This window comes from Pelobates fuscus, chromosome 7 (genome assembly GCF_036172605.1).
Source record: "Pelobates fuscus isolate aPelFus1 chromosome 7, aPelFus1.pri, whole genome shotgun sequence".
Lineage (NCBI taxonomy): Eukaryota > Metazoa > Chordata > Amphibia > Anura > Pelobatidae > Pelobates > Pelobates fuscus.
Genome location: NC_086323.1, coordinates 53,722,219 through 53,794,307, shown reverse-complemented (window position 1 = coordinate 53,794,307; position 72,089 = coordinate 53,722,219). Strand labels below are relative to the sequence as shown.

General features: G+C 45.2%; 1 protein-coding gene across 1 annotated transcript; it reads right to left on the bottom strand.

Moving 5' to 3' along the window:
• Window positions 1–39,291: 39,291 nt before the first annotated feature.
• On the bottom strand, window positions 39,292–52,013 carry ARPC5 (actin related protein 2/3 complex subunit 5). The gene is made up of 4 exons (XM_063428257.1): window positions 51,805–52,013; window positions 44,785–44,857; window positions 42,963–43,139; window positions 39,292–40,855 (listed from the first exon to the last, which is right to left on the bottom strand). Exons 1-4 carry the CDS (start codon window positions 51,942–51,944, stop codon window positions 40,793–40,795), a joined length of 453 nt encoding a protein of 150 aa, XP_063284327.1. The 5' UTR covers window positions 51,945–52,013; the 3' UTR covers window positions 39,292–40,792.
• Between the last annotated feature and the right edge of the window lie 20,076 nt (window positions 52,014–72,089).

The window sequence follows — 72,089 nt, the reverse complement described above, 5'->3', positions numbered from 1 at the left end:
TGGACCCAGAAAGTCTGGTGTCCGGGGCTACTCCTGGACGGGGGTACTCTACTCAGTTGAGGGTACCTTTTAGTCCCAACCCTTCGGGGTATGCGGGTATCCCCCGTTTGCCACCGGCTGACGTGAGGGATTGTCCAAGCCGTGCCTCAGTGGCGCCGGGGGGTAGCCGTCTGTCCGGCCGTCAATGACAGGGATCGGTGTCTGTCAGGTAATGTGAGAGTGCGGCCCGTGTAGGCCCTACTTCTATCTGGGTAAGCTACCCCTGTGAGTGCATGTAGTGGGGCAGGTCTCGGTTTGCCTGTGTGTGGGTAGCCTGGTGTTTCATGTCGCCCCTTGATCTGAGCACAGGTTGTGGGTTCTGCGTATCGTGCGGTGCCAGTGCGTGTGTGAGTAGTCTGCGAGGTATGTCGGGGTAGGGTGCTTGTTGTCTTGCGGGTATCGAGGTTGCCCTCCCAAGCATGGGTGGGTCTGTGACCTGGGTGGTCCTATTTTCGTGCAGGTGTGTGCGTTATGCAGTAGCAGTATGTGGGTGTGACCTGGGCGTCACTGATTGCTCCTGAGCAGATGTGTCTGTATTGAACTCTTACAGTCGTTCCCATGCCCTGTGGGCAGTACTTCCCCCCCCCACCTCCCCCCTATATGTCCGACCTGGGTGCCTTTATGGATATGTCTGCATACAGGTGCCCGTGATGTCCCACCTCCAGCAATTCCCTCCTCTAGCGGGTGTCCTTTCTCCCCCCCCTCCGCTTTGTATCCTTCATTGTTTCTTACCTCCCCCCACCCCCCCCTACTCTCTTCCATCCCCCCACCCTCCATTCTGTGGGTCTTGCTCCTTATCCCCCTCCCCGCCCGTCTCATCCGCCTTCTCGTCTACCATTGCCCCCCTCCCTCCTCCCCCCCCCAATCTCCCAGGCGTATGTTTGTCACATCCTTGCCCGTTTCCTGTTGCCCTCCCTCCGTGTGTCCCAGTGTCCGTAAAGTGATGTGCAGATGATGGGCCATGTGGCCTATTACCTCGCGGTGGGGAACCAGAATGACCATGCGACTGTGTGACACCCTCCCTCCCCCCATTGTCCTGCATTGTCCTGCATTGTCCATACAGATAGGCCATATTTGGGCGGCCAACTACGCCAATGACTTCAATGGTATCAGAGCACCCTACGGTGGTCGCTGCTGGTCTGAATTGTAGTCGTCCTGTTCGCGGTAGCACAAGTTGCTCTGTGTGAATGTCCCAGGTCTCAGGACCCCATGTGTAGCAATGTCCCGGTCTCCCATACGACCCCCTCCCCAAGTGGAGGATACACCCCTCCTGTTATGTGCGTGTGGTCAGTGGCCCCTGGTGTTTAATAAAGTACTCACGGGTGTGCTGGATAGATGTGTTAGCGGTTCGTCCCCTCCCAGCATGTCCATGTGTCGCTGTTGCATCCTCTATTCCTCTGATCTCGTCGGATCTTGGTGCCACGGACGGTTGCGTTGGGGCCTATCTCCGCCCTGGCCTCTGCCCATAGGTGGTGGTGGCGGGCCTGTCGCTTGTTGTAGAAAATGGGGGTCCAGCCAGTTCGGTACCTGGGTCTGTGGGAGCCCCAGGGAGCGCTGGAACACCGGTACGTCCACCGGGGCCCTGATGACATGGATGTTTGGGCCTCTGCGGGCGGATAAGGAGAAGGGGTATCCCCATCTGTATGGGATACCCGCCGCTTGGAGTGCCACGGTGACCGGTCTGAGAGCCTTCCTAGCTTGCAGGGTGTAACGCGATAGGTCTTGGTAGATGGATATTTGCTGATTGTCAACGCGGATTGTACCCATGCGGCGCGCATTGCGCAGTATATCTTCCTTGAAGGCGAAGTTGTCTAAACAGCAAAAAAAATCTCGTGGCTGTTCGCCAGTAGCAGGTGGCGCGCGCAGGGCACGGTGGGCTCTGACCAGGCCTAATCTGTTGATTTGTTGGCCTCCCAGGGTATTGCTGAAGATTGTGCGCAGAATTTCAGGTATATTCTCCCCTGGGCCCTCTTCTCTCACTCCCCTCACACGGAGGTTTAGCCTGCGCCCCCTGTTATCTAGGTCATCCACCCAGGTGGTTAGATGGGCCAGGCTGGCTTCACAGCCCTGTATGGTGTTGCGTGTTGTTGCTATGTCTGACCTTATTGCTCTGGTGTCAGCTTCATTCACTGTGAGGCGTGCATCCATGCCAGCTACATCTGCCTTCACCTGTGTCAGCTCCTCACGGATCGCTTTGCAGAGGCGGTCGGAGAGTGCCTCCAGGTCTGCCTTGGTGAGTAGATTGGGCAGTAGGGCGCGCAGATCCCCATCCAGCGTCCCCCGTGATGCAGGTGAAGCCGATGGGGCCGGGGAGAATTCCGCGGGAGTCTCGGGCAGGGAGCCCGTCGTCTCACTTAGGGCCTCCATTTCCGGCTGGGAGGTGAGGTCCCTCGGGGTGGTGAGGTAGGACCGGATGGTCTGCTCGGTCCTGGACCCCGATTGTTTAGGGGTACCCTGGGGTTCAGTGGGCTTCTTTGTGCGCCCCATCGCGGGATGTAATGTGCGGGGTATGCCTATTGTAGCCGTGTATTGCTTCGGGCCTCGAGGAGCTTCTCTCTCACGCGGCCATACTTGTCGGCAGCCGGACACGCCCCCCTACTCCGTCCTTTTGGACAGCTCCTTTCTTTTTCCATTTCTGGATTTCTTCAGGAGTGACTGCAGCTTGCTGTTCTCGTAAAATTCGCAAATCAGTAGGAAGAGTTTGCAGAGCAAAAATAGGAACTTCTTCTTCTTCTTGTCCGGACACCTCTTCATCCACTTCCTGCAGATCCCTGGCCGCTAGTTTAGCAGCCTGATCAGCTAAATGGTTGCCCTTTGCTTCATCTGTATCCAATTTCCCATGGGCCTTGACTTTCAAAACGGCCACTTCTTTAGGGAGTAGGAGGGCATCCATTAGCTCCTTGATTGCAGTGCTGTGTTTGACTGGTGTACCGGCGGTGGTAAGAAATCCTCTTGTCTTCCAAATTAGGCCGAAGTCATGTGCCACACCCAGAGCATATCTTGAATCTGTATAGATGTTGGCACGTTTTCCTTCGGAAATTTTGCATGCTGAAGTCAGAGCCTGTAATTCAGCTTCTTGCGCAGACATTGCTGGTGGTAAAGATGATGATTTGATAACTTCATCTGTTGTGGTTACGGCATATCCTGTATGGTATCTTCCTTCTTCATCAGCATATCTTGAACCGTCCACAAACAGGGTAAAATCCGGATCTGGTAATGGATTCTCATGTACAGTTGGTAAGTGCACTGTTTCCATTTTCATCTGTTCGAAACAGTCATGAGGTGTTTCTGGGTCATAATCATTCTTTATGACCAGATCTTGAAATTCCTTTTCCAGGAAATGGCGTGGCCATGCTTCTAGAAGGTCAGTTGTTGAATATTTGGCAATACCATTTTCCTGTAGCTGTTCTTCATTCATGGTGGCCCATAGCTTTGCCATGGGCCCAAGATCATTCCATGACTTTGTCTTCAACTTGGTAACAGGCATATGTGGGATAGCGGTATCCCAATGGCGGTAGAGGTAGTTAAGTTGTTGAGGTAGTTGGACCAAGACCATGCTATTGCCTTCAGAATCACAATAGAAATCTTGAGCAGTGAGCTTCACATCAGTCCAGTGGTAAAGCTCATCTTCATAGCAAGGTTCGGGAGTAATGTTTGGTTTGTACCACATGGTACAGAAGGCGTAATCTGGGCCTTCACAGAGAGGATTCTCATTTTCTTGAAATGTCAAATGTGGGTGCATGATCTTCTTGATACACCCACAGAGCAGGTAAATGTAGGTCTCATCCGTGATGAATCCATAGTAGATACCCCCCTCAGGGAGTGGAAGAAGAGTGGATGGATTAAGCACTTGACATCTCTGGATGGAAATGTTGTCAGGCAAAAGAAGATGACACTGTAGGCGCAGGTGTCTGGCTGGAGACACGTGCTTGAGCTGGACTTGGTTGATGATGGCAGAAATGTCATGAGGGGCCAAAACAACCAGAGGGTGGCCAAGGACCAGGTCTGAGGTTCTTTCTATGAGCTCTCTTGCAGCAAAAACGGCCCTGAGGCAGGAAGGGGTCCCTCTGGCCACAATGTCCAGTTGACATGAGAAATATCCAATAGGCCTCTGGCGGCCTCTTAAGTCATTAGTTTGGGTGAGAACTCCTGTTGCATGGCCTTGTCTTTCAGAGACAAATAATTTGAAAGGTTTGGTGTAGTCAGGTAGGCCCAAGGCAGGAGCAGAAGCAATGGCACGTTTGAGAGCATTGAAATTGTCCAGAGCTTCATTGGTCAGACAGAATGGGTCAGACTTAAGTGCATCATAGAGAGGTTGCATAAGCAGAGAGGCTTCTGGGATCCATGCTCTGCAGTAGGAAATGAGGCCTAGGAAGGCATGAAGAGACTTTGAAGTCCTTGGAGGTGGAATGTCCAGTACAGCTCTTACCCGGTCCCGAGTAAGGTGTCTGGTGCCTTGGGATAGGCAATGTCCAAGGAAAATCACTGAAGATTGGCAGAATTGCAGCTTGATGAGTGAAGCTTTGCATCCTTGTTCTGCCAAATAGGAAAGAAGACTAATTGAACACCTTTCAGTAGTGGGTATATCATCTCCACAGAGCAGTAGATCATCCACATACTGGAGCAAGACAACTTCTGGGTGCTCAGTTTGCCATGGGTCAAGGATGGTACCCATGGCCTTTGCAAATTGACTTGGAGAATTTTGTGCCCCTTGGGGCATGACAGTCCAGGTATACTGTTGCATCTCATGAGTGAAAGCAAACAGGTATTGACAGGATGGGTCCAGTGGGACACTGAAAAAGGCATTGGCCAGGTCAATGACTGTGAAAAATTTTGCAGATGGTGGGACTCCAGAGAGCAGAGTATGGGGATTTGGTACAAGAGGGGTGTCCAGGACGGTAGCTTCATTGACAGCACGGAGATCCTGGACCATCCTGTACTTCTCTGGCTCACCTTTTGGAGTTTTCTTTTTCACAGGAAATAATGGGGTGTTGCATTCAGATTTACATTTTACCAGGGCACCCTTCTCTAAGAGTGCCTTGATGTGGATAGAAATGGCAGCAGACTGTGCTGGTTTTAATGGATATTGTGGCTTTCTTGGTAATTTAGCTCCTAGAATAAGCTTTACCACCACAGGGGGAACATTTAGGTGACCTATGTCCTCTGGGCCTGAGGACCATAACTTGGCGGGCACCTGTGTTTTTAATACCTCTGGGAAATTGGACCTTAATTCTGCTGCTTCCTCACGGGGCTTTTCTAAATGCAGCATCAGAGGCAAGGAGCACAGGGCTGAGGTGTCTGATTCAGATAGAGGTGTAGACATTTCTACCTGCCCGTCTGGGGTGAAGGTGATGGATGCTTGCAGGCGTGAGAGAACATCAGCACCTAACAGGTTAATTGGGCATGTGGAGGATACCACAAAGCGAGCAAGCAGGTTAGAGCCAACTCGTAGTGGAGTTGTTAAAGGGCTATGTCTTGGCTGGCCATCCACTCCAACACAAGAGACATCAATATTTGACAGGAAGGATGGGTCTGGCAGGTCTTGTTCTCGCAGAACACTACGGGCTGCACCTGTGTCAACTAGAAATGTGGTAGGGTGGCCTTCAATGGGCAAAGTCACTGTGGCAAGTGGCCCCCCCTTATCCCCTGTAGACACTGCCATGACAGGGGTTACGGACACAGGCTTGCCAATCTCCTATTCATCGGGTTCCTCAACTATTGGAACCTGTTTGGTGGCTTTGGGAGCCGGGGCAGGCTTGGGTGGCTTTCTGGGTTCCCTTGGCTCCTTTTTTGGTTCTGGACAGTCACTTCTAAAGTGCCCTTTTGCTCCACAATTAAAGCAATGTCCCCCCTCCTCCGGTCTGGTACCTCTTGGGACTGGAGTGGAGCGGGATACCATGAGAGGAGCTGAAGTGGGTCTTCTTGGGGTCTGAGCAGATTCCAAACCTCTAGCAACTAAAAGCAGGGTATCCAGAGGAACAACCTTATATTCAGGGCGTGCAGCAATGATTCCCTTGCGTATAGAGTCTTTAACACCTTGGACAAACGCACCTGACAGCATTTGTGAATGAATTTTGTCAGTAAGATCAAACCCCAAATCTGTAAACATTTGATACAGTCTTGCATGAAACCTTTCCACTGATTCTCCTTTATCTTGAATAACATCAGTAAGGCCAGCAGCCTGATCTGCAAGTTTGTCCTTAGCCCATTCTCTTAATTGGTTGCAAAAGGTTACCCCAGAGGGGTAATCAACATCACTGGAAAGCAGATCTGTACTGAGGTGACGGGCCATGCTCGGCCAATATGCATCCCCTGCTTTAATAGCACAAATGCTCAGTAAATCACGCCATGCGGCGGAATAAGTCTTTTGAATTTGAACTATCCCTCGGTAAAAAGGCATAGGTTGTTTTTCTGGGTCAGGGAGCGATTTCATTAATGCACTAGCTTGAGTGGGGTTAAAAGCAACATACTTAGGAGGGGTCCGTTCTCCCCGACCCTTGTGTCCAAAGGGATCATCGATAGAACGATGAGCTGAGGCTCCTGCAGCGGCTCCTGCAGCCTCCAATGAGTCCTGGGATACCCTATCCTCCTCTTCCTCATCTAATTCTATGATCTGGGCTCTCTTGCGTGCAGGGCCCAGGTGAGGTGACAGGACCGGGGGATGAGAGGGGGTCCCAGATGCAGGGGAGGTTAGCGGGTCATAACCAGATAGGTAGTCACCGGGAATTACCGGCATCAGGGCTGTACTGGGGGCCACCATATTGGTGGCCGGAAAAGGTACTGCATTAGGATTAAGGGAAGAAGTGGCGGCCATGTTGGATGTGGGCACATCCGGGGCAGACTGTGCCGGACTGGGCATGACCGGAACCTGGGGAGTGGCTTGGGGAAGGGGTAGTGGATACCCGGGATAGGGCAGGGCCATGGGATATGGGAAGGGGTAGGGCCAGGCTGGGGAGGGGAGGAGAGTAGGGTGGGTATTTACATTTAAGGAGGTGGGGTATTGGACTGGGGTGGAGATGGGAGGGGACGGAGAGGGATTGGTAGAGGTGGGTGTAGAGGGAGGAGCCGGGGCAAGGGTGGAGGAGGTGGTTAGCTGGGCGGGTGAAGAGGGGAGGGGATCATTAACGGAGAGAGAATGTAGGGAAGGAATGGCAGATGAAATGTTAGGAGGAGGTACAGCAGGTAGCGTAGGGACAGATGAGGATGATGGGAATGTTAGAGACGGGGAAGGGGAAAAGAAAGATCCATCAGAATTCAGGACCGGGCAGACAGGGGAGGTGATGGGATGGGTGTTAGGAGGATTGGGAGTGGGGAACATAGTCAGCTGGCTATCACCTATTGCTGACTGAACCTTGGGGATAGACATTCCCTGGGCGCCATTTTGGGGCGCTGGCTGAGGGTAAACCCCAGCAACACAATTATTATGATACACAAACAATTTCACACCTTTGTGATTTATTTCTTCCTCAACCCAACCTTCTAGCTGAATAGCCTTCGCTACTCTGTACCATGCTTCAGCAGTCTTTAATAAACCATTATCTGTAAGCTTGCCTTTCTTTTCTGTCAGTAACCTACGCCAGCTTTCTGGTTGCAATCTTCCACATGTTGGTACAGCAATTTTACATACTTTTGCAATCTTTTCAACACCTTTAACCATCTCCTCGCCCTCTCTGTCCTCAACTAAATCACATGCTAACCAGCCCTTACTGGGCTTGCTTAAATCCTGCCCCATAATCCCTTTCCCCCTATACCAGCGTCCTAGATATAGGGAGAGAGAAGGAAAACTGAACAAGAACGTCTACAATGCTCGACTGCCACCTGAGAACCGTGGGACTTTCTCAGGTGCGTCTTCCCAAAACGTAGACTAGTCACTGAATCCGCCTACCCGGGGTGGTAGACACGGATTGGAGCGAGGTGAGAAGTGTGTGACCAATCACTTCTCTTTTAAGAGAAATAGGAGTGGATAGTATAATATAGGAAGTGTAGAAAAGATGAAAGGCAAGGAAAATCCTTAGAGACAGACACAGGAGTGCATGAGACTCCTAATTAGACAAACAAGACAACAATACAATTGAAATACAGTGCATGCATCACAGTTCAAATGAAATCAACAATAATCCCTTTCCTTTACTCGTGTGCTTACTCCAAAGTCACCTCCCTCAACCCCGTAGTGTCTCCGCTCGGAGAACGACTTTCATAAGTCTCACTACCAGCGGCCACGGAAAACAACTGACACCGGTCCGAATTCCGTCAGCCTCCCTCTACACAGCAGTCCACAAGAATGTGGCCACCTCTATCCTCACTCCCGTAGTGCCCCTATAAAACCCACTTATAAGTCTCACTACCACGTGATGCGGAAAACAAGCAATGCCTACTTGAATCCCCCCAGGAAACAGAGTCCCCTGCCACAAGACTAAGTCCCCTACCACAAATAAACAGAAAACTGGAATTCCACCAGCCCCAGCGCTCGGGGTTGTGGTTACCAAAAGAAAACTGGAATTCCCTCAGCCTCCACACTCGAAGCTGCGGGTTACCACGTGCACAAAGAAGCTAGCTAGGCTCTCAAAGTGACACAAGAAGGATCACAGGAAATTATGAGTCTACACAAAATCCACAGTTCCAACAATCCTCTTTTTCCTTACAGCCACAGCCACGAGGCTCCTAAAAGAGGTAAACAGGCAAAGAAGACCCCCAGGAACGCATCCACAGGTCAACCCCCCTTTTTCCCTACAACCACAGCACCGTGGTTCCTAAAAGGAGTAAAACAGGCAACAGAAGATCCCCAGGAACGCATCCACAGGTCCACCCCCCTTTATCCCAAAAGGGGTAAAATACAAACAGATAGACAGACAAACTGAAGACCCAGGCAAATCCCCTCAGGTCCACCCCCCTTTATCCCAAAAAGGGGAAAACAAGCAAAACAGAGAACCCCAGGCAAATCCCCTGCAGGTCCACCCCCCTTTATCTCAAAATGGGGAAACAGGCAAACAATTCAAACACACCCAGGCAACAGATAGACTAAAATGCAGGTAAACAAGTGAGTAACGAGACACCGGGCAAGATATTACCTGTCTTTGATGTCCTCCCGGGAAGCAGTCACAGACACGTGGACGGGTCAATCAAAGGGGCCGGAACATACCGGTGGCTCTGCAGAAGTCTCTACCGTGTACCTGGAGGTGATCAATCTCCTTTCCTTCCCCCTGGATTCCTCCGTCCACCCTTGTCTTCCTTAGGACGGCTCACCGGCCGGACATAGCCCGATGCCCCACGTTGGGCGCCAAAGTTGTTATGGTACTTTTTTAGCAGTAAACCAAAATGTTTAAATGTCTATCTGTTCCTGTCCAAATTAATAAAATTGAATTGCGTATATACGCTGAAGTAATTAAGTCTGACACACAAGGTTCAGGTTAAAATAACTTCGAGAAAATTTATTGGCAAGTGAGTAAAAAGCGGGCGCGCAGGCCCTTTTAAGAGGCATTTTGCGTCATCATTGATTATTAGAATATCAGCAAATAAACATCATCAATTGGATTAATTGTTAAGTGTCGGGATTAGTGTCTTACTTATTGGTTCAAAAATTAAGTGGTTAGTCCCGTGCCCACCCACCAGAGGTGGGATTGTTCTGGACACAGGTGGGGATAAGGGGGTCTTGAGCGTCATTTTACACGGTCAGTGATATCAGGCCTCGTGTCCAGGTGCAAGGTCTCTTATGAATAGAACATTTCATTACTACTGTGTTCTCATGGCCTTCAAACTATACTATCTTACAAGTTTAAGGAGAAGTCAGCAACTCCTGTGTTAATCATATCTTTGCAGGAAATACAGTCTTTGTCTATTATATTAATTGTGTTGTGAAATTTTGTCACGTAAGGTGGTTTTAAAATGAACAAGTTAAGTTATGAGGACAAAATGGAGGATTGAAGAAGTCAGGTTAGGAGGACAAAATGGAGGATTGTCACAGTATAAAGTTAAAATGGAGTTAGTACAATAATTCAATACAAGTACAATAAAGATTTTTAATAATCCCACATCAGATAGACTACACAAACAGTGGTGAAACTACCAAGGTTGCAGGTGTCGCAGCTCCAGGGAGTGGCATCTGGGTGGCTTAGTTGCAGGGTGCCCGCACAGCACTCCGCTCATGCCGGTCACTGCCTGTAGCATGGCCGAGCGGACTGCAGGTAGGAAGTGCTCACTGGGAGCACTTCCTGTCTGATCTGGTACCGTGGTCCGTACGGCCATGCTACATGGATAGCAGACAGCAGGTACAGAGGTGGATGGGCGAGAGACACATGGAAGGGACTGGGGGGGGGGGGAGTATTGAGACACATGGAAGGGACTGGGGGTGATAGGGGTTGAGACACATGAAAGGTACTGGGATGGGTGATTGAGACACATGGAAGGTACTGAGGTGGGGGATTGAGACATATAGAAGGTACTGAGGGGGGATTGAGACGCATGGAAGGAACTAGGGGCGGGAGATTCAGACACACGGAAGGGGCTGGGGGGGGACTGAGACACATGGATGGTCTGTGGAAGGATGAGACCCTTGGGAGAGCTGGGGGGGGGGGTGAGACACACGGAAGGGCTGGGTGGGGATTAGACACATGGGGGATGCCCAGGGCAATTTTTGCAACAGGGCCCGGTGGTTTCTAGTTATGCCTCTGCACACAAGGCTTGATATATTGCTAGCCAACATTGTATATAATAGAATTGGTATTCACAGCGGGTACACAAATGTATGCCATTTTTAAAAGGATGTCCAATCTAGAAAACCTTTGATTAAAATTACAGGATAGAAACAAGTTTTATTCATGAAAGCACTAAAATCAAAGCTTTCATATCAGTATGACATTCTACCTACACAACAAAATTGCACTGAATTGACTTTCATCCTGACTGTTCCTCATTGTTAAAGGCCTGAATTTGCTTTTAAAACCTGCTAGGCAGTGACTTGAAAGGGAACCTGACGTGAAGCTAGATTGTGTGCGCGGATTTTGTTAGCTTCTTAAAACACAAAAACATTTAAAAACAGAAATAAAAATAAAAATAGAGAAACAATCAAATAGCTGAGCAAGATTCAAGAAATGTAATAATGATTATTAAGGTATACAGATAATAGTCATATATTTTTGGTACTACAGTTCCAGCTTTACAGAAGGGGAAAATGAGGATCAACACTTCTGACATCATCATAAACATTAGGAATTATGGAAAAAAAAAGTTTTTTTGTAAAAGTGGTAGTAAAATGTAAGCATTAATTGTTCAAAATGGCAGTGCTCATTACATTGTCCACAGTTCAGAAATGAATACAATTCTGATAGTTATTTGACAAACCTACATATATTTATTAAAGGGGCAATATAAGCTCAAAAACAATCTTTAATTTAAGGGAGATCATGCCTCTCCAGCCGCCCGCTCTGCAGTCTAAATGCTCAATTCTCTGACATTTATAGACTGCTTCATTTAAGGGTGTATCCAACACTTTTTCATTTATAATAGAATAAGGCTCTATTGGAGCATTATGTTTGTCGTCAGCATGCAGTGCACTCTGACAATAGACCTATCTTATGCACCAAATTAAGATTAAGCAGACTGGAACAGAGTTTTGGGCTAAGTCACATGTCCCGAGGGTTTGCCTCCGGCCTGCAAGTGTAAATTACTCTGGATGTGCAGTGTTTGAAGCAGAAACACTGCACATCCAGACTCCTACTACAATGACCACTTCAAAAAGCAGTAGTGGTCATGGTGATTGTAGTAACACATTAAGCAAAATTTGCTTTGTTACAGAGTGTCCCTTTAATGGTGTTGATTTGTGAGAACACACAGAATTGGAAAGAGGACAGTCTCACATTGACGTGACTTCTGTGTGGGATATCAAAGTTTTATAAGGACTGTATGAGCATAGTAACTGGCCATGAGATTAACAGAAAGTGGTATATAGCTATGAATACTATGGATACAATTCTTAAACAAAGGCAAGCACATATTTTCATTTGTGTAAATGTAGATTTACACAATATATGTACTGATAACAGGGGCGGACTGAGAACCCTCAGGGCCCCCGGGCAAAATAAATCAAGGGCCCCCTTACAGGCCCCACCCATACTCCGCAGCAAGCGCCACCCATGTCCCGCCTCCATGCACCGCCTCCAGCCACACCCTGTCCTTTAGACACAAGGAACAAAAGTGCAATAATCCCTTCAAGGCCCCAATAGAGACTACAATTGAGGGCTAATGGGCCATGGAGGGGGGGTCTTTCTAGCAGAGGCTATCTCAGTGTCCTTTAGAGAGAGTGTTAGAAAGAATCCCCTCCAGGCCCTATTAGAGACTACAATGGAATCTAATAGGCTTGGAAGGGGGTCTTTCTAACAGATGCCATCTCAGTGTCCCTGCTGGAAACAGTCGCCTCCAGGCCCCAGTAGAGACTACAATTGAGGGCTAATGGGCCATGGAGTGGGGGGAGTATTCTAGCAGAGGCTATCTCAGTGTCCTTTAGAGAGTGTGTTAGAAAGAATTTCCTCCAGGTCCCATTAGAGACTACAATGGAGTCTAATGGGGCCTGGAGGGGGGTCTCTCCAACACTCTGGTTCCTATTCACAATATAGCAACACAACATAGCTCGCTGATACCTAGGCCAAGTTGGCTCCTCTTACCTTAATTACTGTTGTTGGCTGGCAGTCTGTGGGCTTGCTGGAAGGCTGTGGGCTTGCTGGCTGCGGCTGGCAGGCTGTGGGCTTTCTGGCTACTGCCGGCAGGCTGTGGGCTTGCTGGCTGCGGCTAGCAGGCTGTGGGCTTGCTGGCTGGCAGGCTGTGGCTTGCTGGCAGGCTGTGGGCTTGCTGGCTGTAAGCTTAACTGGTGGCCTGTGGGCTGGCTGGCTACTGACCAGCCTGTGGGCTGGCTGGCTGGCCGGCCTGTGGGCTGGCTTGCTGGCCTGTGGGCTGGCTTGCTGGCTACTGGGGCACTTGGAGATTTTTTTTTTTTTTTAATTATTTATTTTTGGTTTGACGAAGCAGATGGTAAACATTGTAAGTGGTTACATTTATGCAAGTGACAGCGCAGTGTCATATAATGGTTTAGGCATGTTATATACATCATATGTTTTGTTGGTGTCTTCGTCTGAGATTTTCTGATTTGGAGGCAAGCTATATTAACTATATACAATAGCTTTGATGTGGAGAGTTAGGCTTAGGGAGTAGAGTGTCAGTCCCCCGCCTCTTGGGCCGTGCGACTGCGCACCCGCTCCCTTCTGTATTCCGCGGAATGTTAGCATGTTGTAATCTGCCTTCCCCTCCTGCCAACTTGCAGGTCTAGAGTGCTTGCCTTCAGTAGATAGATAGAAAGGAAAAGTAGAGAGTTAGAGACAAGTACATGTGTGTAATTATCAGTTTGGTATGGTGTCCGGGTGAATTAAGGATGGCAGTTGCCAGTCCCCTCGAGTTGCTCTTTTATGTTCCGGGTTTTCTCCCTTCACTCGTCCGGTAGTGGTGCCGCTGCCACCTGTCCGAGTGTTGGTGTGGTATTTGGTGTGTGGTGTGACTCAATTCCGCCTGTTTCGGATCGCGTGGATGCTGCCCTGCGCCCCGAGTCATCGTTCTAAGTATCATACTGCTCCCACAGGTCCCAGACTTTTTGGAACTTAGTCATTGTGCTTCGTACTTGGGAGGTCAATTTATCCATTATATAATTGTCCCGCATTTTCGTCTTAACCAGGGATATCTGTGGGAGGTCTGGACATGACCACTGTTGCGCTAGGGACCTTCGGGCCGCTAAATAGAGCATGTTAAGGAGTCTTTGTTCGTGTCTGGTGAGGCCCTCTGTGGGTCTTGAGAGTAGGCACGCCCATGGGTCTAAACCCATTCGCTTTTGTAGGATTTGGGAGCTGAGTTCTACAATGTTGCGCCAGTATTCTGTGACCTTCGGGCATCCCCACCACATATGTATATACGTGCCTCGACCCCCACACCCGTGCCAGCAATCGTCTGTGGGGCTCAATCTCATGTGTTTCTGTTTCACTGGGGTCATGTACCAACGAAATAATGTTTTATAAGATTGTTCTTGGAGTGTTACACATATTGTGGTTTTGCTGCATGCTTCCCATATATCTTGCCACTCCGTTCCCTCTAGTACCTCCCCCAGGTCGGCTTCCCATTGGTCGGTGTATCGTAGTACGCCCTCCCTGTCCGGAGTCCCGTTTAGGTGGTCGTATAGTAGTGTGATAAGTTTGGTTTGTGTTGTCTCGTTGTAACATAGTTTTTCAAAGAAGGTCAGTGGTGTCAGGGCCGCCTTCCGTATTTCTGGTTTTTGTGCGAAGTCTCGGATCTGTATGTACCTAAAGTAATCTCTCGTGTGTAAGGTGGCTTTGGTGGTTAGGTGTTCGTAAGTGACTACGTTTTGGTTCACGTATAGGTGGACGTATCTTTGGAGCCCCGTGGCCTCTATCCCCTTATAGTCTCTTGCCTGCATTCCGGGGGGGAAAGCCCTGTTCCGAAGAACTGGTGTCATGGGGGATGATTGGGGGCTGAGGGCGTACTTCGTTTTGGTTTGGTCCCATATCTGTATGGAGTTGAGTATGGCTGGATTCGCTGTTCGTAATATGGCTCTTTGTGTTCTGGGTGCCCATATGAAAAATTGTGGGAGATCCTGACCTGTCATCAATGACTCCAGATCTACCCATCGCCTCTTGCCTGGAGGTGTGTGCCACTGTATCACCTGTGTCAGCTGTGCAGCTAGATAATAGGCGTATATGTTGGGTAGTCCCAGTCCCCCCCTGGGTTTCGGTCTGTACATGAGGGTGCGTGCTATTCTTGGGCGTTTGTTGTGCCAGATGAAGGCATCTATTGCTCTTTGTATGCCTGTCAGGTCCCCCCGGGTTACTCTTATGGGGAGTGCTTGAAAGAGGAACAGTATCCTCGGTAGCACATTCATTTTTATAGAGTTTACTCGCCCCATCCAGGAAATGGGCCTGTCTGTCCACTGCTCTAGTTCTGTGAGAAGGGTTTGGAACAGGGGTGTATAGTTGCGGGCAAATAAGGAGGATGTGTTCGCTGTTAATCGTACCCCTAAATACATGAATTCGTCAGTGGTTATTTTAAGGTGATACGTGTCGCGTATGTGGGTAAGTGCCGGGGGCTCTAGGTGGAAGGGCATTGCCACGGATTTGGTGTAGTTGATTTTATACCCTGCTATATTTCCAAATCGCTCCAGTACTAGCGTTAAATGGTGGAGAGAGTGCATCGGTTCCCGGAGTGTCAGCATGACGTCATCGGCATATGCCGAGACCGTGAATGGGGTGCCCCCTATCTCGATGCCCTGGATGTGCGGGTGCTGCCTAATGGCTTGTAATAGTGGCTCTAAGGTTAATGCGAAGAGTAGGGGGGATAATGGGCAACCCTGTCTGGTGCCGTTTCCCATGGTGAAGGGTGTTTTTTGTGCCCCTGTGATGAGTATTTGTGCCCTCAGGTCGGTGTATAATGCTTGTATTGCTGTTACAAAGGTCTCTGGGAACCCTTGGAATCGGAGTAGCTCGAATAAGTAAGGCCATAACACCCTGTCGAACGCCTTCTCTGCATCTAGTGAGAGTGCCAGAGAAGGCGCCCCGGATGCTCCCATGTGCCAGACTGTGCTGACCCCTCGTCGTGTGTTTTCGTATAATTGGCGGCCTGGCATAAAGCCCACCTGGTCCGGGTGGACCAATCGCGGGAGTAGGGGGGTGAGTCTGGACGCCAATATTTTAGCAAATATTTTAAGGTCAGTATTGATAAGTGAGATTGGCCTGTAGCTCGGGGCTAGTGTGTCGTCTTTCCCTGGTTTTGGTAGAAGGATAATGTTAGCCGTTGCCATGTCGCTATCAGGTGTCCCGCCCTGCAGAAAGTGGTTACTAAGGGTCGTGAGTGGGGGGCTAATACGTCCTTGAATTGTTTGTAGTAACTGATGTCATAGCCATCTGGTCCTGGTGCCTTATTGCCTTTCAGGGATGCTATGGCTGCCTCTACCTCGATTTGTGTAATTGGTTCTTGCAGTGCGTCAGCCTCTGCTCCGTTCACTTTTGGAATTGTGAGCTCGGAGAGAAATTGGTGTATGTCTGACATATATGTCGCGTTGGTGGTCCGGAGGTGGGGGGAGTGATTGTATAGATCTGAGAAGTAAGATGTGAATACTTTGTTGATCGTTTCAGGTGTTCTGGCTAGTGTGTTTGCTGTTGTGCGTATTTTTGTTATGGTTTTGCCTTGCGGTCTTGGGCGAAGCGCCCTGGCCAAGAGTGTATCTGTCTTGTTTGCCTTCTCATAGAACAGTCGTTTGGACCAAAGTATGGAGCGTGATACCGCCTCCAGGGTGAGGTCTCTGATAGAGTGTCTGAGGTTGTTGAGTTCCCTAAGGTTCGTGTCTGTCGGATTCGTTTTGTGTTGTTGTTCTTTTTTACGCAGGGCGGACTGTAGGTCGAGTAGCTGTTTTGTTTTGGCTCGTTTTTTCTGGGTGGCTAGTTTTATAAAATGGCCGCGTAGGACTGCTTTATGCGCTGCCCAGGTCGTGGTAGGGCTAGTTTCGGGGGTTGTGTTTAACTCAAAGTATTCTGTGATGGCTTGTCGGGTCGTGGCTTGTGTTATGTCGTCATTTAAGAGGCTAGTATTAAGCCTCCATGACCAGTTGGCTTTGTAGCATAGGTTGCCTAATGTAAGTGTTATGTCTTCGTGATCTGACCATGTGATGCTGTTTATGTCTGTGTGTAGAACCTTGGCCATCCCTGCTCCATTGAGAAACATGTTATCTATTCTGGAGTAGGTGTTGTGTGGTGCAGAGTAAAAAGTGTAGTCTATTGTGGTTGGGTGTTGTAGCCGCCAGGCGTCTAGGAGGCCTGTGTGTGTTAGGAATGTGTGTAGTTGCTTGTCTTGGCTCCCTCTGCCCTGCGATCGCACTGTGCCTGGTTTTGAGCTCCTGTCGGTTGCCGGGCTTGGCACTGCGTTGAAGTCGCCTCCAACAAGAAGGACTCCCCCCCCCACCCCGGCCACCAACATCTCCAGGTTTGCCCAGAACAGTTGGTCTGGTTCGTTGGGAGCATATACATTAATGATATGCACCTTGGTGGTGTAGAGGGTGCCCCCTATGTACACGAATCTCCCCTCTGGGACGGTGTGAATGGTCGTAACGTGCAGTGGACAACTCGTACGCAGGAGTATCGCCACCCCTGCCCGTTTACGTTGTGAGCGTGCTTCGTACACTGTCGTGTAAGTTCTGTCCGTTAGTCTGGTGGCCGCCGACCTGGGGAGGTGTGTCTCCTGTATTAGTGCAATGTCTACTTTCTTGGTCTTTAGGTCCCTCACCAGTAACCTACGCTTGTTGGGCGAGTTGAGGCCCTTGACATTGAAAGATAGTACCTTAAGTGCCATGTGATGGCGCAATCGGTGCAATGGGTGTGGCGTGGTCCCCAGTCCTCCGGGAACCGCAGATGGCAGTGTGTGCGGGATCGGTCGTGGGACCCTTCCCCGGCGGCGCGGACAGCATCCAGGCAGGTAGGCGGGACTGAGAGGTAGTACTTGTCTTAAAATATAGTGTAAGAGAAAGAAAGAAAAGTTGAGTATCAAAAAACATTGTCAATAAACATTTACATATACATAGAAAATAAACAGTTGATAACCATCTGGTCTTAACCTGTGCCAGATTAGAGTGGGGGTGTGCACCCCCTCCGAGTGGCGTGTGAAAGGTCACCCCTCAGAGTTGGTGAGTGCCCCGCGCCTGTCCACAGTAGTGTGGGTGGCAACGCGCTTTGTGTTATGGCCCTTGTACTAGGGTCTTGCGATGTGACCGAGGGTATTATTACCCGTTATGTTGTCTTTCCTGGGTTTCTATTGTTTCATGTGCTACTGGGTGTTCGCTATGGTGTGGTTTCCATTTTTGTCTAGAGCGTGTATGTTTTGGTGGAGTGTGGGGGAGTGACTTATGGCCTCCACTTTGCTGTCATTGAATGTGGTGGGTCGGAGCCCAAGCCCCTCGTCAGCTGTCTAAGTGTTTATGCTTTTTGCAGGATGTCAGCCTGTCCTTCACCCCCACCCCCCGTCCCCCGTCCCCCCCCGTCACATTAATAAAGTTTCTAGCGTTGGTTACCCAGTCTAGCAGAGTTGTAACGGATAATGGCGAAATAGTGTTTCCCTCAGTGTGTGCGGTCTCCATGTGTTTTAGTCCCCCAGGGGCCATCGTGCGTCCTTGGTACCGTGCTGTCATATTTTTTTTATTTTTGTAATTATTTTTTATTTATTTTTTTTAATTTTATTTTTTAATTTTTTTTTTGGGTACCATGCAGTGTGTCATCTAGCCCTCCCCCCCCCCCCCACCTCCCCCTAATAACGTGCTACCGACATTTCCTGCTGTAGTTACGCAGCATGTAATAGGCATGTAGAAAACAAAGGCTGAGCCAATAAAAGTGAAATAGAGTTCGGTTTGGTATAGCATGGTGCGTCCCTGTGTGAAGGGCCTCTCAGGGCCCAGCCCACGACTTTGGTACTGTACCGTCTAGGTTTGTGTGCAGTTTACAGGGCGTAGTACTATGCCAATGACAGTTCCATCCTTGTCCATTAAGCGTATAAGAGAAAAAGGAATAATGGGAAAGTCAAGTAAAAGCAAAATAGAGTATGGTGCGACATGTCGTGGGGTCAGCATCTGGAAGAACTTAACTGTCCGGTGTGTAGAGCTTGCTGCTTCGAACATTGTGGTCGTGCAGTCATGCTTCAGGTTTCAGTGTTCTTTATCCGCTTGTGCTGCGACCGTGTACCAGTCCCGTGGGAGGGGTGTGAGAGTCGGTCGAGCAGGTCCTGGCAGGGCGAAGTCTCGCTGTGCTGCGATGTCGAGGTCCTTGAGGAATTTTCTCGGGTCTCCTCCCGGTTGGTAGGCGAATGTCTTCCCAGCTTTGAAGGCCACAATTTTAAATGGGTGGCCCCAGGTGAAGCGGATTTCATTCTGCCGTAGTATATCTGTCAACGGCCTCCACTCCCTCCTTCTTTGCAATGTGCTCGGGGCCAGATCCTGATATAGGGCTATGGATTTACCCTTGTAGGTGAATTCATGGTGTCTATTGTGTCTCAGTAGGGCTTCCTTAGTTGTAAAATAGTGGAAGCATATTATGATGTCTCGCGGCGCATCTGTGTTCGGGCGCTGAGCACGCAGAGCCCTGTGTGCCCATTCCATTGCCCACTGAGCCTTGGGTATGTCTGGCAATAAGTTGCTGAAGTATGCCTCCATGATGGGTGCCAGGGGGCCTTCCTGTGTTGCTTCTGGCCAGCCCCTGACTCGGAGGTTGTTCCGCCGGGTGCGGTTGGAGAGGTCCTCTACTTGCCTCTCTAGTTCGCTGAGGTGTTGATTTAGGGATGTGGAGTGTTGTATCACTGTGTTGTGGCCTTGTACTAGTGTTTCCATGCGCTGCTCGAGTTCTGCTGTGCGGGCGCCTAGGGCCTTAATATCTAGGGCACTGCGTGTGATCTCTCCCGCCAGGAACGTTTTTACCTCTGTTAATTGCTGTAGGATTTGTGCGGTGGTATCCCCAGTCTGTCCGGGCAGTCCCCTGTCTGTGTCTGCAGTTGGGGATTGGGAGCCTCGTGTGCACGTCCGGCGGCCATCTTGTGCGGCCTGTGTGGATTTGGAGGCCGCGAACATGTCTGCCACTGTAGGGGAGGAATCGAGCAGTTCCCCTCTTTTTTTCCTGCGTGGGGTGGCACTGGGACCCTTGTGGGGCATGTAGGTGCCGGTTTGCGGTTGCGATGCGGTTTACTGGTGCTGGATTCAGCGTGGATGCGCGGGAGCTCTCTGGTTAAGCTGCCATCTCTGTCGGCTGCTAGGCCACGCCACTTGGAGATTATTTAAAGAAATAATCCATGCACAATAACCACTACTGCTCTGTGTAGTCGTTATGGTGCCAGGAGGGCCGGGCCCCCCTCCTAGAGTAAATAGTCAAACCGTTTAAGAACAGTTTGACAACTTACCTGGGGTCTGCTGGGATATGAGGCTGTTGTAGGGTATAGGAGCAGTGGTGCAGTGTGTGTGAAAGGTTCAGTGTGTGTGAGGGGGTGTAGTGTGTGTGAGGGGGTGTAGTGTGTGAATGTGTAGGGTGTGTGGGGCAATGTGTGTATGAGCTGTGTATGTGTGTGGCAATTTTTTGGTATGGGGGGCTGTGTGTGTATGGGTGGGCAGTGTATGTGTGTGTGTTAGGCAATGTGTAAATGTGTATGGTGTGTGTGGGGGCAGTGTGTGTGTATGGGGGGCAGTGTGCGAATGTGTATGGTGTGTGGGGGTAGTGTGTTTATGGGGCTAGAGTTCACTCTCACCACTGCAACCACCAGGAATCCCTGGTGGTCACAGTGTTGAGAGTGAACTCTAGCCCGTAGCTCCAGGGCTAGAGTTTACTTTCGCCAGAGCCGTAACGTTGCCGTGGTAACCGCGGCAACGATCTGTGCTCGCGCAAGAAGGACCCAAAGGAGCTGCAGGCTGAGCTCCCGGGTCCTCTCTTCCTCCCTCCCCTGCCGGCTGCCCGCACGGTCCCTGCGAACAGGGGAGGGGGCAATTGCCCTCCTCTTACTCCCCCTTACCCCTCTTCTTACCCCCTTCTTACTCCCCCCTCCCCCTCTTCTTACCCCCTTCTTACTCCCCCTCTCTTCTTACTCCCCCCTCCTCTCGTATTACCCCCCTCTCTCTCTTCTTACTCCCCCTCCCTCTCTTTTTACCCCCCTCCCTCTCTTCTTACCCCCCTCTCTTCTTACCCCCCTCTCTTCTTACCCCCCTCCCTCTCTCTTCTTACCCCCCTCTTCTTACCCCCTCTCTCTTCTTACCCCCTCCCCTTACCCCCTCTCTCTTTTTACCCCCCTTTCTTTTTACTCCCTCCCCTCCCTCTCTCTTTTTGCCGCCCCTCCCCTCCCTTTCTCTTTTTGCCCCCCTCCCCTCCCTTTCTCTTTTTGCCCCGCTCCCCTCCCCTCCTTTTCTCTTTTTGCCCCCCTCCCCTCCTTTTCTCTTTTTGCCCCCCCTCCCCTCCTTTTCTCTTTTTGCCCCCACTCCCTTTCTCTTTTTGCCCCCCTCCCTTTCTCTTTTTGCCCTCCCCTCCACTCCTTTTCTCTTTTTGCCCCCCTCCCTTTCTCTTTTTGCCTCCCCTCCTTTTCTCTTTTTGCCCCCCTCCCTTTCTCTTTTTGCCCCCCCTCCCTCCCTTCCTTTTCTCTTTTTGCCCCCCTCCCCTCCCTTTCTCTTTTTGCCCCCCTTCTCTTTTTGCCCCCCCTCCCCTCCTTTTCTCTTTTTGCCCTCCCCTCCCTTTCTCTTTTTGCCCCCCTCCCCTCCCTTTTCTCTTTTTGCCCCCCTCCCCTCCCTTCCTTTTCTCTTTTTGCCCCCCCTCCCGTTCTCTTTTTGCCCCCCCCTCCCCTCCCCTCCTCTTTTTGCCCCACCCCCACCCCCACCTGTAGCGTGGCCGAGCTGCTCTCCGGTCCGCGGTGCCCGGCCGGAGTGATAGGAAGGTGCACACTGAGTGTGCACCTTCCTGTCAGTCCGGTCGGGTACAGGAAACAGAAACTCCTGTTCCGCGTGGAACAGGAGTTTCTGTTTCCTGTACCCGGCCGGACTGACAGGAAGGTGCACACTGAGTGTGCACCTTCCTATCACTCCGGCCGGGCACCGCGGACGGAGAGCTGCTCGGCCACGCTACAGGGAGGGGAGGTGAGAAGCTGCAGCCGCCTGAGGCTCTTAAGAGAGCGCTCAGGCGGCTGCAGCATTTAAAGGGGCGGCCGGGCCCCCTGATGGCGGGCCCCCCTCCCGGTCGGGCCCTCGGACCATGTCCGAAGTGCCCGACCGGTCAGTCCGCCCCTGACTGATAAGACATCTTGGGAAGGAAGAGAGAGTAGGGTTGCATTAACTATCAAGTTTCTGTTTGTGGAAGAACATCGTTATTTCCATTAGCACAATGTGATAGGGCAAGAATGTAATGTTCTTAGACTCTGATCCAGGGAGGGAGAGAGGGAGTGGGTTGGCAGGAAGGGGTGACAGGTGTAAAATATGCACAGAATTGACATTAGGCAGCCATAGTCATTTATGGGCACAAAATTAAATACATCCTACCACCATAACCAACTCAAATCACTAAAGTCATCAAGGTGGCTGGAGTAACCATTTATGTTCACTTTGGGCTCCCAGCAATGCTGACTTTCGTGAATAACTCTCGGTGTTAAAAGTCAAGGAGTATAGAGTATTGATGTTACGTAGCACTTACCATATATAAAGAAGTTCATACTTGACATAACATCATTTAGTATATCCATCTTAGCTGCTGTCCTGAGCGGAATGGGAATCTTCTGAAAAATGTAATATTACCAAAAAACTAGAATTAGATTAGGTTTAATTAACTATCACTAGAACCCATTAGTTTTAATAAAAGTAATACTAACAACTATATACCAGCGCTCCCCTGTACTTCCATTCAAATCTTAATCTTGAAGTGGCACTGGCTTCAGTGGCTTTTCCATTCATCTTTTTTTGTCCCTCTAATTCCCATTGCTTTTTTTTAAAACACCTTTTTTTTTTAGACATGCCTACTTTTTCTTATGGAGAGTATGATCTTTGGGAATTTTTGGCAATTGGATGAGTTTTTATTTTAGTTGCTAAGCTGATTTACCATCAGTGAAAAAAACCACACAATGTGGAAAACTGCAGACACACCGACATAAAAGAACAAAACGGAGGTGAGATCAAGCACAGGAATATGCACAGAATTGACATTAGGCAGCCATAGTAATTTATGGGCACACAATTAAATACATCCTACCACCATAACCAACTCAAATCACTGAAGTCATCAAGGTGGCTGGAGTAACCATTTATGTTCACTTTGGGCTCCCAACAATTCAGGGTAGTTTAATCATTCAGATACAAGTGGCATAAGAAAAGGGAAACCTGTCCCTTTAAATAGGAATAATACCAGTGGGTGGATAGAAGACCTAATACTAGGATAAATGGCATAAATAAATAAATTACCATCAAAATAAGAAAATAGGAAATAAAGAGCCCCCACCTGTGAGTTAACCCCTTCAATACCAAAAACGAGTATAAACGTTTTTGTTTTCATGTATTTTGCAGTATAAAACTTACTCCATAAAGTCTCACTCATCCTCATGTATACTCTAGTTATGATTACCAGCCTGTAGAGGAACACATTTCTCTGCCAAGAGCCACTCGTCCCTGATATAATGAATGTAACGTTGCCTAAAATGTCAGCTCACCCTCTGCTTTCAGCAGTACAGGACGTTTAAATGGATCATTTTAATTTCACAGTCAGGGAGTGGGAAGGAGTGAATGGACTATGTTGTTTCACTGTCAGGTTTACATTGGCAGCCCAGAGATTGATTAAGATTACTATAGCAAATTGAAACATCTTTATTTTAGAAATATATGATTTAACTGTATTCACTGTATGTGGACATTATGGCCCAACTCAGACATTCTTTTTACATTCTGTTCCCATTTCCAGTACGCTGCACTGCTAGCTAAAACTGGTCATTTTCCAGATAATTGTATGAAGGAAGAACGAATAAGTGAAGAAGAAGAATTGTGAACATTTACATCATTTTCATTTTTAAGTCTGATATATGCACAAACTTGCTGTGTTATGATATGTGTATATGCGAGCTATGCATCCCTTCAAATCGCTTTAAAGTAATATTATGATAACATTTTGTTTAATCAAACAAAATGCTCAGTAGTGAAGGGGTTAATGACAGAAATATATTCATTGGAAAGAGAATAATGAAATCAGAGAAAAAAAAATTATTATATTCAGAAAGTAGGTTACCATGTTCTCTCTATTAATAAGTGCTGCATAATTCCTAGATTTTACTAGTAACATGACGTAAAGTCATGATTTTATTAAAGACACGGAGGCGAGTATTATGCATATCTCTTTCTTTATTTCCTCAGCAGCAAAGATAGAGGAATATAAATATTATCAAAAATGAAAGAAAAAACTGTACAGGCATAACGAGTAGCCAATCACATAACAGAGGAAGTAGCTATATAAGTCCTGTGTCTCCCACAATCCCCCTCTTTCTTGCGCAACCGAAGACCAGGTAAGATAAACGATGTCCCACTTGATCCAAACAGGAAACGGGAAACAAAACGAGAACTTCAAGCTAAAAAAGATAGAAAAATATGGTAATTTCCAAACTCAAACTGTAGACTTACCAAACATAAACGTGAGGGATCTACATGAAACATGATGCTGAAATAGAATATATATACATGATTAGAAATCAATATAAAACTGTCAAATCATCCAAACATGATAAAACTACACAGTACAAAAAACATGAACTCAATACAGACCCAATTGCCCACGTACTCGTATTGCATCGAAGCATCTCCAATCCCAAATCCACACCGGGAGGGTGGGAGGGAATAATACTCGCCTCCGTGTCTTTAATAAAATCATGACTTTACGTCATGTTACTAGTAAAATCTAGGAATTTTATTAAAGACACGGAGGCTCCTATTATGCAAGTTTAAAGCTGTGCTATCACCTGAGATGCGACGTGTTCAATTGGTCTGAAATAGAAGTCTCTGAAGGTCGACTCTCGGGACCAGTCCGCTGCGCGCATGATGTCCTCTAGGCGGCAACCAACTGTGGATGCCTTCGAGGCCATAGCACCCCTTACAGAATGAGGCGTAAAGACAGATGTGTCTATACCCGCTAGGGATAAAAGCCAACGAATCCAACGCGCCAGCGTCGGAGTCGATACTGGGCGATGAGGAGCCTTAAACGAAATGAATAGGGGATGGCGTTCAGATGAGCGCACCGCACGTGTAGCCTCTAGATAGGCCTTCAAACAATCCACCGGGCAGAGCGCCGGACACAACGGGAATCTAGGATATACGAAGGATTTGGACGCCGACTTAGTTCTCCTAGATATGGTGAAAGTAACGCCATCTGGCGTAAACACAAAGGCACCCCAGTCAAGAGCCCTAACATCGGAGACTCTCTTACAAGAGACCAGGCAAAACAGCATAACCATCTTGGAGGATAGTTGTTTAAGAGTCAAGTCCTGGTTAGGGTACCAATCCGACAGAAAACGCAACACAATGTTGACGTCCCAAAATGTCGAAAACCGCGACCTAGGCGGACGGACGAAGCGAATACCCTTGAGAAGACGGCATACAAAAGGATGCTTGCCGATGGGTACACCTTCCAACCCACCATGACCGGCCGATATGGCCGATCGAAAAACATTGATAGTCCTGTACGCCTTGCCTGAGTCGAACAGGGCTGTAAGAAACCCCAGTATCAAATGGAGAGGGGCAGATATGGGATCCACTGCCCGTTCCATGCACCAATCAGACCAAGACTTCCATGCAGCTCGGTAAGCTGATCATGTGCCCGGAGCCCAGGCGTTATCGAGGAGCAAGAGAGTCGACTGTGGAACGTCAGGGACAAGCCAGCGTCCCCTGAAAGGAACCATGCTACCAGGGGCAATTGGTGCTGGAGCACCAATTCGTGCGAGTTCCCATCCGGATCCAGAAGGAGGTCCTGGAAGTTCGGCAACAGACGAGGGAAGTCTATGGACAACTCCATCAGACGAGGGAACCACGGCCGTGATCTCCACAGAGGGGTGATCAGGGCCAGACAACAGTCGTGACGAACCAGCTTCGAGATCGTACGAGCGATCATGTTGAATGGGGGAAAGGCATACAGGTGGCCTGGAGGCCATTCTTGAAGAAAGGCATCCGTCGCCACTGCAGCCGGGTCCGGCCTCCAACTGAAGAACCTCGGTAACTGAGTGTTCAGTCGAGATGCGAACAGATCCATCTCGAACCGACCCCACAGCCTGTTTAGGCTTTGGAAGACCGAGGCGTGCAAATGCCAGTCTCCCGAGTCTCTCAAATGTCTGGAGTTCCAATCCGCACCTGAATTGTCCAGACCCGGAATATGTTCCGCCGTCACCGAGACGTTGTTTAGGAGGCAGAACCGCCAAAAGTCCTTCGCCAGCAGAGCCAACATTTTGGACTTGGTTCCGCCCAAGTGATTTATGTATCGGACTGCCGATACGTTGTCCAATTTGAGGAGAACACAACAGTTCGCCTTTCCAGGGGTAAGGCTGCGAATCGCAAAGGCCCCCGCCAGGAGCTCCAGGCAGTTGATGTGTAACGACTTCTCTGCGTCGGACCATCTGCCCCCCGTGGAGATGTCGCCACAACGAGCCCCCCAGCCGTGTAAGCTGGCATCTGATTCTATGACCACGTCCGGAACGGAACCGAAAATTGCTTTTCCGTTCCAGGCTTCCATGTGTGCCAACCACCATACCAGCTCGTCTCTGGACTCCTCGTCCAGACAAAGTCGGGATTCGTATGATCGACCCGAACGTAGGTGTGACCCCTTGAGCCGTTGGAGAGCCCGGTAATGTAAGGGGCCTGGGAATATCGCCTGAATGGAGGAGGCCAGTAGGCCGATGATCCTCGCCAACTGCCGGACTGACAAGTCCGAAGCGCGAAGAGCTCGACGGAGCTCCTTCTGGATGGCTTTTATCTTGGATTCTGGCAAGTACAGGAACTGCCGCACGGAATCCACCTGGAACCCCAGGAACTCCATAGACTGGGCGGGTGTCAGGACCGACTTGTCCCAGTTTACCAGAAAACCTAGGTTCTGTAAGAGGTTGATCGTCCAGTCTAAATGCAACTTCAGGCATTCCAACGACTGTGACATGATCAGGATGTCGTCCAGGTAAATAATTAGTCGAACCCCTCGGGTACGGAGGAACGACACCACCGGCTTCATAACCTTGGTGAAACACCAAGGAGCCGAGGAGAGGCCGAACGGAAGGCATGTAAAACGCCAACGCCGTCCGTGCCAGGTGAAGTGCAAGTAGTCCCTGGATTCTATCGCTATTGGAACCGTGAAGTATGCATCCTTCAGGTCCAATTTGGCCATCCAATCCGACTGTCTCAGGAGGTCTCTGAGACAATGGATGCCTTCCATCTGGAAATGTTGGTAGCGTAGGAAGGCGTTGAGAGGGCGAAGGTTTATCACTGGGCGGACACCGCCCCCTTTCTTGGGTACAAGGAAGAGATTGCTCGTAAAGCCTGGAGTGGCGAACGGCAATTCTTCGATGGCGCCCTTTGAGAACATCTCCGCGACTTCCGCGGAGATCATCGCGTCCTGCTCCCGTGGGAGGGACAACTCCCTGGGGGTATACGTTTGGACAGGCAGGGAAACAAAATCTAGTTGGTAACCCTTTACGCATTGCAGAACCCAAGCATCTGAGGTAATAACTGCCCACCTTGGGTAAAATAAGGCTAGCCTCCCCGCCACCCGAACCTGATCGAGAAGGGAAGAAGGGGTACTCACCATAAGGGCGTCTGCCCGACGACCCACCACGGGGGTATCTAGAGCCCCACGATCTCCCTCTGGCCGGGAAGAAAGGAGGCGTTTTCGGGTCCTGGAGCCCACGAGAGGGGAAAAAGGAACCTCTGTCGGCCCTGAATGAGCCACGGAAACCACGGCCGGGAGGACGGTTCCTGCTACGCCCGGCCCCACCGAAAACCTTGGGCGCGAAGACGCGTTTCATATTAGCTTGCGCCTTGTCAATAGCCGTAAAGGTTTTTACATAGGACCCCATGTCCTTCACAAAGGATGTGCCGAACAACATCCCCTCATCGGCTGAGTCAGGTTCAGCTACGGTCATAGCAGCCAGTTTAGGGTCTATTTTCAAGAGAATAGCCTTGCGTCTCTCGGAAGACATAGCCGTGTTGGCATTCCCCACAAGGCATATAGCTCGCTGGACCCACCCGATGGCCACGTCCATATCTAGAACTGAGTCGCCATTACGGGCTGCCTCGAGGAGCTCGTACAGTTTAGACAGGGGGCCCAGCGTATCCAGAATTTTATCCTGGCACCCTTTTAGTGAGTGATCAAGACCCTTTTTAGGTTTCCACCCAGATTTATTAAGAAATTGGGCAATTTGAGGGTCCACTTCAGGGGTCTTACAGGCAGCGCCAGGGAGGGAGGGTCGTGGGCATTCGGCACGCAATTTATTGCGGCCTTCCTTTGACAGAGGTGTGCGAATCCTCTTAGCCACATACTGGGCGATATGGTCCGGAGGGACCCATTCGGCAGACCGCGGGTGACGCAGGTCGTCCGGGTCAAACAGGGGGTTCCCCTGTGGGTCTAAAAGCCCTTTATCATTATCCCCAGCGGGGTCAGGCACTTTTCTACGGGGGACGGCAGAGGACCCCGAAGGGGTGACACCCGTAAGGGGTTGATCCTCGCCAGACTCGTCCTCCCCATAGGAGTCATATTCCATAACATCGGAATCATTGTCCACACTCCGGTCGGTATCCGACCCATCATCCAGGGCTCTAGCCCGTTTCCACAATCTAGCCTTTTTAGCCCGGCCAGGGGCTCTTGTGCGCGTGGGATGCGCGCTATCTGCGACCGCCAAAGGCGTGTCAGTCATGACAGGCAAAGCCTGCATCGAGGAGTGGGACCCGAGATGTCTAGCCTTTGCCTTCGCCTTACGGGCACCCGGCACAGTCAGGGCAGGGGAAGGGGACCCCGCACCCAGGGGGTTAGGGGCAGCCATAGAAGGCAAGAGCACAGACTGAAGTGACTGGGCAAAGGAGGATGAGACAGTCCCCATAGCGGAGGCAATAGCCTTTTCAAGGGAAGAAGCCATAGTAGCTTCCAACAAGGCCTGGAGTTCCTGAGAGGCCATAGCGCCCTCGGGATTATCTATCGTAAAATCCCCAGAAGGGACAGTAGGCCCATCTTTGCAATCCTGCATAGTGAGGTACAACAGAAGCAAAATTGAATACTAGAAAAAATGGGTTGATTAACCCAGTAGAACAGAAAAATGGCTAAACCTGATCGTTGGTGTAGCAAGGGGACCCGTAGGAAGGGACCGACCGCCCGGCACAGCAGGGTGAAACGAATGATCGCCCAAAATGGCCGCCGCACGTGTCAGGGTGTGCCCGTGGACCGGCTCCAGGCGGGGGAAGGGGCGCGTGCACCCACCCGCGTGGGCAGCCCGCGAGAGTGGAAAACGAGCACACTCAGTCGCGTCCACAGAGAAAGGGGGCACGCGGCTGAGATAGCGCCGAGAAGCGGCAACAGGGGAAAACAGCCCGCGGCGGCGGGCAAAGCCCCTAGGGGAAACCCCCCAATACACCAACGATGTAGGTACTAGATAGTAATCAACAATAAATAAAAACGACAATAATGAAACAAGCATAAGCAAAACATGAATCACAAGTAAACAAAATGCAATGAGTAGGAGAGCTCAAGTAAAATACTTAGCTGTCTGAGGAAGCAGCAAAGAAAGAGGGGGATTGTGGGAGACACAGGACTTATATAGCTACTTCCTCTGTTATGTGATTGGCTACTCGTTATGCCTGTACAGTTTTTTCTTTCATTTTTGATAATATTTATATTCCTCTATCTTTGCTGCTGAGGAAATAAAGAAAGAGATATGCATAATAGGAGCCTCCGTGTCTTTAATAAAATTAATATTTTCATTTAGCCCATTCGGTTTGATTGTCTTCAGCTGGTGAATCCATCTGGATTCTTGCTGGAGTTGTGAAATGTGACATTTTCATTTAATTTGATATTCACGTTGTAGATGTGAAGGATCATTGTTATGGTAGTCCTTCATATGTCTTTGTTACTTCAACAGTCTCAATATTACTGGTCACAGAACTGACATGTAGTTCTCAGTCTATAATTGCTAGTAAGCTTTACCAATATTTTGGTACTTCGAACAAGCATGCAACAAATAGTTTTAGCTATGTGTGCGAGTGGGTTTATGGATCCATACATCAAAACAATGTGTGTGTGTGTGTGTAAATTCAAGTAATATATATATAGAGATTCAAGATATATTAAAGTAAACTGTGTATTATGGTAAAATAAATGAATGGTACAAAAGGTCAAACCTCTCAATGGCATTAATTCAACAAAAAATGCTGTTTTTATTGATAAAATCTTCAAAGGTATAGTATCCAATGGTTCAAAAGGAGGACTGCACATAGCCTTAAAAAAAAAAAGAAGAACGTCTTGGAGGACGTGTCAGAAAAACAGCTTTAAAAAATCTACGAATGAGCCTGTTGGATGCCATATCTTGAAGGAGGAAATGGCAGAGGGCTGACACTTGCACCTTAAGCGTAGACACACTAAGACCATGAAAGGATGCATGGAACAGATGGATTAAAAGAGAGACAACCCTTGTGTGAACACCAATGCAGGAATACCAGATTCTGAAGTAAATCTTGTCCTGCGAGTGGAGGACAGGAGAATATCACTCATACTGTCAGACACGCCCTGGGCTTTAAGGATCATCCTTGCAGCAACCATGCCTACAGTCGGAAAATCTTTATGGTCTCCACCGGAAGATCTTTGTTTTCCAGGAGGTCGATGGAACAAGGGAGTTCCCAATGGTCTATTGCCAGCTGATTGATCTCCGAGAACCAGCTCCTGTTTGTCCAAAAAGGTAAAATCGCCAAGATCCTGGCCCTGTCTGATCTTATTTTCTGCACAATGGGATCAAAGCTACTGGAGAAAAAGATACGCCATGCTGAATTTCCATGGCATTGAAAACCCATCCAGGATGAAAGGATGATCTTCGCTCTGAAGGAAAGCGAATTTTTGAATCTTCGCATTTCTACTTGTGGCCATTAGATCGATATCTGGTAGACAAAAGTGCTTGACCAGCTTCGCAAAGACGAGAGGGTGAAGAGACCATTCCAACTGCATCCAATGCTGTCGGCTTAAATTGTCGCGAGAATATTGTCGGATGCCTTGATGTACATTGCAGAGATTGAGTCTAGATTTTCCTGAGACCAAGCCATGATTTCCGAACAAAGAGACTGGAGAGAAAACACCTTCGTACCGCCCTGTCGGTTTAGGTATGTGACAGTTGTGACATTGTCTGACTGAATCCTCCCAGGACTTCCCTTTATGACTGGTTTGAAAGCTACAAGGGTATTCCAAACAGCTTTCATCTCTCTGAAATATGAGGATTAGGCAGCTTCTTCCGTAGACCATATTCCCGGCTGGAATTGGGATTCTAGATGTGCCCCCCAGCCTTTTATCGATGCGTCCATGGTAATGACTATACAATTTCTCTGTTGGAAGGACAGACCGATTTCTACAAATATTGACTTCTTCCACTACTGCAGCTGTGTATTTAACCTGGATAAAAGACTGATTGCTTAATCAAAATTTTCCTTTTTGACCATTTGGAAAGGATGTTCCACTGTAAGGGTCTGGTTTCAGACCTTACCCATTTCACAACCGGAATGGTAGAGGTAAGAAGGCGTAAAACGCTCATAGCCTTTCTTATGGAGCAGGAGTCTCTCCTCTGGAGAATAGTAACTTCCTTCCTGATTCTTTTTCGTTTCTCCACTGGTAGGGAAATGGAAAGGAGTTTTGAATCCACACATAGACCCAGAAACTGAATGTGGGTGGAAGGACACATTTTTGACTTTTCGTAATTGATTATCCAGCCATGGTTTTGCAAGAACTGAACGGTCACCTGAAGGTTCCTGCATAGGTGTTCTACTGACTCTGCTTTCAGGAGCCAGTCATCCAGGTAAGGGACGATTGCAATGCCTCTCAGTCTTAGTGCCGCCGTTCGTGGAAGAAGGATCTTTGTGAAGACCCGTGGGGCTGATGAAAGGCCGAAAGGTAGAGCCTTGAACCGGAAGTGTAGTAGTTTTCCTTTCCCAGACTTCACTGCAAACCTGAGCTATCTCCTTGAAGACACTGACATCGGCACATGGAGACAGGCATCCTTTAAGTCTAACTTTGCCAGTAATTCTTTTGTGGCAGAATGTGTGCCACGGAGAGAATACTTTCCATGCAAAACCACTGGTAAGGTATACAGGCATTGACCCTCTTCAGGTCCAGAATAGGACAAAAAGTTTGGTCTGGCTTTTGGACCAGGAAAAGGCGACAGTACACTTCCTGGTATTCCTGACGCTTGGGAACTTTTTCTATAACACCCTTCTTTAACAGGGTAAGGGCTGCTGATAGAAAAGCCGATGATTTTTCTTTTGACTAGTAAGTTGGTACCAGGAATTCCGGGACAAGGTCTTTGGAGAATTTTATCCTGTAACCCTCTGCTATTGTCTTCAATATCCACTGATTTGAAGTTGTTTCTTGCCATTGGAGAACAAAGAATCTGAGCCAACCCCCTACTCTTCTGGTGTCAATATCTCTTTTCTTTCTCTTGTCTAAAAGGTCTATGAAATTTCCTGTAGTTGTCTTGGCCATGAAAAGGCCTCTGACTTTGGCTTCACTGGAGTCTAGGTTAGAGCCTTCTGTTCTGATAAAGAACAGCTGGAACATTCTCCCGCGGTCTGAATGTGGTGAAAACTTCAGCCTTTTACACTTTTTATTGTGTGGCTCATGTCTTTTAATAGATCCGCTATCTTTCTTCACCGTGTCTTTAACCCCTTAGTGACCAGGCAATTTAAAAAAAATGTTACCATTTAGGACCAGGGCTGTTTTTACATTTCTGCAGTGTTTGTGTTTAGCTGTAATTTTCCTCTTAATCATTTAATGTACCCACACATATTATATACCGTTTTTCTTGCCAGTAAAAGGTCTTTGTAAAGATACCTTTATTTTCATTATATCCTATAATTTACTATAAAAAATTATAGAATTATAAAATATGATGAAAAAAATGTAAGAAAACACACTTTTTCTAACTTTGTCCCCCAAAATCTGTTACGCATCTAAAACACTCGTGCTAAATAGTTTCTAAATTTTGTCCTGAGTTTAGAAATAACAAGTGTTAACATGTTCTTAGCTTTTTTTTTTGGAAAGTTATAGGGCAATAAGTACAAGTAGCACTTTGCTATTTCCAAACCCTTTTTTCTCATAATTTATGCAAGTTACATTGTAACACTGATATCTATCAGGAATCCTTGAATATCCATTCACATGTATATATTTTTTAAAAGAAGGCAACCTACTGTATTAAATTTGGTGTATTTTGACTCTTTTCATGCAACCTTTTTACCAGCAATCTATGCCAAATTTAAAAAAAAAAGTAAAATAACTGGTGATTTTTTTACACACATTGCAATTTAAGAATACATGTACTGAGAACTTTAAGGGTTACTGCCAAAGAACACCCCAACATGTGTTCAGCAACATCTCCTGAGTACAGTGATAACCCTATGTATAGGTGTGTTGGGTTCTCTGGGGGCTAAAAACCCTTATTTGGAGGGTGCGCATTCTAGTTTTCAAACTTGGAATTTTCACAGATGGTCATCATGCACGCATGTCCTATTTGGGACATTTTTGAAGCCGGCCAATGTAATTTACCCCCATCAAACCATATATTTTTGAAAAGTAGGCACCCTAGGGTATTTCAAATGGTGGTATTTTAACACTTTCCATGCACTAATTCTACCACAAGTCTTTGTCAAACATTTGGGTAGTCATTTTTTGTGTTACTTTTCTCTCACATTGTACTTTAGTTAGGCATGCATTCTCAGTTCCTGTTATGTGTCAGAAATGAAAATGAGCCACATCATGGCATACAATTTGAAAAGGTAGACAAGCCAGAGTATTCTAAATAGGGTATGTCCAGTCTTTTGTAGTACCTAGTTAGTCACAAACGCTGGCCAAAGTTAGCATTTTTATTTGTTTTTTGCATTTGTTTACACAAAAACTGCACTTTTACTGGTGATTTCATTGTCCTGATAAGTTTTACTGTTTTAAACACTCATATATTTGTGTTCAGCGAAGTCTCCCGAGTATAACAATACCCCCCCATGTACAGGTTTTATGGTGTTTTGGAACGTTATAGGGTCAATATAGGGCTTGCTGGGTCCGTGTTGCCTTTTGAGACCATATATTAGCCCAGGAATGTGAAATAACACCATAATGGCATACCATTTTCAAATGTATACAAAGCAGGGTATTGAAAATGTGGTATGTCCAGTCTTTTGTAGTAGCCACTTAGTCACAACCGCTGGCCAAAGTTATTGTTTTATTATTTTTTTCTAATTTATATATAATACGTGTGTGTGTGTGTGTGTGTTGTGGCAAGGTCAGAGAGGCTTTCTATGTTAGTAATAGGTTGGAGCGCTCTCTATGCCAAGCATGATGGGGTTAATTGGGGGGAGTCACCCCTTGATTGTTATCAACCAGGTGAATGTAATTAACCAGCACTAGGGTTTTAGCCTCTGAAGACATCAGGGAGTCTAACAGCTGGGAGAGAGGAGGCAGTTAAGGCTGAGACTCTGAGACAAAGGTACTGTGTGAAACCTGCTTAAAGTGCTGTATTTCATTTTGTTTAAAACTGGGAACCAGATTAGCTGGCCAGTTGGATAGTTAGGAATACTGTTGTTTAGTAAGTCTCCAAGTTGGAGTAGGATTTATTTTATTTTTGTTTTATTTTGTGGGAGAGCACAACATTGTATATATTGTGGAAAGTGACAATAAACTGCAGTACTATTTTATCCTGGCTATTGCATTTGAAGTTTATTGTGAAGAGCCTGGCCATCCTGCCACAGTGTGTAAACATATATACCCACACACATAATACGTGCATATAATACTATAATGCATGTGTGTGTACATACATACATACATACATACACCCACTTACCTATTTCCTATAAATCTATAATATATAATGCATATATATGATTTCATTATAAGTGTATTTTAAGATATATGTGTATATATCTCAAAGTACACTTATAATGAAATCATATATATGCATTATATATTATAAAGTGCTTTATTTTACAATATATTATACATATATATTTATTTACTTTTTAGCAGCATGGGAGACTGCCTGACAGTCCGCCTGCTGGCAGCTCCTAGAGTTCTATTGTGGCAATGTGATCATGGTGATCACGTGGCCCTGGATGGTCGGGGTGGCTGGAGATGCTGTAGGGGGACTGCTGGCGTCTCCGGCGGTCCCCCACTGACCGTTATTGCTGCATATACATAGAATAAGATACGTGTGTGTGTGTGTGTGTGTGTGTGTATTTTTATATAAATATATTATCAAAATACAGTTAGAATAAAAGTATTTAAAATAATTAAGTTTAAAAAAAATTATTGATAATATATACACACACGTGTAAATTTACATTAATATATGTATATAGTAATAAAAAAATACACTTAGTATGACGTTATATAAATATATTCATTTTTGATTTATTAACTTTATTTTTATTTGTTTTAACTATTTTAAAACTTTTTTTCCACCAGTCAGTTCAGGCAGTCCCCCTGCTGGCAGCACTGTGGACACCTATTGCACCTTTTAGAGCGGTCACATGGCTCATGGGGGTCCTAAATTGCAGAGGGGGGACTGTCTGGGCAATCCCCCTCAAAGAAGACGGTAAGTACATGGGGAGGGAGGGTAGGGGTTAAATTTTTTTTTTTTAATTACATTTATAATTTTTACCCTCGAGGCACTCAGTACAGGCAGAGCATCGGAAGCCTGCCTGATGGCTTCCGATGCTCTGCTCTACATTGCTGGGCGCCACGTGCAGCAACCCGGAAGTAATCACTCCGAGGACAGCGATCACTCGGGTGCCCGGCCATGAGAGGGGTATTGTATGATGCTTCGACATCGAGCAATACCCATAGAGCATCTGAAAGTGATCACCATCACTCCAGCGCTCAAATTAGTCAAGGATGTATGAGGTACGTCCGCAGTCCTTAGGGAGTTAAAGGATGCGAAAGTCTGGGACAAGTTGTCTTTGAACTAACTTAAAAATGATTGATTCTCTTGATGCTTTGATTTTTTCCAGGAATTCATCAGAACACTTGTTGCAAGTTTTCTTCTTACATCCGCCTGGGAGCAGAATTGCACATTCACTACAGCACAAATGTTTGACCTTGCATGTAGCCTTTTTGTGCGCTAGGGCTGTTTTTTCCCAGGGCTTCAGGGCTGGACATATTCTAGAAAGAACATAAAGATATTAAAATATCCAAACATGCGTTATAAATAACATGAAGAGGGCTGGTGACACTGTGTACCACTGCTTATAAACACTGGTGAAAGCAGGACCATGCACGGAATAAATAGGCTTAAAATGTAGAATTTTGCACCAAAAATTAAAGTTCTGAATCGCGTGGTTGGAACTTCAGTGGAAAGCAAAGGCCGATCGGGCGTGCATTACTGATGTGCGCAGACGCACGGCCTGCATCAGGATTGGAGGGCCGCCCAGGACCTCCTACAAGCATTAGCCGGCATAAAACAACGTGATGTGGAAGGGTAGGGCCGCCACCAGAAATTTTGGGGCCCCTAACTCAGCTCCGGGTCTGGGCCCCCTGGGGCCTGCCTCCAAATCCCGCCCACAGGAATACACACACTGATACAAAAGGACACAGATACATACTAACAGACACACATACACGCATATAGGCATACATACTGACATATTCTGAGACATTTATTTATTTATTTATTTATAAAATATTTTACCAGGAAAGATGCATTGAGATTTCTCTCATTTTCAAGTATGTCCTGGGTCCACATATCATTGCATTGTTACAGTTAGTGCACAATAAAAAACTAAAACAATATTAATATACAAAATTTAACAAAGAACAGGTAGGAAATATATAATCAACCATGACAGGTGCATTCTGTTTTGAGGTACGTAGAGAGGGATTTCTTAAAGGACTTTAGGCTTGGGGAAGATTTTAAATTGTGCGGGAGGTCATTCCACAATTGCGGCCCTCTGTAGGAGAAGGAGGATCAGGCTGCTTTCTTTTTGTATTGAGGTAGACTAAGTAAAGTGTTGGTACTGGATCGGAGGTTATAGGAAGTGGGAACAGCCGGGGAAAGCATTGTGTTCAGGTAGGGTGGGAGTTTCCCAGAAAAGCTCTTAAACACAAGGCTGGAAATATGAAGGGTGCGTCTGGATTCCAGCGACAGCCAGTTTAGTTCTTTTAGCATGTCACAATGGTGGGTTCTGTAATTACATTGTAGCACAAATCGGCAGAACGAGTTATACAATGTGTTTAGTTTATTAATGTGGGATAGCGATGCAGATGCATATACTACATCTCCATAATAAATGATTGCCATCAGCATTTGCTGTACAATCTTTTCCTTTACAGTAGGGCTTAGGCAGGATTTGTTTCTGAACAGGGCACCTAGTTTTGGATAAAGTTTAGATGCAAGCTTTTCTATGTGCAGGCCAAAAGATAGATTGGGGTCTAACATCATACCCAAGTATTTGAAAGAGTGGACTGCAGTCAGTGTGCCATTTGAATTTGTTTTGATGGATAGGTGGGAATCGTGTAATTTGTGTTATTTAGGTACTGTTCCAAAGATCATTGTGACAGTTTTGTCAGTGTTCAGGAAGAGTTTGTTTTTTGCGATCCACTTTTCTACCTCTGTAAACTGGTCTTGGAGCACAGCCTCAAGCTGTGGTAGATCGAAATTGCTCGCATAGATTACCGTGTCATCTGCGTACATGTGTACATTTGAGGAATTGCAGACATTAGGCAGATCATTTATAAATAATGTAAATAGTAGGGGGCCGAGAATGGAACCTTGGGGAACACCACACATGACTGGGAGAGGGAGTCGCTGTCAGAAATGGACACATATTGCGAGCGACCTGATACATACGATCGAAACCAGTTTAGCAAACGATCACAAATACCAGAGTTTTGGAGTTTGTGCAGTAGAATGTTGTGGTCTACTGTGTCAAAGGCCTTAGCAAAATCAAAGAAAATAGCTCCAGTTAGGTCTCCTTGTTCCATGCCAGTTTGGATGTCATTGCAAACTTTTAAGAGGGCAGTTGTAGTGGAGTGATTCTGGCGAAAGCCCGATTGATCAGCGGTCAGATAGTTTGATTGTTGGTAATACTCACATAGTTGCGTATGGACACATTGTTCTAAGATTTTTGACAATACCGGGAGCAATGACATACACAAACAAACACACAGGCATACATAGTGACAGAGACATACACACACACACACAGACAGACACTGACATCCATACATTCAAAATGGCATACAGACATACATACATACTGACAGACATTCAGAATGACAAAGACATACATTATAAAATATAATATATATATTTTTATTAAAGGGGCCCAGTCACGCTATACCACGGCCACAGCGCTGACTGGGCCCCTGAAGATATAGGGCCCATCGGGTGGCCTTAAGTCCGTGGGCCACCCGATAGGCCCCGGTGCAACTCCACTGCTACACGTGGGGCCCAGGTGGTTGTTATGGTTGTCACCCCCTGATAGCGGCCCTGTGGAAGGGCGCCACTCAGCTCAACCACTGGTAGGGATTTAAGTTACTTTAATTTGCAATACTGCCACTCATGACAGGAAAATATTGTTTTACACTATTTCGGAGGAAGCGCCTCTAGTGGCTGTCTGAGTCACAGCAACTGGAGACATTTAAACCATGCAATGAAAACACTGCCTTTCTGCAGCAGCAAAGATTTCACTTGCAGGTTTAAAATAGGGGGAACAAGGCACTCTTGTATACCATTTGAGTAGGTATCACATAAATCCTGCACGTTAGGATATATAGGAAATAGGCTCATGTATACCACCAGTAATCACTGCCACTTCCAAGTTATGGAGGTTAGCACTTCCAGAGAATAGATACAGTTGTTTTCATCTAGAGTCTAGACCCTAGACTGAATATACCACTTTATTATGTCCAAGAGTAGTTTCCACATTATTAGTGTACATGAAACAGTGGACTATGTGCTGGGGAGAGTCTTGCTTATATCAAACTGTGTGACAAAAACCTAGGGATTAAGCACCATAACCACTACAGCCCATTGTAGTGGTTATGGTGCCCCTAAAAAAAAGAGACTGTCCACACATCATATATTTAATCTGCTTCACAATATCTGTACACCATGCAATGAGAGATGGATTACTGGGTTCCGGAAGCTTGTGGCATAAAAGGTGAACAGTAATTAAGCATGGCCACATCACTTACCCGTACCTTCATTATACAAAATTTCAAGTTCAGGCTCTGTCGTGCCTAGAATGCATCGGTGGAACAGCACACAAATTGTGTTTATTTACTAAACTGGGAACTGTAGAGAACTCCAAATGGCAAAGCTGAAGCTAAAATAGCCAAAACTGTGGCAATAGCCAAACTGATGAATTTTCCCAAATTAGCTTGTTTTCCTTAAATGTTTCCATTCAGATTTCAGTTTGTTTTAATTTGTTGCACGGCATAGTAATACAATTCAATAATAAAAAAAAAAAAAGGCCAAAGTTCCAAATCAATCTTTTATTTAATCTGTAAAAAAACAATAGTAAAGTTTAATTTCTTCCATGGTACAGGGTCTGTGATGCAATTCTGAGTTATAGACCCCGCTAAAACAGAAGGGGCTAAGGCCTCACCCCCTTGGGTATATATATTGTTGCAGGGTGCTTTCTATTCTCCTTACCACCTAGTATGAAATGATTTAAGCAAGTCCCCACTATGTCATCTGCTCTGCAGAGAAAGCTAGGCTTGCACAACCTGAATGGGCTAGTATATATCTGCTACTAGATTCAATTCACTATCTCCACCATTAGCCTTCAATATAACTGAGAACAGGCTGGAAGCCAACCACAAATTTGGATACGTTCAGATTGTCAAACAAGCTCTATAGCTTTAACAAAATCTTTCTAAAACTGCTGTTGCTGGATCCTGCTACATTACTAGCAAGTCAGCGGATCCCGTGATATTACAAATTTAAAACAGCAGCCCTATAAAGCAAACCTATAAATATAGTAAGTTGTTGTAGAATTCTGCAAGGGAAGTGTTTCCACAATCCAGCCTACAGTGACTAATGAGTTTAACAAATTAAGGCTTCCTCACAAGCAGAGAGCCCTATAAAACAGTCATTTTGCAGCACTAGTTGAGGTCACAAATGCCTACAAAAATAGCTGCATCAGCAAGAGATCTTTTGTGGGGGCTTTGTCACTACATTACGTAATGGAAAGAAAACCTAATTTAAGATAGACCACAAGCCCTGACTATGCAAATAAATGCAAGTCACTCCCTACTGCCAATGAACGGTGGTTTTTATAAGCTCTGACTCATGGACTAAAACATACCCTCCTTTTGTTGGTATTGTAAAATGTACTCAAGTTAATACAGCTATAAAAGGAAGCCCTTTTTTTGAGCCAAAGTATGAGATATCCCTTTAAAACACCTAGGACCTGAGGGAGCACATTAAACTCCAGGGACCTTGAGGATTGAACTGGTTAATTCAAGATATAAAAGCCGTAGATTGCAAAAAACGCCACTCCTGAGAAGGTTTCCTGGTAGAGTGGGATAGAGTATGGAAAGGATCATTACAGGCAGAAGCTGGGTCAGCCTCATGGCTAAGCTGAATAGAGGGGTGATGCTGTTTGGTCCAAAAAGGATGAGGTCGTAAGGCGCAATAGTATTGATGTTGGTGGAAGGAGCACTATGTGTGCTTTGATTTGCAATCTGTACATATCTGGGGAATGGGTGGTTATTTAAAGAGCCCAGCTCATTGAGGGCATGTACGAAAATGCAGATAACTTAACACTCCTGTCAACAGAGCACTGCACTCACAGCACACATTCACTTGTACTGTTTGTTCAAAAAAGTATCAAAACAAAAGCCATAGAGAAACAGAAGGAAGAATAGAAATGTGGCAGCAAGAGAGTAGGGGTTAGTTTAACCACAGCCAGGCTGCAGCTGAGGGTTTTGGTCTTGGCACCAGCTCTCCCATCACACGACCAGCCGAACATTCAAACTGTCTTCCTGGCAGTCAGCACTCTGACTATGGAACCCACACCTCCCACTGCCAAGGCCTGCAAATGAGGTAAAAAGATTTGGTTTAGCAAAGAGTTATCAGCACCAGATCTGTTCATGTTACTTCTTCAGGGTGTGCAGAGCAGACAAACTCACTCTTGGGTTAATACTCAATACATTGTTCCATAACAGACGGACAAATTAAACGGACACTAGGCACCTTAAGCACTTCATCTGATTGAAGCAGTTACGATTAGTTTTACACGGATTAAGAGTCCCCAGTGCCTGTTGCTTTGCCGCCAGCTGGAGGCATGGCTAAGGCAGAGCGCACAGCTGCCCTGCTCAACCAGTCATTGCTTCCACATAAGACCAAGCAGCAGAGAGTCCAGATTGTGGGCACCCACAAACTTTCATTTAGTGTTAAATCATTAGAAAATGTTTTAAGGCATAACAGCGCCAGGGGACTACAGCTGACATAACCACTTAATTGAGCAGTATGATGTCTAGAATGTTCCTTTAAGGGACACTAAGTTACCAGAACAACTACAGCTTAATAAGTGTTCTGGCGAGTATAATTCATTGCCTGGTAATAATATGACTGGCCTTAGATGGCCACTGGAGGGGCTCGCTGGCTCAGGGCTGCACAGTAAGCAGCTCTGCCGTTCAGCATCTCCACACTCTGCATGTGGACGCTGAATTTTCCTCAGAGATGCATTGATTCAATGCATCTGTATGAGGAGGTGCTGATTGGCCAAAATGTAATATGGCCCCACCCCCTTGCCGATTTCAGCCAATCCAATACTTTCCCCATGGGGAAAGTATTGGATTGGCTAAAAATCGGCAATTCTGATGATGTCACCAAGGGGGCAGAGCTAGCGCCGGCTGACCCGTGTGGCGGTGGAATTAAGGTGAGCTTTAATTGCTGTTAAGGGGACTAAGTATCAAAACGAAAGGGGTAAGCCACCTAAATGGTGGGTTAAACACTATAGGGTCAGGAATACAGGTTTGTGTTCCTGACCCTATAGTGTTCCTTTATATGCTATCAGAGTAACAAACAACCACTGTTTATCCCCTTAAGGACACAACTTCTGGAATAAAAGGGAATCATGACGAAATATTTCCGTCATGTGTCCTTAACCCCTTAAGGACACATGACATGTGTGACATGTCATGATTCCCTTTTATTCCAGAAGTTTGGTCCTTAAGGGGTTAAGGGGTTATAGATCAGAAAGCCAACAGATTAATCTCTTGCTGTAAAAAGTACATCTCCATTAATGCTTAGCAATCAATACACTGGAGATACCATTTACTTACAAGCATTATATTTTCAAGTTGTAATAAGGTGCTTACTGATCAACAACTGGAGAGATTGTTTCACAGAGAAATAATCTGGAAAGAATTGCTTCTGGTGTGCTGCTAGCTTTCGAATTTGTATAAACAGATACAGATTAGAAAGCTAGGTGACTTAAAATTACATTGGGTGCCAAGAAAGCCTTGGCAGCTGCGTGGCCACACTCTCCTATATACAGTAAATCCTGAACGTTAGCTACAAAGGGGTAGCAATCCAAAGTTCAAAGGTTTATTCTCAAATGAGACACCAACAACAAACATACCGTACAACGCTTTGGCCTAATGTCTTTAATAAATGTATAATAACTGGCATCTTAGTGACAAATAATAAAAAAAAATGACAAATCTTAGTGTGCGAGTATACTCTAAACAGATATAGGCAACCTTTGGCACTCCAAATGTTGTGGACTACATCTTCCCGGACACTGTGCAAAAAATTTGGTTGTAAGAGCATTATAGAAGATGTAGTCCAAGACATCTGGAGTGCCGAAGGTTGCCTACCCCTACTCTAGATGTTGTGGCAGGGGAACTGCATGCTCAGTGTCTCTGGGCCCACACTGAAGCAACATTTACTGCTATGCCGTCAGTAGATCAGGAAACTCCAGAATATCAACATATAAATGAAATAAGATGCTCTTTTTAGAGACACCAGGTCATGTTACTCATCATGGGATTTACTTTGTATTAAATATCTGTGTACCTATTTCCTTTCAATGGATTTGTGTCAAAAAAAATATGAAGGAAAGACTGACTGGAACAATCTGTATTAGAAAACAACGCAAATTATATAAATTTCCCTGCTAATGTCTGTATCACCTTTTCGTGCCATTGCAGTAACACAGCACTGCTGTTTTCAGAGGGGTTCTCAAAGCCTTTGTAGATATATTTCATTAGAAGGTCCACACCATTCTTGTCCAGGGACTGCACAGCCTTCTCAATTTCGTTGGTTTTAAAGGAGATTAGAACCTTGAGTACCAAACTTTCCGCTCGATCCTGCAGGAGAAACAAGGGCCGGTGAAATCAGTTACCAGATATGCAAAGAGGACAGGTGAAATGACACCTTTTTGGATGTTATCAGTGGGGGTTTATTAACGAAACAGCAACTTTTGTTGCGATGTAAAGATTTAAAAAAAAAATACAAAATAACCTCCGTTACATGGTTTTCAGTTGACTGTTTAGTAAATAAACTCCAATCTTTAAATAGACAGTAACACTTAAATTTATATGAAATAATAATTACATAGACAGATACAGATTAGAAAGTTAGGTGACAATTACATTGGGTGCCAAGAGAGCCTTGGCAGCTGTGTGGCTGAAAACATCTGCTGCCTCTATCTATGAGGTCATTACAAAAATTAATGTCTTAAGCATATCCTTTTATCTGTAGTAGATTCATCACTCTGCCCACCAACTCCCATTTCTCCCCCCCCCCCCCCCCCCAGTGGTATTTTTTTTGTTTGTGTTACAACATTACAATAATTATAAAATTGAGGTGTGTATGGCTACATAACACACTGTTTCAGGCGGGCAATGCACTTGACTCATGTCTCCTTAATAACAAATATAAAGAATAAAATGTCCCAGAATCCATTGAACATGGCCTAGGATAACATGTGCCTGCAGGGAATATGGGAGTAGCCATGTGAGATGCAAAGCTCAGGACATATCAGTGATAGAGCAGTTTTGATCACTTTCAGAGGCAGCTGAGGAAAGCTTGTTTCCACTTGATACTATTGAAGTGTGTACTAGGGTAAGGAGAGCAACTTTTACAGGGCTGAGAAAAATAGGAACTGTCGTCAACAAAGATGCAACAGTTCCTCTTTCAAAGCTAGACATCTCTAGTCTATAGAAAAAAGAAGGGGGAAAAGTGAACATATCTAAATACAGGCCATAAAACAGTATCAATTCAAGATTTGCATGGTCAGAATTCTATTCTATTGAGTAATTATTTGCTCATTTAAATAGAAAAAAAAAAAAATTAAAAAAAAATCATAAGAATAATAATGGTCTCTGTAAGCAATACAAGTCAATTAACAAGGGACACATTCTGCTTGATTGTGAAAACACAAGCGGAAGTATAGAAGGTTTACACAAGCTGCCTTCCAGTAATCAGAGACCGGAAAGAGAGCATCTGTTCTTCCTCCTACTAGTGTTCCGAGTGCTAAGTAGGCCATTTAACTACAACAGTGGATGGCACAACACACTGCTTTTTTAAAAACAAGACCTAAAGAGGGATATAAACACCCAGACCTTTTCTTTTTTTTTAAACAGGAATTATTTATATAGCGCTAGCAAATTCCATAGCGCTGTACAACGGAATGACATGATTTAAGCAAGGGGTCTGGTAGAATTGCAACTGATGATATTTGGTGATACTGGGGAGACAACGAGCAAATAATGAAATATATTATAAAGGACACCCTACATAGACAACTACTGGAGTTCGTTGCGATTACGGAGTACTGAGCCTTTGGGTGCGGTCCCCAGATTTTCTGCAAAACCATTCTGAAGAAGCTCACCGCGCTGACCAGTTTTTAGGTTGAAACCCAGGCGTTAAGAACCATTGAGCACACATATCTGATCGACAAACAAGTACCAACGCTCCATCGCTACAGATATGCATTATTTTGGTACTTACCTTGGTAGACTGGTTCTTTGTATAAATGGGTGGGTTCTTTAAAACAGCTTGAAGAGCACCCATCATGTTTCCTGTACACCAGTGTTAAGGAAATCGTGCACAAACTCACAGAATGACATGAAATTAACTTTTTAAAGGTCTCGTAATGTTAGCTGCAGAAAATATGTATAGTGTTTAAAGAGGAGTGGTCACTCACTTTTTTTTTATTCCATATTAATCAAAAGATATAAGCAAATACTTCTGTCTTATCGACAAAATTATATTTTGTAAGAAAGGGGAGCTACAAAATCTCCATAACAATGTACACTAGAGAGTTCTATGGCACCCCAGTGTACATATGCTAGATACTACATGGCATGTCTAGTGATCTCTCAAGTTCTTCCACCTGTTTTGTAATTCCCTGCATGTGCAAGAGTACAATAGTGAACAGTAAATCTACCATCTCCCTCTTCATGCAAGCGATTATATTGATAGGTCTTCATTAAAACACAGATGCACCAAAAAAACACACAATTGCACTTTTAATGGTTTACTGTTGTCAGAATTCCAATGTCATGCAAGCTGCGGTTGTTATGGTGCTTTGAGTGTTTCTTTAAAAGACTTACCTATAATAAGCGATATCCTACATGGGGTCTTAATTATTTTAGTTGTAATTGCTGGCTTTAGGATTAACCGAGCTCCAATAAAATTACCTACTTATTCTCTGCAAAAGATTGGCATTCCATGTTCTCCCCATCAAAGATAGACCACAAATAAAATTTATATTGATAACTTGACTGCAAGGGTTAGATGCACAGAGGATAAGTGGTCATCGATTGAGACTACACTATGCGGAATTCCTTGCATAGAAAAATTGCTTATTATCGGTAGATGTCTTTTAAAAAGGCCTGAAAAGCAGTCTGGTAAAGCAGGATGTCCAAGGAAATATGGTCATTAGAGGAATTCTCCAGTGCCAGGAAAACAGATTAGTTTTCTTGGCACTGCAGGACCCTGCAGTGCCCCTCTCCCTCCCACCATCCCAAGTTGGTGAAGGGGTTGAAACCCCCTTCAGTGACTTGCCGGAGTCCAGCGTCGATGTCCCTAGGTGCTGGGTCAGGCTCCGCCTACACCCCCCCCCCCGCTAACGGCAGCCGTCGGGGAGATATGCAATGGCCGCGCACGCGCATTAGTCCTCCCCATAGGAAAGCATTATTCAATGCTTTCCTATGGGGATTTCCGCAACGCTGGAGGTCCTCACATAGCTGGAGGACGTCCAGCATCGTATAACACACTTTTCGTGTTCTGATAGACAGCCACTAGAGGAGGACTTGACCCTGCAAGGTAATTATTGCAGTTTATGAAAACTGCAATAATTACACATGCAGGGTTAAAGGTAGGAGTTGGCACCTAGACCACTCCAATGGGCAGAAGTGGTCTGGGTGCCTGGAGTTTCCCTTTAATGACAAAAGATTTACACTTTGTTTGAGAAGGGATTTTTCTCTCTTTTTGTGGCGTATTTAGAAATTGCTCAAAGTTGGAGCATTTCAGTTTTATAAACTGCTCAGATCTGATGATGCTGCCAGAAGTCCACCTCTGGCAGCATAATTAGCCCACCTAAAACAAGAGGCTGCTAATGTTAAAACGGTGCATAAAAAAAATGTTCGTCATCAGCAAGCGTAGCATGTTCCAACAGACATAGAATGGTGGCACAATAACCCTCTCTGTGCTGCCCCTCAGCCCTACCAGCGTGACATCCCTCCCCAGTAAAGAGGGGAAATGACGTCACAGAAGAAGGGTTTATTGCGGGTGGAATTGAACTACTCTACTGACAAGAGTGTCAAAAATTAAAGGGACACTCCACTGACCAAATGAATAAAAATTTAGAATTTACCATTTAGTAGATATACCCCCTGAAGATATGTGCATGCAAAGGCATGGGTGCGTGGCTATGTATGTTTTTTTAAGTGGTCATGGTGCCTGGAGTCTGTATATACTACTTTCTGCTGAAAAAATGCTGCACAGACAGACATTAACCCCCATAGCTGCCGAAGATTTAACTCCACCTGGGTATAATTGGCGCCCGACTGCCAATGGTGGCATACCCACCTCCTCTGTCCCCCCCTAACCTCACACCTGCTCGCATGAGGGGGAGTAGCGTCACCCAAGATAGATCAGGCTGCATGGGGAATTTTAACTTTGGGATGTAAAGGAGGTTTAATGTTGTTATTTCTTAAAGTTTGGAGGGGTGGACAACCTCACAAAAGGTTACTCTACCAGAACAAAACTGTGTTTTATAAGCACGTTTTCCCATCATGAGAGAAACACCACGCACCACCGTAACATTTTAAAACGTGATTTATTTCATAGTACAAAACTAGAATTCCGGGGGCGGAGCCTGGCCGTCAACCTAAGCAGACGCAGGGGACTCGAGCTCCTGCATCCCGGGCCAGAAAACCTGCAAAATCGTGGGCGGAATAGCCCAAAGAACCACCAGGGTGCAACACCCAAGTCAGGGTGCACCTCTGGGTACAACGAGACCTTTTTCTGTGCTCGTAGGAGCCGGAAAACCAGGACGGCAAACGCGGCCTACGGAGACCGGAGCTGGGGAGAGGCGGCCGCTCTCTTCGGCACCGGATCCCCTCGCGACGAAGCAGGTTTCCAAACCCCCCCCCCTCTTGGACCGGTGGGGGATATCCCGGTCCTACTAGCTGGACGGACCAAGCAGGCTGACCAGACCCAAGCACTCACAACTGGTAGCAGCAAGGAGCAGGCAGGCGGATCGTATCCAAGATGGCCGCCCATCATGAATCACAGAGGGGAACCACGAGCAAGGGTGTGCAGCCCTCCTCCCTAGAGGCCCTCGACAGGCTTTGCTCGGCCTTCTACAAGCTACAGCGCAGCAGGGGCATGCCCAGTTTTCAAGCGGCACGGGCGGTGACCATATGGGTTCGACCGCTGACCCGCCGACGCTATTATGGCGCTCCACTACAGGTACTCCAAGCAGGCGTTCGCCCACTCAAGCAAAAACAAGCGACTAAGACGGTGACAACTCACCCCAACTTGGGCACCCAAATTCAATTACCCACTCACCACCGCGTGGCACCGGACCTAATCACAGCGAGACCACTTACTGGCAGACGGAACAGACAGAGAGCACAGCCACGACCCATCGGAGGAAAAACCCTGAAGGGGTATTTACCCTGCTGCACAGGTACACCAGGCACCCAAGAGACTCATACACAATGCCAGCAGCTCAGCAGAGCAGGCATCGGCTGAACACAGACATCTCTACAAACTGAGGCCTAAACATCACCACAGATTCTCAGTTCACCCGGCAATATGGCCCTACGGACTCTCCTGGACTAATCCTTTTTGTAATTTTTGTGATGAGCAGAACAACCTACACGAGACTCTCACATTAAATATCAGACTGTCACTATGCCATCTCACACCCTCTGGTTGTGTCCCCAGACAGCTTGCTACTGGCCATTCCCATGCCAACTAGCCTGCATGCCTGGCAACCTACCATTCATATATGTTCCTCTATAGATATAAACTTAAATGATTCCTTGTTTTCAAATATAATGAACATACCTCTACTCACTGACACTCTAACAGGCACCACAAATGCAGACACAACCCGCTTCTGATGTATACTCTCATGCCTCAATGTTCTGTTTAAATGATACCTTTTCAAAATTTACGCTTCAAGAACAAATATTGTTATCCAATGTGAGTCGAGAAAAAAAGAGAATTACTTATATTTAACAATCAGCTAATATAGCCTATTGAAGTTAATACTGCATGCTGTTAATTAACACTGTTCATAATGTCTCCCTAAGTTGTGCACTAGCGCAGTTACCTAAGCATAGGTAAACGCTGATCACTTAACTTACCCAGATGACACATTTTCTTATAGATATCAGACATATGCACACTGCATGTTTTCACCATGATCAACCTCTCTATAAGTAGTTTAAAAATGTGCACAACTGGATTAGCATAACTAACATAACCAGCCTAGTAGCATGTTATTATATCTTTTGCTCTGACGTTTATAAACATTATAATTTTTCTATTCGTATACCTACTAACGCTGATACTTGCATGTCATATATCACTAGATAGTCTTACCACGTTAAAAATGCTTACAAAATGTGCTTTCACCTCAATGCCACATATGTATGAATCTGTGATATTACTGTGATTATGTTTGCTGTTGTGGCAGCGTATATCATTTTGTCAAACCATGCACAACAAAAATAAAGAATAAAAAAAAAAAAAAAAAAAAACTAGAATTCCACGCCTATAAATTTACTAATGTAGTCTAGAAGCACACACAGCACTGCTAACCAACCAACATGTGCCAACAAAAGGTGCTGTACCAGCTGTAGAGGTAAACGGAATACGACCACAGCTTACGCAAACCTCAAAAGAACAATGGCCGCCCAGCAAGCTAGGTCTAGCTTTCAAATTCCTCACTAAGACAACATATCACGGCGTCAAAATTGTGACAATTACACTGGTATCTCCTCTGTTTAACCCCTTAAGGACACATGACATGTGTGACATGTCATGATTCCCTTTTATTCCAGAAGTTTGGTCCTTAAGGGGTTAAAGAGAAAGTGGTCTATTTTAGTTTTCTTGTGAAGAGAAAAAGGGACCCGGAGGTTATTTTTAAAATTAGCAGGAATGGACCAAATACGAAAATATTTCATTTGCACTTATTCCATTCCTCACAGTTTGAGCCTCCTTCTTCCTGCATTCCTGAGTTTCAAGCAAGACTGTGCATGCATCCTTTCCAGCTGGGCTGTACACTGTGTACTTATTGATAAACTACGTGAGGTGTACACTCTAGGTATAACCTGTGCCAGCTAGATAAAAGGGCTCAAAGTGCAATCACAATGCAGCTATTGATTAAATCTCTCCCCCACAGTTTACAACAAAATAATCTCACTCGCTAGCAGAAAAATAAAATGCAGCAAACACAGGAACATAAAACACAGTAAAGGTACAAGGTGAAAGCATTTAGAGAACAGGAGAATGTGTGCAGTGCCCTTACATACATTATTACACTGCCTGTTCCTCTTCATTTGTGCAAGCAAATCCTCCTCCCACACAGTGTACAGAGCGGTTTGTGTGTGTGCATACCTACACTACAGGAAAACGTGACATATACCACAGCTACAAACAGTGAAACAAAAACCACAGAAAGCACACAACACCTTTAACAACAAGCACCAGTGATGCTTAGCTAGGCGATTCCCTAGCAGAGTATCACAGAAAGTGTAGTCCAGCATCTTTCATATATCCATGCAGATAGCAAAAACATTACTCCTTGCATAGTTATATAGTTACATAGCTGAAAAGTTCAGCCTTCCTCGCATATGCTTTTGCTGTTGACCCAAAAGAAGGCAAAAAACCCAGTCTGAAGCGCTTCCAATTTTGCAACAAACTAGGAAAAAATTCCTTCTTGACATTATTGTTATTAAAAAGTCTATTGTACCTTTCTCACAATATATAGGAGAAAGAAAAAAAAAGCCATTTTGTGTATCCTTAAAATATACCAATGAATAAAAGCATTAGTGGGGGTTTCCCACACAGTGCTTTGTGTGCGTGTATTTTTCCACCTATAGCTGTATGGGACACCAAGCATCCCTCTACTCATATTGTATCTCATTATAGGTGGGCATATTTTTGCTTCTATGTGTTTATTCCTAAATTCACTTAACCTACATGAGAATGGCAACAGCACACTACCCTGTATGAATAGGAGATTGTGTGTGTATTGAGTGTGACATGTAAAGTGCTGTGACATGTAAAGCTCTGCGGAATAAGTTGGCGCTATATAAATACCAGTAATAGTAATGTTGAATATCAGTCTCCTTATGTGCCTATGTACTGTGTGAATCAGTGTATGGACCAGCTGTGCCATCAGGGGGTGGTGCATTTGTATAGAGCAGGTGGTTTGTGTATCTATAAAATAGATATGTATGGAACTGGCAGTGGGTATACAGGTTTGTATGGAGCAGGCTGCGCGCATACATATATATATATATATATATATATATATATATATATATATATATATATATGTGTGTATTAATGAAGCAGGCTGTGTACATTTGTAAGTATGTAGCAGGCAGTGTGCATATAAATACGGAGCAGGCTGTATGTATATAGGTATGCATGTATGAAAAAGACTGTGTATATCTAAGTATGAAGCAGGCTATATGCATATAGGTATTTATGTATGTATGAAGCATGTTGAACACGGTGTGTGTATATAATGTATGTATGAACATGCAGTGTGTTTGTATGACACATGCAGTGTGTATATAATGTATGCATGTATGAACACATGCTTTGTATGGATATAATGTATGTATGAACACGGTGTGTATATGATTTATGTATAACACATGCTATGTATGTATGAATGACATGCTGTGAGTGTATATAGTGTATGTATGAACACATGCTATGTATATATAGTGTATGTATGAACACATGCTATGTATATATAGTGTATGTATGAACACATGCTATGTATATATAGTGTATGTATGACACATGCTATGTATATATAGTGTATGTATGACACATGCTATGTATATATAGTGTATGTATGACACATGCTATGTATATATAGTGTATGTATGACACATGCTATGTATATATAGTGTATGTATGACACATGCTATGTATATATAGTGTATGTATGACACATGCTATGTATGTATGACATGCTGTGAGTGTATTTATGACACATGCTATGTATATAGTGTATGTATGAACACAGTGTATTTATGACACATGCTATGTATATAGTGTATGTATGAACACAGTGTATTTATGACACATGCTATGTATATAGTGTATGTATGAACACAGTGTATTTATGACACATGCTATGTATATAGTGTATGTATGAACACAGTGTATTTATGACACATGCTATGTATATAGTGTATGTATGATAATGACACATGCTAAGTATGACACACAGTGTGCTCATATTAATCCATGATAGAAGGATATCCCCGTATAGCTCCATCCACTTCCCCCTCGTCCGGTCCTTGCTGCCCCTCTGCCACCTCCTCCTCATCTACGAACTTGTTCTCGTCGTATTCATCCACATCCACTCTCCGGAAGCGGGCAGACACCGTGTTCTTCGCCATCCCGGAGCACAGCGCCGAGCAGCAGGCAGGGAGCGGCCGGACTCAGTGAGCAGGCGCAGCGGCTTCCGCTTTTACAGCCGACCGGCTTCCGGGGCCTGGCTGGCAGGGTGGGAGGGGGAGAGAGAGGGAGAGAGGAGGGGGGGTTCTTCATCTTCACCAGCTATTAGCATACAGAGCCTGGCTGCCACTACTGAGTTAGACATGTCAGTGGTTATGGTTAATGACTGATAACACCCATATACAAACACATGGGGGATGTCAGAGTCAGCCAGCACTGCTATACCTCCCAAGTGTCCCTGTATAGGAGTGACAGTCCCTATTGTGAACCCAAACCCCTCCATCACCCTTTACTATCCTAATGTCCCTCATTTCTAGTAAATCTATATTGGTTTGTCTGAAAGAGCTCATCATCAATAATACTTGCAGTAATGTGTCTTTAAACTACAATATGTGTTTAGAAATCAGTCTGTGTAAATAAAATGACTTGAATTGCATTTTAGTTGTATAAAGTTACCTAGAATTTCTCAGAATAACCCTACACCCCCAGTCAAACCCCTAAAATTAAAGTGTCCCTCTTTGTCTATTTTAAATGTTGGGATGGATGCACTGGGGTATATGCATTTCTTCCCATATAGAAATATACAATATTATCCATCAATGGGCTATAGATAAATTATCTATCTATGTATCTATGTCTGGTTAATAACTGGTGAGACTGAATGCCTTGTCCACATATAGGGCATTTAGGTTGCCAAAGTTAGCCATTGTTGTAAGGCTTGCAGTAGATTACATTGTGGCTAGTCAATGCTATCCATCACAAGTCATTGTTCTCAAACCACCGGCTTGCAGGGCATTTGCAGCCCCCTAACCGCCTTCTTGCGGACCACTGTATAGGGGGGAAGCTGCCAGTTATCAGACTGTCCAACCACATTGTCTAGTAATTGAGTTGCTGGCTACTTTCCCATTAATTCAGCATGTCGGACTGGCATCCTGGTGGGGAGAGCACTTTCTCCTGAACATTGTGAGTTACGACAGAGCGAACATGACAAATCATCTCTCTGTCTACACACTGTGCACAAGATCTTCAATGGAGGGTCCTCTCAGACATGTTCAACCTCTCAGGATGCCATTTGGCCATGATACATTAGCTGTATTTTTCAAGAGTGCCTTTCATTTCCACTCGTAAAGTTTTGTCAATTTGACTGCTATTCATACATGACTACTTAATTTGTTGTATTTTAAGAAAATTAGAGCACTCAGGAAAAACTAAATACATAGAGATTCAGACACAGGGAGCTATACAGAGGAGATTAGATCAAATAGATTTTTGGTGACAGATGCTTTAACTAGCACTCAGTGAATTCATTGCTTCTACAGTGATATCCAAGTTCAACAAACAGGCTTATTTACTAAAGTGTAAATTCAAAGTAAATTTCTAAAGAGAAGTCATTACAGAGTCAGAATGAGTTTCTTTAACCCCTTAAGGACCCAACTTCTGGAATAAAAGGGAATCATGACATGTCACACATGTCATGTGTCCTTAAGGGGTTAAAGATCCCCCAGGTAATCTAATGAGAAGTGATTCTTGATTTACCTCCTGTCAACCAAACCAACAATGAATTCTAAATAATTGCAAAGGTTCGGCTAAAACACCCAGGCTGTGAGTATAGCTGGATTGTTGCAACTGAATTTTCAAGTCACTGCAGTTCGCTGTTTAGTAAATAAACCCCTTGGTGTTTGTGTTTGTAAAGACAGATTTGCAGATTTCGCCAGTAAAGACTAATTTGTTCACTCGTGTATAAAAGCTTTCCAATCATCCCATTAGTGTCAGGATTTGAAAAGCTTTACAGAAGTCATACTGTGAGATGCATAATTACCAACTTCTTTATTTAGTGCTTCCTAAATAAAGAACAAACGCCTATTATTTCCCAGTTAGCTGCTCCCTCTTAAGAAGCAACAATTAGAAGAAATGACTCCTTAATGTATTTACAAAAAGAGTTGCTGCACCAAAAGGCAATCTAACAGACTCCAGTTACCTCAATAACAGAGGCAGAAGGACTCAGAGTCTCTCCTTGTATGTTTTTGCCCCAAATCTCCTAATTGATAGTACCCGACTTCCTTTAATTACCAGATCTACCATGGTTTTCAGGGCACTTATCAGTTATTCATGTAGATGGGCAGCGTAAAAAAAGTGCTGCCTTCTAATATATAACATCTGAGATGCCATTAGAATGTTTGTGCCCCTTACAATTCCACTGGCTAGGTCCTTTACCCCCACACACTCCCATGTTCATTGACTCACTCCAAGAAACAGATATCACACTCACAGACAAAAACAGATATGCATTCTGGGTACACTCACGAATACACATGTATAGACACTTACAGACACACATACAGATATTCATTTTCATGCACACATGCAGATGCCTACTCACAGATATACAGTCACAAATGCATTTTGCGAGATACAGAGTGCCATACAGACACACACAGATACTGATATACACTGCCTTACAGATACACACAAATACCAATACACATTGCCATACACACAGAGACACAAAATATACATCTGCATACAGATACACACTGATAGGCACAAACACAGGCACACAAATAGGTATACCGTCAATCACACACCAATGCACACTGCCAGGTAAATACACACACATAGACGCTAGTGAAAACATTTACAGAAACACACAGCAGAGAGCAGGTGTTATAGGACACTATTGACAAATCAGGGCACCTCCCGAACAGCTTCCATCACGCTAATGGAGGAAATGATCTGACATCACTTCCTCCAGCGTATCTTCCAGTAGTCCCAGGTTTGGCCAGGCTGACCCAAATTTGGGGTTCTATTCTTTAATCCTTGGTTTATTCCCTTGTGTCCCACATCTGTGTCTCCAAGGATTAGATGCACTCGTACTGTGCAAAATATCCTCAGGGAAATTAAGTAATGGGCAGACCATTCAAAAACATTCTGTGAAAAGTCAGCCCTGAGTGTGACCAGCCAGACAAGATGTCAGTCTCCTTGCCGTGAATGCCAGCAGGCTGACATGCCTCCTTGAATTTCTTTCTGGCAGGTTCTCCCACTTTACACGTAGTCCTTTTCTAAGATGGGCCTGTACAATGTTGCCTCCCCCTTCAGGACCACTTACCTTTCCATTCATTATGCATAACTCCTATTGTGGGCTAGTATACTCCTGTCACTACCGCACAGGAGGGGCATGTGGCTGTCAGTGCAGCCGCACTGATGGAGTTCCACTATATAATTTAGTTAAGAGAGATATTTATATATCTCCATCAGAACCGCACTGTTACTGGCCCCATCCATGTAGGCCCCAGTGCAAGGCCGGTCCCTGCACTTTGTAACCTTAAGCCAAAATGTACTGATTTAGAAAAAACTGCAACTCAAATATAGTTACAAGTCGAGGCTGAATTTTGCAATTTGAGTTTCAGTTCACTCCTTAGTGAATAAATCCCTTTGTATCAGGAGTACTCTGAACCGCAAGCCCGTAATGGTGAATAAATTATCATGAAAGAGACTGACTGTACCCTTGGAGTAAGTGGTATCATTAAGACCCATTTAAGCTGTAAATTATTGGGAATGACATATGAGACATTTCCATTAGTACGCCTACACTGCTAAAATCTTAATTGCTATATATCTTTACAATATTTTCTTTCTTTATTCATTTAATAAAAATGTAATTTCTTGACTTTCTCAGCCTCTCTTTGAACCTCTACTTTCTCAGTATTACTTGCCAAAATGTCAACACTCAAATGAAGGTGATACGATAATTACGGTATATCATATTTCCCAAGTTTCCCTATGTGGGAGAGACAGCCCTTATACTGGGATCAAATCCCTCTGTGACTCTGTCCCTCTTTTCTATCCCAGGTCCCTCTTTTCTATGAGCTCCACATTGTCCGTGTGTCTGAGTTTATGCCAGAGCTCAACAACAATAATGCTCTTAGTAATGTGTCTTTAAACTTCAATAAATGTGTTGGGAAACCAGTCTATGTAAATAAAATGCATAATTCTTGTTTTAATTTAGATTTTTTTTTTTTTTTGTAAAATAGTTTATTGGGTTTTTTATCGATAATACATATGATATAGCACACATTATATACATTGGAGATACATCGGAGACAGGTTAGCAGAACAAATGCTACACAATCCATGAGGTAAATTTATGCAATTGGTGTTACATGTGCATTACGATTTACAGTACAATTCGATACGACAGTTATAGCTCGGGATATAGTTTCTTCCATGTACATTTGCGTATGTTGTTAGACTAACATTACCACTACATACTATTTTCAACAGTAACGGTATCATGCTATCACTAGCTCACTTTTATGATGGGTTGTCTATGTTTGCTCCCCTCATACTTCAGTAGTTTAGTATGGGGGTGGAGCCCCCTGTTTAATTTAGATTTTAATTGCATAAACTGGGGGCAGGTATTGGGAAACAGGGACCCACATCCAGTGTTATACTGCTCGTAAATGGCTTAAAATTGAATGTAGGGACAATGAAAGAGGACTCCAAGGACTATAACCAATTCATTGAGATTAAATTGTTATTGTGCCTACTATAGTGTCCCCTTGAAAAACGTCACTTGAAGCCAGTGATTTGGACATTTGTTCCAGTCTATATCTAGCAGTGACAAAGGGGTTAACTGCAATTCAGTGAGTCTGAATTCTTAAAACCCATACAAATGTTGGCTTGATAATGAAAAAGTGAAACAGTGGAGGCAGATGGCTAGCAGGGAGACTAACATTTTTTGTCAAACTGCTTTAAATTGGTTTAATAAAAACTGGTGAAATTGTCCCATAGCCTCCTTACAACATGTGCTCATGACATCAAAATACATGTACAGCCTCCCCCAGGGAGGGAAGAAGTGGTACAACAGGTCACGACTAATGGTAACTATGAGAGGGTGGCGTATATGGGCTTTAATAGAAACACGGATATTAGGGACCCATGGAAAATGTGGGACGACCTCATAAATAACGATTAGATGTCCGGAAAGTCCCATGAACGGGACTCAGACTCCCCACTGCACCAACCCCTCCACCTCTGAGCTATTGAGTATCTATACGTAGGGAAGCTCGCCTTCCTTTATCAAGTATCCTTTACTCTCTTTCCTAATGATCTATCCTTCCTACTTTACTATCCTCTCTACCTTCACAAGAAAGACGGTCCACACGAAGTTGATTAGTTCGTATCTTTTCATGCAATACGTTTATCGGTGGACAAGTGTTTGTAGCAGTTACAGCCTTTATATATACAGTTGCAAGAAAAAGTATGTGAACCCTTTGGAATGATATGGATTTCTGCACAAATTGGTCATAAAATGTGATCTGATCATCATCTAAGTCACACCAATAGACAATCACAGTCTGCTTAAACTAATAACACACAAATAATGAAATGTTGCCATGTTTTTTTTGGACACACCATGTAAACATTCACAGTGCAGGTGGAAAAAAGTATGTGAACCCCTAGACTAATGACATCTCCAAGAGCTAATTGGAGTGAGATGTCAGCCAACTGGAGTCCAATCAATGAGATGAGATTGAAGGTGTTGGTTACAGCTGCCCTGCCCTATAAAAAACACACACCAGTTCTGGGTTTGCTTTTCACAAGAAGCATTGCCTGATGTGAATGATGCCTCGCACAAAAGAGCTCTCAGAAGACCTACGATTAAGAATTGTTGACTTGCATAAAGCTGGAAAGGGTTATAAAAGTATGTCCAAAAGTATGTCCTTGCTGTTCATCAGTCCACGGTAAGACAAATTGTCTATAAATGGAGAAAGTTCAGCACTGCTGCTACTCTCCCTAGGAGTGGCCGTCCTGTAAAGATGACTGCAAGAGCACAGCGCAGACTGCTCAATGAGGTGAAGGAGAATCCTAGAGTGTCAGCTAAAGACTTACAAAAGTCACTGGCAAATGCTAACATCCCTGTTAGCGAATCTACAATACGTAAAACACTAAACAAGAATGGATTTCATGGGAGGATTCCACAGAGGAAGCCACTGCTGTCCAAACAAAACATTGCTGCACGTTTACAGTTTGCACAAGAGCACCTGGATGTTCCACAGCAGTACTGGCAAATATTCTGTGGACAGATGAAACCAAAGTTGAGTTGTTTGGAAGAAACACACAACACTATGTGTGTCGAAAAAGAGGCACAGCACACCAACATCAAAACCTCATCCCAACTGTAAAGTATGGTGGTGGGGGCATCATGGTTTGGGGCTGCTTTGCTGTGTCAGGGCCTGGACGGATTGCTATCATCGAAGGAAAAATGAATTCCCAAGTTTATCAAGACATTTTGCAGGAGAACTGTCTACAAGCTGAAGCTCAACAGAAGATGGGTGTTGCAACAGGACAATGGCCCAAAGCATAGAAGTAAATCAACAAAAGAAGAAAATACGCCTTCTGAAGTGGCCCAGTCAGAGTCCTGACCTCAACCTGACCTCAAGAAAGCGATTCACACCAGACATCCCAAGAATATTGCTGAACGGAAACAGTTCTGTAAAGAGGAATGGTCAAGAATTACTCCTTGCACGTCTGATCTGCAACTACAGGAAACGTTTGGTTGAAGTTATTGCTGCCAAAGGAGGTTCAACCAGTTATTAAATCCAAGGGTTCACATACTTTTTCCACCTGTACTGTGAATGTTTGCATGGTGTGTTCAATAAAAACATGGCAACATTTCATTATTTGTGTGTTATTAGTTTAAGCAGACTGTGATTGTCTACTGTTGTGACTTAGATGATGATCAGATCACATTTTATGACCAATTTGTGCAGAAATCCATATCATCCCAAAGGGTTCACATACCTTTTCTTGCAACTGTACATATATATATATATATATATATATATTTATGGTGTTTAAAAAAAAAGGACATAAGTTCCTGTTTTTCTATTAATATTCTGCAAGTTGTATGGCTGCTGTGTCATAGAGTGGAGGAAGAAATAAAATATCCATATAAGGAAATAACACAGGTTCTGTTAATCTGTGCTATACAGAGAGTCGCCTAAGTCCCTTTGTGTCTTTGTAACAGGGCTTGTTCGAGGCAGCAATGATCAGCTTGGACAATTCTAAAACATTTGCATAAGAAGAGCCTGCAATTTTTGCAACTTTCTCCCTAACGTTTTCTAAATATTTACCAAAATCTACATCTCTGTTGCTGAGTATATACATATTTAACATATTTTTTGTGTTTCTTAATAGTTTTATATACTACGACAGGACTGCCATCAGAGAGGGGTACAGCCAATACATCTGTATGGGTCCAGACAGCCGGGGGTCCTGGCATACCCCCAATGTGCATATATAACTGTATATAGCGAGTATCGCTATGTATATATGCCCCTGCTCGGTAGTATATTGAAGAGGGGGCCCAGGTGATTCCACGTTCCACCTCTGGCAGTGTTCTTTAGCGAGCCTTGGCTGTCAGAGCGCTGCCATGGGTTACTATGGCAAAGTCCCACACTGCACGCATATCGTAGTAACATGTGAGAGGACCTGGTGCTAGACTGCAGGAGCTTTAACATGAGGTCTCCTGGGCCCCCTATTCACTATAAAAGCAAGCAGGAGCCTGCACTGTGTCACCGGACCACCAGGTAGGGAAGTGCCCCTCCCACCCCCCATGGCCACAGGTTAGAAACAGGAAACGGTGAATAAAATAAAATATATAAAATTAAGAAACTGTCCACATACGCCCCATTCTACCGAAATGTATACACACACACTGCATTCACTAAATACACACTGCATGCACTAAACACAAACTGCATTCACTACAGACACAAACACTGCATCCACTACACACACAGTGCGACCAGTACAACCACTACATAAACACTACACAAACATACACACTGCATCCACTACACACACAGTGCAACAGTACATCCACTACATAAACACTACACAAACATACAAACATAAACACTATATCCACCACACACACTGCATCCACTTTATACACATTGTATTATACTTTAGACGCACACACTGCATCCACTACACATGTAACATCCACTACACATACTGCATCCACTACACACACACTCCATCTACCTTACACACAAACACAAACACTGTATCCACTTAATACACACACACTGCATCCACTATACACACACTGCATCCACTTTACTCAAACACATACTCTGCATCCACTATACACATACACACACCTTGCATCTATTGCCAAATCTAGATATTGCACCAAATATAGTGACTGCCTGGGGAGCCCCTTTAAAGAAACTCTAAAGGCAAACAGACCACTTCATCCCAATGAAGTAGTCTTGGTGCAGTGCTCCTGTAATTTTTTTTTTTTTTTAATTCTTTATTTTATTTGTGCATATGATTAACAAGCGTGTTTGCCGTGCCACAATAGCTGGAGCAAACTGGACTGTATACATAAGAAAACATCATTGTGGCATTTAAAACATTGCACATTTTTAGGTAAGTAATCAGGATGAACAAATATATCATGTCACTGTGGAGTATATGATTATAACAGGTTAATTAGTGGGTAAACTTGCAAGGCAGGTTGCGCTTAGTGGCCTATGTTAGCGATCATCCTTGCTATCTGTTCTACTCCTTGTGTATAATAGAAATGTATAGCACAATGTGTGATGAGAGGCAGAGAATGAAATATTACAATACTAAGAAGATACCAACATTGTGGAGATTAACAATTCGCTTGCTTGGTGTGTGTAGCAGTAGCTGCCAGCAGTTGCTATGTTCGCTGGTTGTGTGATAAGCGTGTAGAGAGTGTGTTTTCTGAACGCTAGTGTGCTAATCTGCAAAATGTGAGTTAAGAGGTACACGGTCACATGTTTAGTGCTTGCTAGTTAAATAGGTAACCGCCGGGATACACTATGGAGGCATATATATATCTGATTCTATGTAGTGCGAGGAACAAGCTAAATAACAATTTTAAGTGCTGAAGCTCTCATGGTGGGTATACGTCAGAACTAAGATTGCCAACCAGCAACGTGTATGTACAGGCAAAAGATAAGCAAACCACAAATATATATATAGTGATCGCCAAGTGAGGCATATGGTGTCCAGGATGCAGTTGCTGCTTGTGGGCTTCTGGCAACCATGCCCACCCAAGGGCTAGCAAATATAAGCAAACATAAGAAAAATAAAAATAAAAGTCAGACTAGGTGAGTCGCTGGATTGCGGTGGGTAGGGCTCTACCTGCCAGGTATAGGTCCATTAGACTCAGCTAGGTCAAACGTTACAGTTCTCGTGCACAGTAGCCTGAACTGCGGGTCCGATACTTTTCCCAGGGAGCGGTTAAGGTGGTCAGCGGTGGTGGAGGGTCCGGTAACAGTTGGGGAGCAGCAGATTCACTGGACCTGATGGTTAACCAATGCCTCTAGTGGGCCACATTATGCAGTCTCGTTCATTGTCGGCTATGGATTGTATGTTGAGGCTCGAACCTCTGAGGGCTCCGAGTCTTTCTGCTGGGTGGGAGTGAGGTGAGATTGTGCCCCATTCCTAGGCCTGTGCCGAGAGCCGTCGCTTTGTGCTGCTGGGCCGGGAATTAGTAAGTCCCATGTTCTGCTCTGCCAGCGGAACGTAGGGCCGGGTCGCGTTTTTTCGGCGCAATTTCAGTTGATTATTCCGCTTACGTGGTCGCATCCAGACAGCCCGTCCGTCCCGTGGAGGCAGCATCCTCCCAACCCCTCGCCCGGGCAGGCTGCGTGCTTGCATTACTAACTTGGGGGTAGGTGCTGTGCCCGGAGCAGGGCGCCGCTTCCCTCCGTTCCCCTCTCCAGTCTTGCGGTCCGGCTTCTGTTGGGGTGATTCCATGCTCCTCACCCTGTGGGCCTCATACAGTCCGCTCTTAACTGGCAGGGAGTGCTGGCTTGTCATCGGTTTTTGCATCCTTTCTCTTAGTCTATGCCAGAATCGGGTGAAAGCCGCGTCTATACGCCGTTGAATATCATTGAGAGCTTCCATTTCAGGTGAGCGTGTCAGCTCCTCTGATGTGTTTGGTGCTGCCATTTTGGGTGCGCCGCATGGTCGGCTGTCCCGATGGTGCTGTTCCTCTATTTGGTTGCTTGGCCTTAGATTGCCATTCCTGTCGCTTGGCGTGGACCGAGATGTCCCCCATCAGTCCAAAGGGGGGGGGGGGGTAGGAGGCGATCTTCTCGAGGGGTCCATATCCAGGTCAGTCAGCCTGGGGAGCGGCCGTCTCCCTGCTGCCCGATCTCCGGTAGGCCGCAAGGCATTATGTCGGTTCCCCGGGGGGTTGTGGGCTCGATTTTGGTATCGACTGATACCTCTGGGTGTACCTTTCATGCTGGGTCCTCTCCTGTGAGCGGCTGTGTTATTTTTTGTGGGGGTCACCCCCGAATAGTGCATAGTGTAGCGGGAGCTGAGGCTCAGCACAACCGCTCTGCTCGGATGCCAGGCTCCGCCCCTCAGTGCTCCTGTAATTTTAACCCAGCAATATAACACATTGCTGTTTTGTAGGAAAGACAAAGTTTCATCGCAGGATTACATACAACTCTAGTTACTGTTTTTCTGACAGCCACTAGAGGTGCTTCCCCTGTGAGAACTGATTCAGGCTCGGTTCTAAATCAAATGCTGCTTATTGACCACGTACACACTAGCCTCCCGATGCTTCATTGTGGGAAAGCATTAGATTAGCTGGGATCATCGATCTTGATGATCTCACCGAAGGAGGTGGGCAGCTATGGAGAGACTAGGGCAGCAATGGAGTAACGGTAAATAAAATCACTTTTGAAACTATCCTGGGGGAGCAGACACCAAAAGTAGTAGAGTAAAAGGATAAAACAATTTGCTTGTAGGAAACAATGAAGGAGATTTTTTTTATGTTTTATTTTAATGCTTTGTGTTATTTTGGAATTTATTTTGGCCTTTAATGGGGCTGAAGAAAAGAAGATTTAGAAAAAAGAAGACATCTAATGGTAATGATTTTTCTTTTCATACAGGTATTCATTTTACCCCCCCCCCCACCTCATTGTTATCAGGGTGAAGGGGTAGGTAGAGTCTTTAATTACCCCAATTAAAAAAATATTAGAAAACATTAAACGCAATGTAAATATAAGGGATATTAATAGGTAAAAATATATTTTTTTTAATTACACTCTCCCCATTTACCTTTGTCCTCTATTATCACTCTCATACAATCCAGAGCGAGTGGTGGGTGTCTTTCCGATGTTACACCAAAAACTAACAGATTATATGACAATGTCAACCAAAACTAAATCTTAAGCAAGTAGTAGAATGTGATGAGGAAAATGTGGAAGCTTTATGGTAGTTATCTGCTTGGACCAAAGGAAGAGACATCAATTATTGGTTGGGATATGTTATAAACAACATAATGTTAATTTTGATAAAGAACATCAGCTGTTAGAGCAAATTGGAAAAGCTGATATCTGGGTAACACATTAATTATTGGGTGTGGCCTAACCACGGTAGCGGATGGTCGCAGGTTTGCTGAGCTCCGGGCCAGACAACGGGAAAAACCCTCTGAAAACCCTTAAACTTGGTCCAAACCCGACCCGAATAGCCTCAGCTACTCATCTTAACGAGATGGGGCGCAAAACGAAGAAATTGAAGCCTGAAAAAAACAACCCGGGCACGCATATCGGAGAGCTGTGGCGGAGGGCCCAAGAAGCCTCTACCGCTAACATGGCGTCCCTCCATGGGGGTTGCTCGGACTTCTATAGCAAAGCGTCTGACGACGCGGAAGGGGAGCTCACACAGGCAGCCCTCAAATCGCCACCGACCCGACAACAACCTCCAACACCTGCCGCAGCCGTTACGCCAGTGAGCATAGAGGCCATCCGAGCCTTAATGGCAGACCACCACAAAAAAATAGCGGAGGAGGTGGCCTCGATCCGGGACACCCTGACAGGCCTCAATGGACGACTAGGGGCGGTGGAGCGCACCACACAGACCCAAGAAACGCAACTCCAGGAACTGCGGCAGGAGTTCAGAGAGCTGAGGAACCTTTCTAGGCAACATGAGCTGCGGTATGCGGAGATGGAAGATAAGCGTCGGCTGAAACATCTCAAGATCAGAGGTGTAGCGGACACTATAACAGACTCCGAACTCCCCCATTTTGTGCGACGGCTCCTCACGGTGATGCTCACTCCAAAACATGCCAAAGCGGTGATGCTGGATGACATGTTCCGCATCCCAAAACCAGCTAAGGCTCCAGAATTGGCCACCCGGGATGTCATCCTACAGTTTCAGGCCCGGAGGGATAGAACCGCAGTCCTGTCAGCGGCCAGGGCCCAGCCGACCTACCCCTTTGAGGGCATGACTTTAATGTTTTATGCAGACCTGTCGGGGGCAACGTTGGCCTGGAGGAGATCCCTGCAACAGCTCACGGCACTCCTACGGGAGCAACATATTACATACCGCTGGGGCCCTGCTCACACCTTGCTGATAACGAAAAGCGACGACACGCACAAACTGCACTGCATACAGGAGGCGCCGACGATCCTGGGGCTGCTCGGCCTTCCTCAGACCATACTACCCCAGCCCGCACCCAAGGGGAGACGCCCGAACCCTCCAAGCTGGGAAACTGCCAGCAGTGTTGAATTTGTACCCAGAGGACAAGCCGGTACAACCACCGTTTCTGCCACAACCTAAGGGCCTACACGAATCTCTGGGACTTTGCCCCACCATGAGGGACTTTAATTATGGAGACTGTCGTACATTATTTTATTATACAGCCGACGACGAACTCACTCGCGCCAGGGCACAAACGGCGACACCCCGCCGAACTGTTAGGCTACACCAGGCCCGAACTCTCACTGTTAAAGTCTATGAGTTTCCAGAGCCAGCAGCTCTAACATTGTTCCAAGCACGTTAGACCAAGCAGCCTGCATATTCTCTGGACTCTTGTTTATGTTTCTGTTAACCTGTTAATGTCATGTTCACTATGTGGAAAATATGTGAGGTACGGACCGCCAGGGCTTGCACCGCTCTCAAAACCACCGGCAAATGCTGGCGGGACCAGATTTATTTCTTACTGCCGTTAACCGCACAGGCTACTATCTGCTTACATTTACTTTTACTTTATTTTATTTTCTCTACTCCATAGCGGGTGACCATCATGCGTTACCTTAACCTCAGGCAAATCAACACTGCCACATGTATAACTCATACCCGACATAGATTACCTAATGTCTACGAAACTGCAATATTGGGCATATCAAAGAGAGAATAGACGTAGTATACACCAGACCCCAGGGGTAACTCACCCATTGTCTGACTAGCTTGACATAGAATCCTACTTTACTGCATAGACCATACCGCGAGGGCTACTCTGTCAGATGTTTAATTTTTCGATAGTTTATGATGTTACTAGCACCCCGGAGAGCTCTACACACGAGCACATTACCCGCATGAGCACACTCCCGCAGGTCAGTGTGCCCGTACAAGGGACACATTCATACACGTTCCCTCCTAGCCTTTAGACACGCCGATCTCCAGGAACCTGCGGGTGCTTTCCACACGCGCCATCTCACTGCGCTGTTGGGCAGGGATACTGGGCTACTAGGGCAGAGCAGGTACACTGTCCTTCCATGCACGTTACAACGCAAAGAATGGTAAAATCTAATATTTTTATGCATTTCACACACCAGTCAGTTTCTTAGCACTGTCCTGTTATGTGTATCTTAAGGAAATCAAGATATTTAACCTTGCCACTGTTTGGATGTTACTGCAACCTATATGTCCAGCTAACGTCCACCAACATGTGAAACTCTTACTGCATTTACCGTTGATAAGTTTTTGTCATATACTACTTTTAAAAAAAATGTGCATTGAAATACCTGCCATGTTGTAAATGTCTACTGTAAAATGTGAACGAGAGCCGTTGTGGCTTAGTTTGCAAAGTTGTTCACCTCTTGCACGCAAAAATAAAGAATAAAAAAAAAACAAACAAAAAAAAAACACATTAATTATTGGATACCCGGACATTATTTATGTCCGGGTATTATTAAATACCCGGACATAAATTGTGATAATAGGACTAGGAGTTCAGCAAGGGGAATCAAGTTTTTAAACCTGTTAAATGACACCTTCATGTCACAACTGGTACTAGCACCAACAAGAAAGGATACTTGTCTGGATCTGGTTATAACAAACAATGCAGAGTTTTTGGTCAACATACAAGGAGGGTAGCACTTGGGAAATAGTGATCACAATATTATAGTGTCTTTTGAAATGAACTCAAAAAAGCGAAAGCACGACTCCTGCTCGCTCTTCATGCCAGTTGACCATCATTTGCCTAAGTGAGCGAGCTACTCCGCAGTTATTTTTCTCCCTTCGACATACAAAAACATGGACTTGTAAACCAATAAATATTTCTGTTGAGCTATTACACATAACCTCTCTAGGGAAATCCTGAATCTCTGCATGTCACAATTTGCTGAAATGTTCTTTGGTCATTTCTTCAGTGAGATGCATTAACCGAGCTGATAATTTAATCTTTTCCAAAGTGTTATGTGGTGACATCGCAAACCATGCCATGTTTAAGCTGCTGGCAACTTTTGCCCCTGCACTAAAACAAAGATCTATTTATTTATAGGGGCAGTTCCTGAAAAGCTGTCATACTGTAATATATTACTACTGTTGGATTCTCCTGTTCAGAAGCCTGTATTTTAGTATTTGTATCATTTGAGTCTCTTGAAGTTGTGACCTGGATAACAATTTTTGAAAATTGCTTGAATTCTGTTTTTAATAAAATTACCCACATGGCAAAAAAAAAAAAAATTAAAAAAAAAAAAAAAAAAAAAAAAGCGAAAGCACATGGGGTTGTACTAAGTTTAGTTTAGCTGTAATGTTCCTCTTTACTGTACCCACACATATTATATACTGTTTTTCTTGCCATTAAATGGTCTTTCTAAAGATACCATTATTTTCATCATATCATATAATTTACTGTAAAATAATATAAAATATGAGGAAAATATGTAAACACAGACTTTTTTAAACTTTGACCCCCAAAATCTGTTACGCATCTACAACCGCCAAAAAACACCCGTGCTAAATAGTTTCTAAATTTTATCCTGAGTTTAGAAATACCTTTCTTTTTTTGGAAAGTTATAAGTTCTAAGTACAAGTAGCACTTTGCTATTTCCAAACCATTTTTTTTTTCAAAATTAACATCGTTACATTGTGACACTGATATCTGTCAAGAATCCCTGAATAACCCTACACATGTATATATTTTTTAAAAGAAGACAACCTAAGGTCTTAAACTTGGGGTACTTTGACTCTTTTCATGCAACCATTTTACCACCAATATAAAAAAAATAAAAATAATGTGTGATTTTTTTTACACACATTGCATTTTAAGAATACATATACTGAGAACTTTAAGGGTTACTGCCAAAGAACACCCCAATATGTGTTCAGCAACATCTCCTGAGTACAGTGATACCCGCCATGTATAGGTGTGTCGGTTACTCTGGGGGCTAAAAGACCTTATTTGGAGGGTGCGCATTCCAGTTTTCCAACTTGGAATTTTCACAGCTGGTCATCATGCACCCATGTCCTATTTGGGACATTTTTTAAGCCGGCCAATGTAATTTACCCCCATCAAACCATATATTTTTGAAAAGTAGACAACCCAGGGTATTGCAAATGGGGTATGTCCAGTCTTTTTTAGTAGCCACTTAGTCACAAACACTGGCAAAATTTAGCATTTATATTTGTTTGTGTGTTAAAAATGCAAAAAAAACAATTATGAACGCTAACTTTGTCCAGTGTTTGTGACCAAGTGGCTACAAAAAAAAAACTGAACATACCCCATTTGCAATACCTTGGTGTTGCGAAAGTGACCTCGCCACTGGTTTTTGGAGGGTCCTGTTTGCCCACCTCCTACTTTCTGACTATGGCCCCTGGGAGAGTTTGCCTTTTATAAACATTGTTTGGGCTTATTGGATTTTGGGACACTTTTTCTGCCCCTTTGAATCCATGGGAAGGTGTGCCTCCCCTCTCCTTTCCATTGTTCTCCAGCAGGGCAGTGTCCCAGGGACCCTTCCAGACCAGTTGGAACTGGCTGATTTGTCCCTCCTTAGTCAAAAAGGACTTCCAACTAACTTTTTAACCACTGAAGGGAATTGTCTGAATTTTGGATATGTTTATATTTGAAATGTGCTGATTAATAATATGTAACTATTTATGGAGATTGGATGTATATTTTATAAGTTATAAGAATTGTGTAAAAACTGTATTTTCCTGCCTGTGATAATTACATCAACCCATTGTATACAGTAATTATATCACAGGCAGAGGGGAGGGTTTGTTTGTCCTGACTGGGAGTGTTTAACTGTTTTATAGTGTATTTGATTGGCTGTGCTACAAAACCCTGTGGGTGGGACTATGTGTGTAAAACCTGCATAAAAGAAAGCCCTTTGGTGCTGATTAAAAGAGATCTTCTTGACCCTCAACACGTAGTCTTGTCTTGTGATTGGAGGGGACAGCTATACTCACACTGGGGATTGCTATGCTCTTCATACTGCCTTGAGCTTTAATCACTTAGCTCTTTTAAAAGCTGTTCCTGATAGGCTCTCCTGGAGGAGAGATCTTTCCCCACACGGTCTTGGAGGACAGAAGCTGATCCAGGGTGGAAGGAAGACAGCGAGACTCCAGTTAAGCTACGACATTTGTGGAGTCTGCGGTGGTTGTCGTGTCCGGTCTGATGCTTGTGGTCCTCGGCGCAAGCTACGAAGCGTCCATCAATGGAAGGTACTTGGTCGGAGTACGGGGAGTTCCGTTACACTTTGGTTGTCTTTTTTTGCAAATGGTATGCCATCATGGGGTAATTCGCATTCCTGGGGTACCATACGCTCTCAAAGGCAACATAACCAATCTGGCAAATTTCAATGTGAAATTTGACCCTCTAACTTTCAAAAACACAATAAAACCTGTACATAGGGGGTACTGTTATACTCAGAAGACTTTGCTGAACACATATTAGATTTTTAAAACAGTAAAACGTATGACAACAATGATATCATCAGTAAAAGTGCAGTTTGTCTGTGGAAAAAAAACTTTCACTGACAATATCATCGCTATGATATGTTTTACTGTTTTTAAACACTAATATTTGTGTTCAGCGAAGTCTACTGAGTAAAGCAGTACCCCCCAGGGCCGCCATCAGGGGGTGACAACCATGACGGTTGTCACAGGCCCGGCGGCCCTGGGGGGCCCAGACTGCTCTGGCAGTCCTGGGCCCCACTTTCCCTTCCTGCACACATAGATAGCGAATATCGCTATTCGCTATCTATGTGTGCAGCCGCGGGCCCCCGGCTCACTGTTACCGCAGAGGGGGCCCAGGCAGCACACAGCCTCTTCTCTTCTCGTCTCTGCTAATAACTCTCGCGAGACCCGGTTGCCATGGCAACGCTCCGCGGGTCTCGCGAGAATTATTGGAAGAGAGGAGAGAAGAGTAGAAGCTGTGTGCTGCCTGGGCCCCCTCTGCGGTAACAGGGAGCCGGGGGGCCCCCCACCGGACCACCGGGGATCATGGAATCTCCCCCCTCCCTGGACAAAGGTAAGCAGGGAGGGGGGGAGAAACCATTTCATTAAATAAATAAAAAATTATGTAAAAATTTTCCCCCTGTCCTCTGAGTCCCACCGGGTGGCCCATGCACTTAGGGCCACCCGGAGGGCTTGTATCAGCAGGGGCCCGGTCGGGCGCTCTTTCCCTTTAACACCGCGACCGGGCCCCTTGCTTTCCGGCAGCCGGCTGGGAGGAAGTGACAGCCGCAAGTCACTTCCTCCCATAAAGAGAGGAGCTGCATGGAAGGTGGCAGGAGGAGTCGCGAGGGAGAGAGGACGAGGCTGCAGTGAGGATGGGGGTTCCTCACTCCCATCATCCTCAGGCACCACACTGGACCCCAGGGAATCCACCCTCCAGCAAAAGGTAGGAAACTGGAGGGTGGGTTTAAAAATGTACATTTTACATGTGTGTCAGTATGTCTGTGTGTCAGTATGTCTGTTTGTCTGTGTGTCAATATATCTGTGTGTGTGTCAGTATGTCTGTTTGTCTGTGTGTCAATATATCTGTCTGTGTGTCAGTATGTCTGTTTGTCTATGTGTCAATATATCTGTCTGTGTGTCTGTATATGTCTGTTTGTCTGTGTGTCAGTATGTCTGTTTGTCTGTGTGTCTGTGTGTCAATATATCTGTGTGTGTCAGTAGGTCTGTCTGTGTGTCAATATATTTGTGTGTGTGTCAGTATGTCTATGTGTGTGTGTCAGTATGTCTGTCAGTGCATGTGCATGCATGTGTCAGTCTCTGTATGTGTCTGTGTGTCTGTCAGTATATCAGTCTGTGTGTGTCAGTATATGTGCCTGTATGTGTGTCAGTATTTCTCAGTGTATATGGGTGTCAGTGTGTCTGTCAGTGTGTGTGTGTGTGTGTGTCAGTATCTCGGTCAGTGTATGTGCCTGTGTGTGGTTGTCAGTATTTCTGTCAGTGTATGTGTGTCAGTATGTTGATCACTGTGTGTGTCAGTATGTCTGTATATGTGCCTGTGTGTCAGTATGTCTGTATATGAGCCTGTGTGTGTCTGTCAGTACGTCTACCAGTGTATGTGTCTGTGTGTGTCAATATATGTACCTGTGTGTCAGTATATGTGCCTGGCAGTGTATGTGCCTGCTTATCTGTATGTAGTCAGTGTATGTATCTGTGTATCTGCTTGTGTGTCAGAGTATGTACCTGTGCACCTGAGCCGCAACTTTACAGGGAGTGCAGAATTATTAGGCAAGTTGTATTTTTGAGGATTAATTTTATTATTGAACAACAACCATGTTCTCAATGAACCCAAAAAACTCATTAATATCAAAGCTGAATATTTTTGGAAGTAGTTTTTAGTTTGTTTTTAGTTTTAGCTATTTTAGGGGGATATCTGTGTGTGCAGGTGACTATTACTGTGCATAATTATTAGGCAACTTAACAAAAAACAAATATATACCCATTTCAATTATTTATTTTTACCAGTGAAACCAATATAACATCTCAACATTCACAAATATACATTTCTGACATTCAAAAACAAAACAAAAACAAATCAGTGACCAATATAGCCACCTTTCTTTGCAAGGACACTCAAAAGCCTGCCATCCATGGATTCTGTCAGTGTTTTGATCTGTTCACCATCAACATTGCGTGCAGAAGCAACCACAGCCTCCCAGACACTGTTCAGAGAGGTGTACTGTTTTCCCTCCTTGTAAATCTCACATTTGATGATGGACCACAGGTTCTCAATGGGGTTCAGATCAGGTGAACAAGGAGGCCATGTCATTAGATTTTCTTCTTTTATACCCTTTCTTGCCAGCCACGCTGTGGAGTACTTGGACGCGTGTGATGGAGCATTGTCCTGCATGAAAATCATGTTTTTCTTGAAGGATGCAGACTTCTTCCTGTACCACTGCTTGAAGAAGGTGTCTTCCAGAAACTGGCAGTAGGACTGGGAGTTGAGCTTGACTCCATCCTCAACCCGAAAAGGCCCCACAAGCTCATCTTTGATGATACCAGCCCAAACCAGTACTCCACCTCCACCTTGAAGGCGTCTGAGTCGGACTGGAGCTCTCTGCCCTTTACCAATCCAGCCACGGGCCCATCCATCTGGCCCATCAAGACTCACTCTCATTTCATCAGTCCATAAAACCTTAGAAAAATCAGTCTTGAGATATTTCTTGGCCCAGTCTTGACGTTTCAGCTTGTGTGTCTTGTTCAGTGGTGGTCGTCTTTCAGCCTTTCTTACCTTGGCCATGTCTCTGAGTATTGCACACCTTGTGCTTTTGGGCACTCCAGTGATGTTGCAGCTCTGAAATATGGCCAAACTGGTGGCAAGTGGCATCTTGGCAGCTGCACGCTTGACTTTTCTCAGTTCATGGGCAGTTATTTTGCGCCTTGGTTTTTCCACACGCTTCTTGCGACCCTGTTGACTATTTTGAAAATTTGCCAGATTGCTTACGTTGCCTTTGTGACCCTATGGTAGCCCAAGAATGAAAATTACCCCTATGATGGCATACCATTTGCAATAGTAGACAACCCAAGGTATTGCAAATGGGGTATGTCCAGTCTTTTTT

Excerpts from the sequence above, each read along its gene's own strand:
- ARPC5 (XM_063428257.1), bottom strand. The coding sequence starts at position 51,944 with ATGGCGAAGAACACGGTGTCTGCCCGCTTCCGGAGAGTGGATGTGGAT. Across the intron at positions 44,858-51,804 it reads GTGGATGGAGCTATACGGGG|AGGAAACATGATGGGTGCTC; the intron begins ATATCCTTCTAT and ends ACACTGGTGTAC. Across the intron at positions 40,856-42,962 it reads TACTGCAATGGCACGAAAAG|GCCTTGGCAGTGGGAGGTGT; the intron begins GTGATACAGACA and ends CCTCATTTGCAG.